Genomic DNA, 71,682 nt, shown 5'->3' on the forward strand with positions numbered 1-71,682 from the left:
AGATATTTTCATAAGTTACCAACTGTAGGTTTAATGCAATGAACTGTGCGTCATTGTTATGCATCACATCAGACAAACAATAAGCCGCAACACTGAGTCACTGCCCAGCTCTTAATATCCAGAAATGCCAGATAAAAGCATCAAACGCAGAACAAAGGCAAAACAAAAGCAAATGCAGAAAAACATAAAGCAGTAAATGGGAATACCATTGTCGTGGGTAAGGTTGAGCAGCACTCCTATGATGGCCCTCATGCAGTCCTCCACAGCCTTGCCCACGTTGCTGAAGCTGCAGTGGGGCAGCGTTGCACCCGACAATGACAAAGAGCTGTTGTTTAACGCCCTGCTGTATCGCTGAATCATATCCTCACAGTACCGCAAAGCTCTGGTGAAAGTAAGAAAAACACACTGATGAGAGAGAGTAAAGAGCAAATGGCAGAAACAAGGCACAGTTTGAGAAATGAAAAAACAAGCACGAGGGTGAAGGACAAAGAAGGAGGAGATGAACATAAACAGAGACGAAGAGCAGGAGATTTAAATACACTCATTACCTTCACTTGACACAACCTTGAGTGCCATTGTGTCTCAAACAATACAGAAATACTAATTAGATCCAAATGTGCTGATAAATCTCAACTTGCTATGATGCTAGCATTTATGGTAATCAGGGAGCTAGTTATGTTACTGTTTATTACTGTAAGGTCTGTGCTTCACTAATTATCCCTGTGCTTCAATAAGGGGAAGATGTTTTCATTAGCAGACACCCAAGTAAAAAGAAGGACCCCCCGAGGACACTGTTTAATGTGATAGGCACAACAGAGTTACAAAAAGTACAAAGGTAAACTGAATGAACTGTTGTTATATTAGTCACTGTCTCAGTATGTGTCCGTGTCCAGTCAATAATAGCTCTGAGCTGTATCTAGCGCTCACCTGGCAGAGGAGACGATGAGCTGCGAGTCTTTGTAGGCAATCAAGTAACCCTGGTTTTCTGGGTTTTGCACTGTCACCTATACGCAGAAGATGAAAGAGAAATAAAATCAATGGAGAGAAAGGCACACTGAAAGGCTTGAAAAGAAATCAAGAAACAGAAAATGAGGGGAGACACTTTTGTTTGGTTCAGACTTTTGATCAGTGACATTTTGGAAGATAGTTAGTAAGACACATTGTGCGTTTTCTTTTTTTAACAAAGCCTTTTATGAAATGCAACAATAAAAAGTTACCATCCCCTTCAAAGCTCTCGTTTCTCAATTACTCTTGTCCTGGAGTGTCACTCTTGTATGACTTTGGTGAAAGAGGAAACCCAACTTGACAGCGCAGTACTTACACTTTCGAGCACTCTCAGACACCTCTCAGCCCCCCATAAAGACGCCACGAGGTTCTCCTTGTCGTCCTCTTGGCTCAGGTTCTGCACACACTCTTTAACTGTGGCAACACAAAACACACAAAGCACATGACCGTTACACATCCTGACAGACACATGAAAGTCAACAGCTGTGACACTTTGCACATATACATAAGTATAGAGACTTGCAAACCGCCCATCGACGTGCTATGCATCTGACACACCTACCTTTATCTACAATGTGGTCCAGACCTCCCAGTAGTCGCAGTTCTTCTTTGAACCAATCCCCGGCTCTCTTGGAGGTTAGCGAGAGCAATGTCTCCATGGCAAGGTGGCCCGTCTACAACAGAGAAAACAGCATGTCAAATCTGCAATATTCTGAACACATTTTGTAATTTGGCACGACACCTTTTTCCCACTGGGAAACCAGAAATCCGACAGTGTAATCAGGACATGAGCACATTTTTAATAAATATTTGATTACATTGCCCTGGATGCCTGCATTACAAGTTGACTGTTACATAATTATGTCCTCCACTCAAAATATAATCTAACCTTTCTATTCATTTAAGGTGCATAATAAGGGATATAAAACAAAATTTCACACTTTAACGCTGCCTTGCCATTCGTTATAATAGGTACAATCGCAGAGTGGGGGGACAAAGTGGTGTCACCTTTAAGCCGACATCCAAGGCAGTAATAGCGCCAAAATGACAGCTGGCAGGACGGGATCATGGCCAGCACAAGTGTTACGTTTTGACTGTGTTATGCATGAACAGCTGCCGAAAATGACCGCAAATTGGCAAAAAACATGAGGTCCAGGAGCTTCTTATCCTCTGAGCAGAGGACAAGATCAGCCGCCATACAACAGAGATGGTTAACGACTGTCATTGCAAGGTTATGCCATTATTTTTGTTTATAAAGCACTGCTGACGCATATATGTCACTCTAGAGGCTGACGCTGTTATGTTACATGTCACACCCATCACGCCTCTTTTGATTCCTCAATGTCAGTATGCTGTCTACAGTCACACACTGGAGCAACATGATGCCGCCGTCGTTTGGTTCTGTGTAAAAATGTAAAGGCAGCATGAAGAAGGGACCTACAGTGCAACCTCTGTGTAAACATAATTAAAGACACTAATACCTTTACAGGTAACATAATATATCTTCCACAAACAGGTGCTTAGTAAATTCTTTAAATAAGGTTAGGAACAAGAGAGGAGGAGAGAGTGAGGTGCATTAAAAACAAATTAGACAGCATTAACATTTCATGCGAAATTGACAGATTGGGCTTTTACTAAAACATTTCCAATGAAGCCATTTAAGTATTTATAAAGTTTTGCTTGTTAAGGAAAGAATCATTACAGAGCGGTGGTTACTTATTACACGCTACAAGGTGAAGGTATATCCGGGGGGGAAGTTTTTTGTATGTATTTAAAATTTAAGGACAACCAACCGTGATGTTTTCCAAGTCGAGATGCTTGTTGTGCACGGTCTCACACAGCTTCCTGATCTTCTCCTTGACCTTTTCCACCTCCTTCGCCGTGAGCTGATCCTGATGGGCAGAGTAGTCCTGGTCCAGTTCCAGCAGCTTGATCATAAGCTCCAGACAGGCCCTGTCCAGATCCATGTTAAGACGATCCCGGCTCAAAATGTACATCAGGGCAGCCGTGCACAGAGCAAGGTTCTGATGGAACGACAGAGAAAGGCTTTTACAGAGCGCTGGAGGTGATGAGAAGCATACAGAGGTGAAACATGATGGCCGATGGTTCTGATGCCCTGGACCAGCTGGAAAAATCTGAATACCTGCACATTATCACGACAGCATTCTCCAAGTTAGGAAATTTAGCTTGGAGGCTAAAAAAACAGATGTGTGTGCATCTGTGCATCCAAGAAAACTGCTTACTAGAAATACTGCTCACTAAGAAAAGGTTACACTTGAAGGATAACTGAAACTGTACTGAAGACCTCAAGGCTTTGACTTGAATGTTATAATTAAATAGAAATTATGGCTTTTAAATAACTGCAGGCATGTAGAGTAGTTATTAAACATCATCTTCATTAGCAAATATTGCGGAGGTGTGGATCTAGACATAAAACAAACATCACCCTCTTCAGATTAATGCAGCATTTTTATGTAGCTGCTCTGTAACGTACAGATCTCACTGCAATTGTGAGGTACTTAAAGCCAGTTAAGTAAAGATACTGACTATTTAGACAAAATTGACAGTACAGACTACAAATGCAGATCTGCATGGTGATGATATATGTTGAACAACACATTAAGTGTTAATTTGAAGCAATCATTTGCACATCTCAAGGAAAACACTGAATTAAAGACAAACACACTGGGCATTAGCTTCTGAGATAAATTTATGTGTAGTGTTGAACAGATTGGGTCCATCTATTCTGGTCCAGTTTTTGGACTAAGTGTGGGGGTCTCCCTGCACTTTTTTTACTTTTGAGTTATCAAGTAGTTAAGTACACCAGGTAAGGCTGTGACGTTGACTGAACTGCCGTGATACCAAGGTCATGTGACGCTACTGCAGCTGCATAGTCATCACCGTCATCAACATCACCGACCCAATTTTTTGTGAGCCAATATAATAAATTAAGAGAAAAGAAATGTTCTTCTTTGGCTCTGATGCAGCCCCTCTATCTGCAGTCAACTTGATCAATGTCCTGTCCACAGCATTATCTTCAAGTCAAAAGTAACAGCCTTCCAACACTGAAGGCTGTCGTGCCACAAACGGCAAAGAAGGAAACTGGAGCTGCCCCCATGAGCAGGCAAACTCAGAACATACAGCAGATACTACTGAAGTTGTAAACATCACAATTTCTTACAACAAAGTTGCAAAAACTGACCAGTGTTCACACTAGGTAACGTTCTGCTGTTAGTAAAAGTAGTTACTGGATGTAACTTCAGTTGTCTGAGTACTACAAGGAGAGGAAGAGGGAGTGAGACAGTGCCTGGACGCAGGTGAGAGATGTGGCCAGATTACCATAGTTTATAAAAATGGTGATAAACTGTCAACAAAATAAGAAAAAAATTAATCCAATCACAGCCCTAGTATCGACTAAGGTGCACTGTTCAAACTCTGATACAACGCCTTGACTCAATAACATTTCCATCGGGGACAAAGTAAACAACAAAAGCAGTAATTATTCCCAAGTGGCAAGCATTTTGAGGGAGATGACTTAGTGAGTTTTACTGACCGGATGTTGCGGAGCATCACTGAGCATTTTGAAGACCTGCGCCACTTTCCCTCTAGCCCGCAGGTGCATCCTGAAACTGGGCATGGCACACTTTGTGGCCAGGCTGATTATACTAGAGGGAGTGAAAGAGGAAGAGAAACAAAGGGAGTGACAGGAAAGATTACAGGAATGTTGAGTCAAATATTTATCAGTCTTGTGCTGAAAACTAAAATAAATAAGACAGAATGGGGCACAGCCTACTTCCAAATCAATATCAACATTTGCGATTTCCATCATGTTCTGTTTTTCGACTCTCGTCTGTTCACTCTCTTCTCTCTGCATGTGTTAAACTAAAAACAGGCTAAAGGAGGCTGGACTCCATGCGGCTTTTTCTTAAGTCAAGGTTGTCTCTCTTGAGTGGATTTCATTTTCACAACAGAATGGCTACGTGCTTTATCAGACTGCACAAAAACACAAGCTTTATCTCAGCATATTACTCCAACAGATGGTGGGAATAAAATTGAGACGCATAAGCAGAAAAGGACAGAGAGGAAAGCTCAATAAAAGGCAGTCACAATGCCTCTCTAGGGCTCATTGTTTTGCATTAATTATAAAATATATATTCATTTAAAAAAAAAAAGAAAACCACAAGAATACTGGAAGTGTTCATCACAAATTACAAAAGCTGTCACTGTTAGTGCATTGCATGTAAACATAGCAATTGAGAGCATCTCTACATCCTGCAGCTCTCTGTAAAAATAATAGATTTTTTTATTTAATTAAAGATCAAATTTCAAAGCTTTGATTAACTTGAGCAGCTGTTCATCTAATTCCTGTATAAACAGGCGACAATATGAACAAACATGAGGTGACAGGTGCCTGTATCATTCAATCAACTTAGTGACGTACTTGGTACTCATATAAATCAGTACCACCAGCGAACCACTAGAACAAACCCCACCAATTTCTGAGCAGACTTAGAGCATCTAAGTGCTCCTCTGTAGACCTGTACAAAAAAGGCAACACTAAGTGTTTTATTCCACTTACCTAAGGCATCTTGTGTTAAGTGGCTGACTGCTTTTCAGCCCCGTCTCCAGGTACTCAAAATCATCTGTGAACTCCTGATTCTCTCCGAACTCCACGACATCATTGAAGTGCTTCACATGCTGCACCACCGTGTACAGCTGGTGGAAGGGGAATGGGGTTAATTACAGCTAATTGGGAAGCAGTGCATCTGTCCAGAGTCACAATCAACTCACACGAACACAAACACAGTGAGAGCTCAGCGCTTATTGTTAAACCACTCTCTATTGGTTCCATTACCAGCAATAGCTGACTGCGCTAATACCCCTCATCAATAAAAGCTCAGCATGTGGAGTTAGGGCCTGATCAGCAGTTAGCTCGGTATGTTTACCCGTACCAACAGTCATGCTGTGTGTGCACTCAGCACGACACAGGAAGGAGGACCCGGGTTTAAGATAACACCAGTGTGTAGTGACAGCTTAGCCGAAGCCATTTTTACCTCAAGGGATCTGTGACTAACAGCCTGATCTGGGGCCAGAAGGGCCATCTGTAAATGACACGAGGCTGTAGGGGAGTTTAAATTAACAGCTACATTCCTCATTGTTACCTCCAATCCACACAGAGGTTCTAATAAACAAAAGTGAGCTTTAGGCCAGTCACAATAACTATTTTTGTTGGACAACATATTGTCCCAGAAATAACTGAGACAAACAATATCATTATAGCCACTGTGTGACCATTTAATGCCACTGATGATTAGAATATAATAGCATAATAATGCAAGTACACCCTTTCAAGTGACAGTGACCTTTAAGTCTTACAAATATCCAGACATTTGAATTAGAATATGAATACATTTCTAAAAAATACTAAAGTAACACATAATATATACAAGAATATATACAATATATGCAAGAATGCATGCATACAATTATTGTACCTTTATATGAGTAGCCCCAAATTATTCAGTTTGAGACTAAATACGAAATCTGGCCAACAAAAAAAAACAAAACTAAGAGATGACGCTTGCGACTAATACACAAACTTAGCGAAGCTCCAGGTACACTGCATTTACCTCCATAACACTGCTGGTTTGCTGATGGATTTACAGAGTGGTGGATGAAGTTGTTGAAGGTTAGAACTACATACGACAGACTTCTGGCTCATTGCCAGCAGCTGGGAAGCTCACAACTATCAGGACTATGCGGCTTCCATTCCAAAAGTGCAGATGCAGGCTACCTGTAAGCTATGCTGTGTCGTCACTGAAGTGTGTTTTTTTTTCCTTCAAACCAGCACAAGTAGGCGAAGGTATAAAGAAATACATAGTGTCTTATAGTGGTCAGAAAAACCCTGCTGTTTATGCTAGTATCATGTTGGCCAAAACGTTCAGGACATCCTAATGTAAATAGGCATGCACGTTAACACCACAGGCAAAAGAGGTCTGCAAAATGATCCCGGTCATGTCCACATATCGGACGATAAGTCAATAACGTTATTATCATGGCGGGCCTAGTGAGCTTGTCATGTATCAATGAATGCCATCCCTTTACTGCAAACCCTGCATTTAATGGGTAACGGCAGCTTGACTGAATTCTTAAAAAGAGAAATTCAATTCATAGCAGCATGCACACAATGTAGTAAAAACTGAGCACAAATAAGCATATAGCTGCAAACAGCAGTGCCTCCTCCCCTCTATTTCTCAGCAGACGTCTCAAACATCTCAGTGTGCTCCAGACTCACCTCCTTGTGCTCTTTCCTGCATTTGAGCGCAGTGACAATATCCTGGTTGAGTCGCGTGGGGATGGTCTCTGACTTGATGACTTTGGGCGGCGGTGGAGGGGCTTTAAACAAGCCATCATCTTTATGGGAGTTGCTGTCCTTGCTGCTGCTCGATAAAATGGCCTGAGGAAGAAAAGAGGCGGAGAAACGGGGCTCATACCAAAGTAACAAAATCTGTTTAACGACGTGTCCGCAAGATTTACCACAGCTGAACAGTCTGTTAAGCACACAAGTCTTTAATAAGTGTTGTTAACAGATGTCAGATGAGGTAGTGCAAAGTTAAAAACAACTTTTAAATCCCGGTTGCCAGAGTCTGATTAGCTTGTCTCTGTACAAGCACTTATTTCCATGGGGGGAATTCAACACAGAATATACAAATGAACCCAGGTTCACTTGTCTGGGAAAATAACTATGTGAATAGAGAGAGACTAATTAGAGCAATTAAATGAAACTGTTGAGCACTAAGAGACCAATAAACAATATTCTGGGTCTGGACAGCAGGAAATGGGGAATTGTGTAAACAAATGGTGCTAGTCATTAGCATTCGCTTAACATAATATCCTGTAATATTGTTTGCCTGCTTTGTACGCAAAATGAATGCATACGTTTAAAATGAGAATTTAAAAGATTACAAATTCACACTTTTAGTTCAATGACAGTTGTTTTTATTGTGCTAGTAAAGCAATGAAGTCACACACACAATAACCACTAAGACAGCAATATCTTACCGGAGCAGTTTGAGATCGAGGGAGCGGAGGCACAGGCACCTCTTCAGGCTCAGGTTGGTTCCAGTGGCGGGCGTTGTACACAGCTTTAGCAGGGGACTGGCACCCAATAAGAATTTAAGAATTAGTTAGTTAGTTTGAGAGCAACAAAGCATAATACCTGACATGATATCAGTGTACCAGTTACATTTGTTCATTCATTTACTGATGGATAACTGCCATAACTACAAAAATATTCACACCCAAAGCTCAAAATGCCAAAAGCATTGTCACGCATACATAAACAAAGACAATGTAGAAATATTTGCATGTTAATCTCCATAAACCATTCTAGCACAAAGCTTACGTTATTACCGTGAATTAGCACAACTGAGCACATAAATATTGCATGCTGCAATCATGATGATAGACTGAGACAACAGCAGCCCCAGCGTGGAGCATAACAGTCCCAAAGCAGCACAAAACATTTTACTGAAAAGGACACATTGTGCGACTCAATTATATATTGCAAAGACAATAGGAGTACGGAGTTTTGTCGATGATGTAGAAACAGTAAACACAAAGAATTAGGAAGACAGACCACAAATAACCCAAAGCCACTGCAAAACATGATCTAGATTCGCAGAGTAAATGTGGGCACAAAACACCACAAATCAAAGCTGAGTTGTTCAGATAAATATGACCCTGACCAAGAGGTAATATTCGAAGCCCCTTCATGCTGGAAGAGAACATAGGGTGCGTACTACTGGACACACATTTAACTCATTCATGCGAGACTGCTGTCACAAGTTAATCCCTGGGCATCTCAATTCAGAGCCTCTGCAAGTCTGCAACTTCTAGCACACATTACTGCTGAATCACAGAATTACTCCATAAAATGGCAACTGAATAAATGTAGATTTCAGTTAAGCTTCTGTTTGCCCCTTTGCTCAGTTTCCCTCTGGTGCTCCCCTCTCTCCCATTATCTCAGTCTGTCTTAAATGAGCTGGGTATACTTTTATGTAAATGCCATTTAAACATCAGTAACATTAAAAGAAATTCCTTTTCAAAGTCAAGCAGCGTCAGAACCGAGACCAACCCTGGCCAGGAGGAAGGTTATAAAGGAAGGTTAGATGACAAAATTGGTTTGGAGTAAAAGCAGGCAGAGAGAGACAATATTTCTGCCGTACTCTGTCGTATACCTTTTTGGGTCCACTGAAGATCTTTTTGGGTCCACTGCCAATGTCCTTGGATTTGTCAGCTGGCTTCCCTGAGCGTCCTCTCTGCCCCTCAGCGCCGCCAGGACTGGAGTCATCGGAGAAGTCAAAAGCATCTGTTGGATAAAACACACTGTTGATGGCTAGAAACGAGCACAAATTCGTGAATGGACCCGAATGATGTGTTTTATCTTTTGTTCGGTCACTATACTGTAATAAATCCAACCTCTCCCAGGTTTTGAAACAATGTGCATGTTTTAAAAGCTTCTGGAGTAAACAAATATCTTGATCACATTATCAACAAAACTGCACAGAGGTTAACTCTTAATTATGAGTATTAAGGTTACCATGTCTTTACAAGTTAAGAATCAGCTCACCTGTATTGCTGCTGGCCTGACTGTCCTGAGAGTCACTGGTATGAGGGCTGTCCACACTGGAGCTCAGAGCAGCTAAGGCTGCAGCCGCCTTCTTGGCCTTCTTGTCTTTAGCATGAGAGCTCTCGTCATCGCTATCACTCTCGCTCAGGTCGTCGAAACCGAAGTACTTGATCTTGTAGCTACTCTTGCCTGCCATGCCAGCTTCTTGGCCCTCCTCGTCCCCCTGGTCCTCTTTGTCCTCAAAGCCAAAAAACTCTAGCTTGGTCTCAGTCTTGGTCTTCTTGGTCTTTGTCTGGGTGGGTCTGAACCTGGGGAGATAAAGTGAGAGGATTTGTTTCTTATTTGTTTGTGATGTTTTTTACTGAGATTGTAGGAAAGAGGGGAGATTTGGAGCAGGACAAGCAAAACCCATTGAAGCTAAACATATCAAAAGAAAACAGGATTCAGAAATAGGGGCTCAGAATTTGGTACAACTCAATGAACAGAAAACCTCTTAAAGTTGAACACAAAGAAGACACCACAGTGTTACCATCACTAGAAACCACTAAAACATAATGCATGATAAAACTGTGAGACAAATGACTGTGTGTCCAAAGAGCTGGCCTAGACAGTCAAACTGAAAATTATTATTTGTAATTATTTCCGTAAATTCAGTCAGGGTGGGTGATGTGACATTGTATGCAATGATACTGATTTTAACATATCCATCTAGACATATGGAGTATACATTTGTGCTATATTCTGCAACTTGAGTATCGTTTTAGATTTAAGTCTTGGTCATAGGCTGTTAATGGGTCTCACACAAAAAAACCCATGCACTTAAAACGGTTACAGATCTCAAACTTGCATTCAATTTCAAATTATCATGAAGTAACAACTTAGACTTTAGCAGCTAGTAACACCTCCAAGTACATGACGGGTCTTTGGAATAAAAAGCCTTGCAGCACTGTAATATTACTTAAATACCACTTCAAGTTCAACTTCATTTTGTCCATGCAAAGACTGTATGAAATTGCGATGCTTGATTATGTAGCTTATAGTCAGAATGTTTCCTTTTCAGACATCGATATTAAGGCCTATTCCTATTATACAGTCAGTGTGCATTTCACTACTCAGCGGCTGAAAACATTATATTTCACACAATTCAGTCCTACTGGTGAATCCAGTCAAGATGAAGACAGCGTGTTCAAAGCCACACTGCTGTAAAGTGTGTGTGAAGAGCAATCCAGAAGTGATGTTAATTATTTGTGGCTGACTCATTTCACTTTGTATGCAAGGTACAAATCTCAATACTTCACAAATGCAAAATCCTGAATGACTCACACATGACACGACATTTATGGAAGCTGATGAATAGCACTAATTAATTAACTAACAAATCAGTGTTGTCAAACTGTAAGAAAATGTTGGGATATTATTTTTGCTCACATCACCCATTCCGACAATTACGAAAGCCTGAGTGACTACAGTCTTTGATGAAGAGATTCTGAAGCCAACTTACCTTGTAGGTTTGGGTGGGGGAGCGTCTGACTTCTTCTTCATCTGGCCTGCTTCTCCAAGGTCAGCAGGGGCAGCTGGGGTGACCAGTTCATCAATGCTCCGCTCGATTGAGTCCTGGATGGTGACATTGCACACTGACAGACAGGAAGGGTGCAGAACTGTGTAGTCCCGTACCCTCCCGCCACCCCTGCCTGCGGGCTTGGCTGCGGGCTTGGCTGCGGGCTTGGCATTGGCAGCAGTACTACTTGCGCTAGCAGAAAGGACACTGTTGGGTTTATCTTGGGCACTCACTGTTTCAGTGGGCTTGTTGCTGTCGTTTTCAGCAGGTTCAGAGGACGTTTTGTTAGACCTGGAGGGTCGCACGTATTTCTTGCAGTTTGAGGCCCTTAGGGTAAATGGGGAAGGGGGAATGTTGTCCACTGGTTCTGGTGGAGGATCTGTGGGAGGCTCCAGTTCAGTACTTGTCATTTCTTCTGACGGCAGTCCATCATAAGAGGAAGAGGTTTGGAAGTCTCTGCTACCACCTGGTGCATCAGTGGACAGTTTAAGGGAGGTGGCTATATTAGGAGAGGAGAAGATGGGCTTCTGGGGCACTGAGAAGTTCTGATTATTAGAGGGGGCTGTATTTGACAAAGATGGCTTGCATGCAGGTTTCTGGTTGCTATCTGATGTACTTTTGTACCAGGACTGGTTATTCTTAACAGCCATCTCTTCTGATGTTTGCTTAGCTGTGAATGGAGAAGAAAATGACGGTTACACAGACAGCTGACACTGCAACAAAAGGGCTGGCAGACTCTATCAATTAAATAAAGAGATGGAAATAAATAATGGGATGACATGTAGACTGCAGACAATTGATTCTCAAGACAATCAGAGTAGGTTGCTGTGGTTTATGTTTTGATTACTTACTTGTGAACGTGGCTGTTGAGCTTGCAGAGGCTGGAGCAGAAGTAACAACAGTGGCTGTCCCACCACCTTGCACTGCAGCTGTCTTTGCCACAGCCCCTTCATTGACTGTCGATGGGGACACGCTGTGAGAGGCTTCAGTCTTCAACTCATCATCACTGTCAAACCCAAAAGGGTCTTCGTCACTGTCGCTGTCCTCAAGCCTTGGCCTTTTGGACAGCTCAGACACATCAGGTTTTAAAACAGGCCTTTTGCCCCCCAGCTGAGCCTTGTAGGTGGTCTCCCCCCATTTGGTGGTCAATGTGGGCTTTTTATTGGAGAAGACCTCGTCAAATTTCGAATTAGCCTCCCCTCCCTTGCGGTTGTATGTTTTACCGAACCTGGATGTCATGTCGGTGGCTTTATGTTACATATTCCCTGTGAATAGAAGGAGACAACATTTAGGCTAACACATCACTCAAGCGTCAAGTAAATTGTGCAAACGTCAGGCAACACATAGCTCAACTGCTGCCTGACAGATGATGGTAAATATAAGGCTCAAGGCGCAGCACAGTACAGCATTTCAGTAGAAGCATTCCCCCACAATCACACCGGCAAGAGTGCATTAATTGGCTTGGCACTAGCTCATAAATTATGTGTGAACTATTGGTTGATAGCACACCAAGTTCGCATGGCTAGCTTGTTAGCTCGAGCAGCAAAGCGTACAAATAACATTATCGGTGGTATATGTGCAATGCTGTAAGACGCTAGAGCAACTTGCATTAACTTTAGTAAAACTTTGACTCAATTACATTACATAAAGTCCAACTTACAGGACGGTTAACTTACCTACGTTTGTTAACCCTAGCTAGGCCTGCTCCTGCTTGTAAAGTTACTATAAAGTTAGCCGTTAGCTTCAACACTGCTAAACTATGCTAACGCTAGTCCCCCTGTTTACATTTCACACTTGACTGCATCAAATGCTAACAATTTCGCGTTTTAAAAGGGGTTAAGTAATTTAACACAAACATGTGAATAAATACATTGAGGTTTAGAAATCGTCGTGAGTACAAAAGAATAGCAGCACACACTGTTACCTTTCAACTCCGGCGACTAGCTAAACGTCCGCTTGTTTTTTAGCCAGCCGGCTAGGCCTGATCTCCTACTCGCGCACAAATCAAGCGGGTAAAGTCCTTTTAGCGCAGAAGAAACAACACTATTAACACATTATATGTCCAAAGAGCAACGCTGCTTATCAACGAAAAGAATCAAAAACGCACCAGTAGCTAGTATAATCTAAATATAGCGGATAATCCGGACTTTATGCATTTTGTAGTGCTACTGACGGCCATTAAAATATCCCCTCCCTCCTCGTTCCCTGGCAAGACCCCCTTGTAGTGCGCTGCAAGAAGGGGAATAGCCAATCAGCGGCGAGAATATCCACATGTGCTTTAAGAGTCCGTCAGCAAACGTGACTCTGATTGGTTAAAAAGTGAAACCATAACAAGAGATAGGGGGCGCTGGAGGACCACGTTAGTTAGTTCAAACTTGAAGACGTGCCAAAGAGAAAGCAAACGGTGCAGATGGTGTCGTCTGCTTCTCGTGTTTATCTCACACCCTCTGGTTTTTAGGCAACTTTAGCAGCAAATAGGCCCAACTGAATTCATCCAGATTAAACCATTTAAAAAATCCTGTACTTTAAAATTCTTTCATTATTCTTCAGATTATAATTTAGATACTGTTTAAAACAAGGGAGTTAAATAGATGGCTTCATAATATTCATTAATATTTACCCTGTAATCAGTAAATAACACGATCAGAATCAGTTTAAAGGGTCGGTTCACTCAAATTAGCAGTTTTCATAGGGACTATGTGTTGGTTTCAAACTGTTCATATTATAGCAGGGGCGTAAATATAGACAGTGCAGGCAGTGCGACTGCATTGGGGTGGAGGGGCCCGTAGAGTGAGCAGACTCTTGCAAGTGATTCAGACTGCCACCTTGGAAATATACCTGTGTTCAAAGATAAATTATTTTAAAAAGAAAGAATATCATTAATTTAAAAACGGTGCCACTTGCTGTATATGTCCTCAAAACAGGCAAACCGGCTTCATGGTTTTCTTTTTCTTTTTTGAAATAGTCAGTAGCTATCTAAAACAAAATTCTATGCTTTTTCTATACAAGCTATAAAATCTATAAATATACTATGCAAACTATTCAATTAAATGATTCATGTCTTACTTTCTTTGATATTTTTGTCAGCAATGATGATTGCTGAGTCATATGTATGTTAATGTTCTTCAGTGTCAAGTCTCTATTTGTGTCAAGACAATACATGCATGATAGCGTGCCACTGCATTATGCCGTCTATGCATCTAGCCTAACCAGGTCATTTCCGGTTTATTTTATTATGTTTTTTATACAATGTTTTTTAAGTGTTGTGTGTTCCACAAACACATTTTGCTGCTATTGTATTGTGAGTTTCTATATCTCAAAACCATAGGAAAAAATATCGGAACAGTGCATGGCTAGATACCACAAGATGTTAGTAAGAAAATAGGTGTGTTTGTTTTTTTATTTTCTGTCATTTGGATGAACCAACCCTTTAAACCCCTACAGCACATAAGCAGCATTTAGGGGTTGACTTGGTCTGCAAAAGGGAAAAAAAGGATCTTGTTTTACCTCTTCAAGTTACTTAAGCTATTTCATGCTCAATTCACTTTAACCACATCATTAGGTGCTTCTGTTCATTCTGTTTACCACATTATTACTATCTTGATTGCCCCATCAAAAACACGACAGAACATTAAACAAATTAAGTGTACTGTTTTAACAAATGATCTACCTGTGGTCGTAATAAAATATAATAAACTATACCTTATACAATCAATAGAAATATAATTCTATACAGCCACATTTGGTCATTTTGTGCTTACTGGACTGAATGTTCAGACACCTGCAGCATGCTGGAAACAGAAAGCATAGATCACCAACCCTGGCACTGGTCCGGGGCACAGATGGTGTCAAATGAATGAATAGTGTGTTATAAACAGCTCGGGTCTGCAGGGCAAAGTGGTCCCAACTGTATCAACAGTGAAATGACCATTACTCAGCCGAGACAGACATCACAACATCCCCTTCAAAGCATGGAAGTCCTTATAAAGAAGTGGCAATGGGTCAGCTGTGTGGAAATAGCTGCTCTGAGTCCAGGAACAGAGGGATGCTAATTTCCCATGGGAGGTACTGAAATGTTTTGAGGTATATTTATTTTTATTTTTCCATCTGACCCACAGAAAATAGAATAACTCCCACTGTATAGCTCTGTACTTTTATCCATGCTTCAGATGAGGAGGAGCCTTTGCTTGGATCACAGTTATTCAAATGCCCAAAGGTTTTCTCAGTCACTCAGTGTCAATCATCATTAGGCAACATTTGGACAGTGAAAAGTATGAAAAACACACATTATATTCAGTCAGTGTTTAACATACAGATTGTTTTGGCATCGGCATGTATTTGGGCTGACAGTGAGACTGTCACTTCACATCAAGGCTCAGGGGTGGTGAGGTAATACAGCCATGCCCTGGATGACTGATGGCTTTGAGCTCAGGTTTTGGCAGTTTTGCAGTCATTACTTCATTCGACAGGCAAACTTTATGCTACACATACTGTAATCTCTCTGAATGTTTTGCAGTCTTGGAATAAATGAGTCAGGAATTGGTGCCAGTGCCAAGTGAAATAAAAACAAAGAATTTTAACTCTGTGTGGAACATCTGCCTGAGATGTTTGCAACATGGTCGGATGGGTAAATTAGGACGAGAGACTGCAACACTGATACAGAGCCATGAGATGGCAGCAACACTTGCTGTCACGCTTCTGTCTCTGTGCTTTTTTTGTTTATTTGTTTTTCAAAATTACACCTTTGGCCTTTGAATGAAAACATCTATGAACTGGGTGTCCAGTATTTGATAATATTTAACCTAAACAAGTCGAAATATTTCATAATATTTAATATGTGTGATTATGGTGCATGCCTGTGGGTTGCTTAGCATCATGGGAAAGCATCTGTAATGTAGCTTCCATGTGGTGGGAATGGAAAATAGGGTGTGAAGGATAAACATACAGTGGTTATTAGAGGCATGGTGTGAAATTAAAATGTTAAAACTGGCTCTGCTGCATGACAAAATATGTTCCTCTGTCTTTTAAACACACTTGTAAAGCTGCTGAAGTTCCATTTTAATCTCTCTGTCGACTGCGGAGCATAGTAGACCTTATTTTAAGTTATGGTGGCTTACAACGAAGAAAAAACAAAAGCTTCTGGACAGTTTTTCCACTGCCGATTTTACATTTATCGAAAGTTTTCAGTCGGAGGCCTTCTTGTAAATCGCAAAGTTGTTCTCAATGTGTGCTGGTTTCTGTAGTCCTCATGAGGTCTACTTCATCATCTTCATCCAAAATTTATGTGGTAAACAAAAATCTCTACCAAAACATTGAGTGTATTCATGCGAGCCCCACATATGTGGCCACTGCATCATGGGTCGGATCTCTGCTTGGCTCGCACTCCTGTCTCTGAGGTCGGCCTGCAGAGCCCCTGGCCCAACAATCACACCACACCACTATCAAGCCCATATGAAGGCAATAAAATCAAACTCAAACCAGATCCCGATTGGTTTTATGTCCCCTTTGTGTGTACACGAGCGATGGTTAAGCAAACTCTGCACACACACAAAGAAAATATTGTAATGTCAGCCTGGTTGCAATCCATCTCAAAATGTGTGTGTTTAAATGTGTGTTTAAAAGAGAGATTGAAGAAAATGAGAAATCCAGCACAGTGAGTGTCAAAACAGAAGAACCCTTTATTTTCTTCTCAGTATACATCAAGTAATCAACAACAACATTCTACAGTACTTTTAAAAAAGGAGTTTAGAAAACAACAATTATACAAATCAGATTTGCCCAGCGAGTCTCTAAATTGCTTAAAATTGCAGTGGAAGGTCTGACTGAGCAGAAGTCCATATTAAAAAAGACACAAAACAAGAGAGAGCAGATAAAACAAGATGCCAGTAACCAGCTTCTTATGTTTGTGACCAAACAGTAGTAGCATTGATCAAAGCATTGAAGACTAAAAGTGAAAACACACATGGAGAACAAAGTACAGCGCTGCTTTTAGAGCATCTGTACAGCTGTTCCTTTCAAGGCAAAGCCAGAGTTTTCCTGGATGTGTGGGGTCACTGGCCTTTGGCCACAGGGAGAGAGGGTGTGTCAGTAGGAGTCCTCCTCCAATATAAGGTCCACTGGTGATAAGTTAAACTTAGCTCCAGCTCCTGCGGTGGGATTTGAGGAAGGTCAAGGGTCGATCTCCATGGGGACAACCGTGAGGATCGCGTCCTCATTTCCACGACGCACAACTACTCTCAGGGTGCCATCCCGCTTGATGGCGTTACTAACATCAGTAGCTGATGAGATCCTCTGGCCGTTGATTGAGATGATGACGTCGTGCTCTTTGAGTCCAGCACTGGAGGAGAGAAGAGGAAGAGAGGATTGATAGATGGTCTCATAAATGTGTTGATAACAGCAACAAAATGTGGCATTTTTGTTTTCCGCACCTGATTATCTTAGCAGAGATATCATGGCAGAGTTTTTGCTACTAAGAAGGTGTGTGGGACTGGAAGGTAACAAAATGCCACAATGCCAGTGATGAGGGTATCCTGCTGGTTTAAGATGCTGATCATCTGATCACAACATCACCAGTTTAAGTCAAGCTGTTGCACGTCACTCCCATCACTCTCCTCCCTCATTTCCTGTCAGCCCTACCCTGTATACTGTCTAATAAATGCAAATATGCCACAAAAACAACAAAACAACAAAAGAAGAAGAAAAGAAGAAGCCACGCTCCCTATGTGCATGTTGTAATCTGACCAATTGTGTTTGCTGTTGTGGTAGCTGGTTCAGCTGCATGTACATGTAAGTGCATGGGAGTTCCTGTAAATGTGTCCCACTGGCTAGCTAAACACTGCTGCTCTGCACTGTGCTCATACAGCAGTTACCGCTGATATTGGGATGGCACTGTTGTGGAAGTGTAGCACACACCCTCTGGTTTTACACATTTGCACTTCGTAGGATAGTGACCAAGCAGGACCAGCCCTATTCTGCCTTACTCTGCCTGTGATTGGCTTACCCTTACATTCTTACCCTTACCAATTTCATTCCTCTTGCCTACACCTGACCAACCCAACCAGCAGAGGGAAAGAATACTAGCCCAAGTAAAAGTAGGGCAGCTTATGCCTTTGCTATCCCTGGAGATGCAAATTTGCCTTTGATTGGCTATACTGTCTAAAATTACACACTGAGGCGGCATGATGTTGCTGTTATTTGGTTCTGTGTAAAAATGCAAAGGCGTCACAAAGAAGGGACTTCATAGCAGGACTATTGTGCGATCTCGGTGTAAAAACGGCTACTGTTAGCTCTGTCAGCACTGTTTGCTCTGTTGGCATCAGCTACTAGTCGCCGGCTGAGCTACCTGTGTGCAGACAACCTCTGAATCATAGATACACTCTGAATATTGTATAAAGCGCCTTTAAAGCCCGATTTATGTCATTCCTCTGTTCTTATTCTTCCACTGGTGTCAAAAAACGATATAAAAACACATCAGTGAGCCAAACTGTTGCACTGGGTGACATGTTCCTTCTTTTCAATGAACACGGGCACTATAATTTATTTTGAGTCAATCCCACATACAACATCCTGCTGCTCGAAATACTCACTAGAGCGCCAAACATGTATTTTTCCATCACTAAAAATAGTTCCCAACAAATGCCACCATTTCCCCCCGTTTGAGTAACCTTTGGGAAAAACTACAGTGCCCTGCTGTTTCAGGAAATTAAAAAGGGAAATTATTCATGACCCATTCGTAAAGATTTACATCTTCAGTCAGAACCCATAAGCTTGAGAGACGGACATAAGCATTATTGGTTTTAGTCTTTTCATTTGTGGACAATGATAAAAATATATAAAATCAACAGCCTTATCCTTTAATAATGATTACATGTGTTGGTTTTATAACAGTTTCTTTCCTCTACTTGTATAATGTGTAACGATTATTTCCTCTTTTGGATTTTAGTTGAAAAAATAAAGCAGAAGATAAATTTAATGACCTGCAGATGTAATGTATCAAAAACTACTCACTCACAGAAGTTAAAATTAAGTCCTTGTCATGCATTGCTTGTGTTTTATACAAACATATGAAACATGTACTTGCTCAGGTTTGTTTACAGGTGCGTGAGCACAATCTGAATCAATGTAACATCTGTTGTAAGGATTTTAATGATGAACAATCAAGACGTGAATGATAGCACAGCGAGGTTAGCACGCTAAGTAAATAAAAACATGTTGGCTAACCGTACAACCATAATGAAAAAAACAAACCAGTAAACTTAAAATCACACGCAGACCGAGGCAGTAACCAGCAGCGATATCACAAGCTGTCTCTAAACACAGCTGCTTAATCACAGCCACATGTGAACACAGACCACCACACCTTCACTTGCAATAGCATCCATAAACACAACTCCAGCTCAGTATCCTCCTCATTACGCTCAGCTGCTCCAACACCTCCGACAGAGCAAATGAACGGTTCTCTACATCAGGGTCAAGATTTCCAAAGGCCATAAACCATTACAAAACACAGTGAGATCAAAAGCGTGAAAGTGCAGCCTAGAAAAAAACATAAATTATAAAAGCAACCACAGAAATGTTATTATGCAAAGAGCAGGGTGATTTAAGCAATGAGTAAACTCTGACGAGGTCCTATAGGGGACACTACTCTGGAGCGGGCTGGGTGAGCAAGCGCAGGAAAACCACAGCATAGCTAGTAACCTCCCTGCATGAGGTTTGAAGGAAATAGCTGACCTCAGCGTCTCCCGAGCCCCACTCTGCTGGAGCTGTGGTGGTGGCTGATTGGAGTGGGCTGCGATTGTGGGAGGAGGGGGGGATACTTTAGAGGGCCAGGCACTCCAGGCACGCCGGAGTGAGCCATGAATTTATGTTCTACTAAGACAGTTGTGTAGGAGGCTTTTGTGTGTGATTGAGTGTGTGTCTATGTGCACACTTGACATTTAGAGGAGAGAACTAAAATAAAGGAAGGAAATGAAATATACTGTCTATTTGCGTTGTGAGTGGGGAGCAGGAGCTGCACTGAGAGTGATGAGAGTGAATTAGGTGCACATGTGTAGCACAATGTGCCAAAGACAATATCCCATGGCTGAGAAAGAGTCAGAGACAATTTGCATTTGCACTTCACTGAGAACCATGATGTTACAACCAAGTTAGTTTGAAACTGAGCCCACTCTAATGGAGCCACATGGGTAAAATATCACCCTTACGTTGCAGCTGGTGTCTTTGCAATGACCTCCATAACGTAAGCCCCAGAGGTGATGTCAGGGAAGTCACGGTGTCGAGTCTTCAGCTCTTTCGCCAGCCTAGAGGTAGAAAACAGGTCACAGAGTTTAGGAATCAACCTCCATTTTTATATGGCAGAAAACAAGAAATGTTAATGTTGCAATTTCCTATGTCAAACCAAAAAGAAAGGTCAGGTGAGTCATTTAAAGCTTGGCGTCAATAGGCAGAAATCCCATAATAAATTTTGAACATATTGGAACCAAAGCAGACTGTTGGCTCTGTAACAGGCTTTAGAAAATCTAGGCTGTGACAGGACACTTTAGCCAGTCATGAGTCAATGCCGAGACAGGACATTTGTATTGGCTGTCCTACAAATGTGTGTGCCTACACTGCAAAGCAACGCCATAAAAGGAAGATGGACGTCTCAAAAAGAGAGTCTAAAATAAGGTCTGACAGTAAATGATATAAAACATGTGTTGATATCGGCGAAGCATTTCGGGGACGCAGAGAAAAGAATGCTAATAGCTTGGCCATCTGCTGACTGGAGCTAAAGGCTTCAAGTTCATGTTTTCTTCAAAGATGATTTTCATGGCTTTTGCCTTTATCTAAAAGGACAGACTTGAGTGTGAAAGGCGGAGAAGGGTCGTAGGATGGACTCAAACATCTGGTTGTCATGACAAGTACATTGCCTTCATACATGGGATGCCCACTCTTACCACTGAGCTACTGTGTGCCCCCAAGTTCATGTTAATATAGCTAGTGTTAGTGAGAGCCTCAAATCACAGTGTGTCGTCTGCCTCACTCGCCGCCACTACAGACCACCTCGCTAAAAGGAGAGCAGGCAGCAGCTCCAGGGATGGACCCCCAGTCGGCGGCTGCAGAAACCTGAATCCAGCCAGAGCAAACCCCAGCTCCAGGGGAATCAGACAGCCCTGATTCCCCGCTGGATCGGCAAACTTTCTGTTGCTGCTGTTACACAGGTTTGACCTGCTGCTGGCCACCAGCCTGTGGTGACACCCAGCACTGGGGGGTTTGCGCTGACTGAATTTGAGATGTTACAGCCACTGCCCGAAGGTCTATCTCCCAAGCTGGTGTGTGAGCTCCTCCTGGGGAAGAAGTCTACAGTGGAGGAGAGTGAGGCGGAGTGACCAGGGGGGTCTCAACTGTACAGTGAAATAAGATTAAATAAATCACTGTATAGGACTCACTGGGGTACTGAAAAGGGGTACTTTTTTTACCTTGTCCAGATTTCTGCCTACCCCTGCTTTAATACATTTCTGGAGATGTGCCGATGCTATTTCACTGACAATGTATATAAAAGCATGCAACTTACGCTGGAGTGAGAGTCATCATCCTCACACCAATATATTTCTTCTTAGCAGCCCCTCTCCCTAGAGATGCACAACAGCACAGCACAGATACAATCATTCACCCTCCTGCCTGCAACAGTTGGGGTTCTTAGTTTTATGAGAGTGTTTGTTTTCAACTCCAAGAAATAAAAATCCTCCAGAGTATTTTTTTTCTTTATGTGAGTGATAGAAATATCATATATCAGAGAGTGGATCACAGATTGTCTCGTTTATCTCGCACATGTCTCACAGGACAGTGTGTGCGTCCACATACTCCATCTTCCATATGTTTCATCATCTTGTTTTTTAGTCATTTCATCATTTAAGCAAATCAAATTAAGAACCCAGGCTGGCAGCTGCATATAAAATACATGTGTGTATTACGCCAGGTGAAGTGCAAAGCAATAAAATAAAAGCACAGCCTGACATGTACTGGCGTTTTCTTCTTAGTAGTTTATTTGCAATGTCATAATCCTGTTGGGTAATGCTTGGCATGGATTCATAAAGCTAGAAAATGTAGTCAATATATCTCAAGAGAGCACACAGAGATGAGAAATAACCGAAGAAAAGGCATGCTGAATTATATTATGCTCCTTTACCGTGTGTGCACATGGAATCTCAGTCCAACTCTTGCAGCCAATTTTCAAAATTTGCCTCCTACAATTTGTCTTAGTGACTGAATAGAAGCAATAAAATAATAACATAATAAGTTCTGTCGGATAGAGCTCATACCTCTGGACTGCCTGTCGTAGGACTCTGCCAGGAATTCTCGAATTTTGTCTGAGGGTATAGCGAAGGAGATGCCAGCCGTCACCTTCAATGTGTTGATCCCAATCACCTCACCATCCTAAAACAGCAAACCTCAGCTCAGTGTCTCGTAACAAATTATTATATGGGCTTTAACATGTTTGTGGGAATGTAAAAATGGATCTGCCATCGAAATAGAATATGCCTTACCAGATTTACCAGAGGCCCTCCAGAGTTGCCGTACTGTGAACCAAAAGGAGACATCACTCATTATTTGTCTCTGTGAGAAAAACAAGGCGTATAATAAAGCATCCTCATTCACTTACATTTATGATGGCATCAGTTTGAATGTACTCCATGTCGGAGTTGCGAAGGCCCAGTTCTCTGCCCCCTCTCTGAGTTGTGCTGACAATTCCTGTGGTCACTGTGTTCTGGAGGGAAAACGGGCTGCCAATAGCAACCACAAACTCCCCTGGTCTCAGGTCTGATGAACGGCCCAGCAACAGTACAGGAAGCTTGGTCTGCAAGCGAGAAGGGACAATATGGTCATATTGCTTGAGGTCAAAGTTACGGAGAAAACAGAATTATTCATGAGGCTTTGCAGGAGAAAACTAGCACATATTAGCGAGAGCCTAGGTTTTGTTTCAAAATTGGAGGGGGACAAAATTTTGAGCATCAAACACCTAATTTGCTGCATTCTGGTAAATTTTTATGAACCAATTTGTGCCTTTTCTGCACCAATTTATGGTTTAAATACCTTAAATTCTGTCAAATATTGAACATAGCCTTAGTTAAGGCGGTACATAATGTCAAGCTCAGCTCACATCCCAGCTACATCAGCTGATCTCAAACAGCCAATCAACAGCCAATCAACTGATGGAGCAGCTGACTGATGGAAGGGAGTCAGCTGATAGATCACATGATTACTTTCTATGCAGCCAATTGGCAGATCTCATTTAGCCACCCTATTTAAACTGCTCTGGCCTGCCTACTGTTGCTGCTTCCTCTGCAAGCCGCTTTGCAACCTGCCTCCACCCCAGCTCCTCCTTTTCATGCTGTGTCTGACTTATCAATGTCATTTCTCTTTGTCACTGATGCTGGCTCTGTTCTGTTCCCCAGGGGGGCTTTGCTGCTCTCCCTGCCTCAGACTTTCCTCGTTTGCACATGGAGGGGCAGAGAGGTGTGCTCTCTCTGCCTCAGGCTTTCCACGTAGGCGCCTGGAAGGGCAGGGAGGTTTGCTCACTCTGCTGTGCGTGGAAGATGCTTTCGGCGTAGGCCCAAGGAAAGGCAGAGAGGCCCCAGAACAGAGCCACACCGCCAAATATAATACTGCAAATGGAAAGTTTTCTTTGACTGAAGTGTCCCTGATTGAAATAAAAGTTATTTGCTACTAGGGAGACATGTCCCCTATGGTCCCCCAGAAATCTACACCCATGCATATGAGCTGACTTTTGAAGGTTTTCTCAAAATCAAAATCTATAATCAAAATACTGAATATGCTGGGAGGTTGCGCTCTCTCTATGGGTTACATTTGTCTATATTCTGCATGTAATAAAAGTATGTTTCGTGACAATGTTAATCTGTTTCATAGGTAATTCATCAAATATTAATGTGTTCTGGTGACTGATGTACTGCGCTCACATAAAACAATGTAATGTGACGTATATTCAACTTTTCTAATCAGTAAAGTTTTAAAAGAAAATCCCAAACTCAGCATTGCTTCGACTGCAATGACTCCCTTGGGCTTTAAGGACTTCACATGATCATGTGTTTTATGAGTGGACAGCGGGAAAATAATTACAGCAAAACCACTAACAGTCTTCTAAACACAACCCACTCAAAGCTGCATGGCAATGCTCCCACACAAAAACAATTACTCCTTTTTTCACTGCAGTAAGTGATATTTACGCCAAACAACTCAGCTAAAATGCTAATAGTCAACATCAAAAGCGTCTTTGTTTAATGTAAAGTAGCTCTGATGACAAATCATTCCTTATGGTAACGAACGGGCCACAGATGCTGGAAAATTGACTGATATACGGTAAATAATGAGTACCTTTAGGTCTGGTTAAAGCTGCTACACTGGGCAGTGGAAACCAGGCTACTGAGAACTGGCCTCTACAGACAGACAGGATATATATTTATCCTTCCGCAGTGACAGTTTTCTTCTCTGAATGAAATCATCTCTGCTGGGCAGCCTGTAGTCAAAGCCCACACACCACCACATCACGTCGAGGCCACGCAGAGACCCAACGCCCTCACAGCAGGCGAGTACTATCTTCAAAACCAGAATTACTGCCTCGCGGTTGTATGCCTCGGCCAGCCAGTAAAGTTGCAGTTTACAACCTTGTCTGTCCACACTTAGATGTAGTTTAGACTTTAAAGGAATCCAATACAAGGTATTAAGTGTATTTTTTTGGTGAAACTGAAGTCATCACTATATTGACATGTACAGTTCAGTGGGAAACATGCTGTCTTCACTATTTTTAAAGAGGAGTACAGAGGACTGATAGGGAGCTTTATCACATGGTGCAACAATAAACTAAAGCTAAACCAATAAGCTTGTGGTGGACTACCAGAGGAAGAGAAGAGTTGTAGCCATGACAGCAGACAATGCTTCAAATGTGGATGTTGCTGCAAAGAAGCTTTTAAAAAGTGGATGCTTCACACAAATCTTCAACCCAACAGTACAGAAGATTTAAACACAAATCTGGTGACCACTTTGTTTGTTCCGCCATCTTGCAGTACCACAATTACTGCGGTGGAAGGCCGCAGTGTCTGCAGCAACAAGTCTATCTATTGTGTCTCTCATTTGATGTCAAACTTTGGCATAAAATGTAGACATTATTGACTGCAAAATAGTACTTAAGTTTTCCATGGTTAAAAAAATCACTCCTACTAAACACAGAGCTGCTAGTGTTTCAGTTTGAGGACCACGTTAACTGGTGGCTTTAAGCTTAACTGCTCGAAGTAACTTCTGGTCACCTTAAATAGTAACACAGAGGAGTACGTATTTAAAACTGATAAAATCAAATTTACGAGGACCCCTACATGCTCTGTTCATGTTTTCACCAGTCGCCATCACTTCAAGCAACCAAGACACACTCAGCTAGGAGTCACTCACGAGCTAAACGCTATTTGTGATTTGTTTGTGATGCAGATAGAATAATGTCTACTGCTCTATTTATTGCCCTATTTACATCCTTTACTTTTAAAAGAGCCATTTTTGGCCCAAAAAGAAAAAAAGCCACAAAACATATTTGAGCCTCATAATAAAGGCAACATAGAATTTATAAGTCAAATGTAGCCTATCAACATTACTAATAGATCTAAATGAGCATTCATTAATATGTTTTAGCACAAGCTAGCTACTCTGCAGTGGGCTAGCTTTGATTATTTGGTGCTTAGACTTTGCAGCGTTGTCAGTGAAAGCAAACAAATTAGTCCATGCACTATTAAATGCTCTTTTTTGCACTGAGACCTTTCTCTTTTTGGATGTGGAATCAACAGCTAGCCTGGCTAGGAAGACTCAAGGCCACCTTAGCCATCGCTAGTGATGTTTTTAGAGGAAAAGGCGCCAGGCCACAGATGTATGATGCACTTTTTTTTAAATTGGTGTATTGGCTATGCATTGTTTCACAATCTTTTTTTTTCAGAGCTGAAGTTTGTTGTTGGAGCAGCTGAGAGCTACACAAGTACCTCTAGATGTTGTCAAAAGTAACGTTACAGGTAAAAGTGGAAAATTACACACTTCTTAGGACAGCTTGCAGTTAACAGGCACGTATTGTAGGGAGTTGCCACCACAGTAATGACAACTTATTAACTTCCAGTGCTCCCTAGACTGGTCTATACAGTCACCACAAGTTTATAGGTGAACACCCAAGATTAGTCTCAACAATTTAGTGTCTGACCAAATGTGAAATGTGGTCATAATCTCCCCCTCTGAGTTTATAACATTTAATAATCAACATCACAATGTCACAGTGAAGTTGACCTTTGACCTTTTGGATTTAAAGAGTCATCACTTCATTACTTCATTCTTTTAGACATTTGTGTGACATAATTAGCGAATGGATTCTTGAGGTATGGCCAAAAGTGTGTTTGTGAGGTCAAACTGACCTTTGACCTTTAAATTCTAATCAGTTCACCCTTGAGTCCAAGTGGACGTTTGTGCTAAATGTAATAAACCTTCCGTGAGGCTTTCCTGAGATATTGCATCCATAAGAATTCGACACATGGACAATCCAAAAACTATATGTCTTCAGCCACGGCTTCGCTGGCGTGGAGGCATAAAAAAGGACCTTTCCCGAGTGCTCCTCCTATGTATCCATTTTGTTTACACAGGGTTATAAATAGTAGCCGGAGGAGGCTGCAAGGTAACTGAGACAGCAACACAAGTTGGCACACACAGACAAAAGGATCTATGTGAATTATGCGTATGCAGTCGAACACTCAGACATGGCAGGCAAATCATTTTATTCTCAGTCTTAAACGTAACACCTCATTGCCAACACATGCACACATTTTGCTTTGTGTTCATGCACGTCCGCAGATGAAGACAGCACGACTACAACAGCACAATTACAACAGCTACAAAACTTTAAATTAGAAAATTGGATTGTGGGAAAACATTTCGAACACACTTTTGATTCTGTCGTTGGTGCGTCACACTTTGCTGTAAACGATCTGGACTCTTGAGGTGAAGCTATTATTAGAAGATGACAAAGATAGTGACAGCCAGTAACTAGGGGAAAGAACCCTACTTTCCACCTTACCTCACACACGCACAGAGATACACAAATACAAAACACACCAATGTCTGCGGCAGTGTTCCTGATTCCTGTGGGCTTGTTTGAACACTGTGGGTGTGTTAAAGGTAAACTTACACAGACAGGCTGCAGAAGTGTGTCCATAAACCAGGAAACATGCATTTGGCTCGTGCAAACACACACACACAGACACCTGACACAGGGGTAGCAGCGTATAATCACCCCCTCTCCCTTCACACTCCCTGCGAGATAAGAGTATAACCAGATGGGGAGAGGAAGCAAGAAACACACACACAGCTGAGAGAGAGAGGACGTCAGGTGGATGTGAGTCCCTGCCAAGACATTCAGGACTCCGTCACAGTGATTATGATAACAGTCAGCAATACTTGTGGTGTCATGGTGACTGTTGCTATCAGGCGAAAAGCTTGTATCGCCAGAATGTCAGCTTGAAGGAGCAGCTTTGTTTTTAGCTTGAGTGCACTTAATTATAATGTCTTTCTGCAGGGTGCTATTGCTGCTTATAGATGTCTCTACTCATCCCAGGTTCATGCACACCCACACAAAGTCGCAATGCGTTCAGAAAAAACATGAACGAAGAGTGCTAAATGCATCAGTATGCTGACAACCAAACAGCGACCCTGTGAGAGGGCAGAACAAACAGGGAACACGCTGACTGACAAACTTTATGAAAGACCCTAGTTTACATATCACTTACTAATTGTGACTAGTCAGCAATTTGGAATGAGTTGTGGAAAATCATCTCGCCATGTGAGCCTGCTTCTTCTGACCACCCAAGTGACTCACCCTGCTATTTCAGACGAAGGTTACGATTGCACTCGTACTTCACCCAAAGACGCTATGGCCACACTTAAAGGAAAGAGGCAAGGTGAAAGAGGGGAACAACAAACACCACAAACCACCGGAAAAGAGTCTGAGAATGTGAGACGAATGAGTCAAGAGCAGTTTTGTTTGATATTTCATGCAGCACACACTGGAAGAAACCGGCTTATGACCAAAAAAAAAACACAACCAAAAAAAAAAAAAAAAAAGGTTTAAGACCCAAAAGAGCATCAGTTTGAGGATATCTCAAAAAAATAAACCATGAGTGCTGCTGGGTTTTTGAAAAAGTCTACAAGGATAGCATCTACTTTCTATGGAAACTATTTTGTCCAAGTTCTTGAGTATTTAGATAAGAGAGAAGTGGGGCATCAGATTAAAGGGGGAGGACTAAAAAGATCTGAAGGAAGAAGTAGTTTCACGGGTGCACATGATGTGAAAAATTCCTGACTTCTTTTCCATCTTTAGATCCAGCCTTCTGCTCAGAGACAGGTTTTGTCACAGTTATCACGGACACCATGGCGAAGGGACAGTAAGACAGATAAACTGGCGGAAATAGCAGCAGAGTTGCTATGGCGATGCGTCATTGTTTAATGTTACAGCCTTGGTCGTTTGGAGGCTCATTTAAAAGCCATTACACTAACTACCATTTTATGACTGGAGGACCAGGTGCAAACTTTAACTCCAGTCAAGCTGGGATGGACTGCAGGTTAATAGTTTCTGAGGCACATATGAACTCACAGAGAGAGGGAGGAGGCTGCCAGGGCATGAACTTCACAAACTGAAGTCTGTAAATTAAAACCCACACACCTGGCACTGCTTAGATATACAGCCAGACCACTTCCAAATACACACGTGCAGACAAGGAAGCTGCTTCGGTCGGGTCAGCATGTGACCTAAACTGTATATAAGATCAACTGCAGCCACTTCACGCTCTCAAGTTCCTTTCATACAAGTGACTTCAAAGCAGGCAACATACTTTTATAAGTTCCACCTTGCAACATTGATAAATACAAGAAGGTATAGGGTTTTTCCAGCTGATGTCTGAATGTGAGCCCTCGGGGTTGCTTTAATGCAGATAAAAATAGGGCAGGATTCAACACGCTCATACATATCATCAGGTGAGACGATCAGAAGATCAAGCTGATTGGAGAGAGGGGACACCCTGTGTGTGTGTTTGCTCGCATGGAATCTCCGTGACTCATTTATGTGGCTGTTTGTGCATGTCTGGACTGAACAAAACAGATATGTAGGTGAATGTTGTGACCGTGACTTTTACGCACAAAGCCACAGTCCACACATGAGCGAGGTTTTAGCTCCTCTGAGCAATTCCCTGCACAGTGAGTAACATCAACATGTTCAAATCACACTGGTTGAACCATATCCTTGCTGACACCAGTACGGAAACCACTATGGTTTCCATATGTTGTCGGGAAGGTTTTTTAGTCTGTATAAGAGCAAACATATGTCTGCGAGTTCCGTGTGTATGTTCTACTCTGTGCAGTTTTGCATGAGAGCTCAAAGGGCGTCTTGGCTCTGGCTAGACACCACAAAAACTTTGAACTGCACAAATCCCAATGATGAGAGAAGATGAGGTCTTCATTTGCTTCAGGAAGGCTGCCGAAAGTATATGAACTACAACTCTCCTTTGCCATGACCTTGGACAGGAGAAGAGGTTTAGAAAACAGATGGATGTTTAACTGCTGACACTAAGCATGCAGAGATAATACTGGCAAGAGTGAAACCTATGGTAGTAATTCTGATTCCTATAGGTTTTATATGTCTAGGGCAGTTATATTGTAGTCTAGTCTATTCTTTATATGGCTGGGGAAGCACTCTGGAATCTCCTCAAGCAACCCAGAGGTTCCCTGGATCCCAGTTTATAAACCAGAGGGTTACGGCCCTGCTTGTACGTGTCGCACTTTCCAAAAGCCTACACCCAAATTGTGGAGTATGACACTGGTAACAAATGAGTTAGTAGATAATAAAAGGCACAAGTGGCTTAATTACAAAACAACATATTCTCTCAGTTACCTCTAATGACATCTAACTATGCAGGGAGTTTAATTTGTCCAGGTTTTGAGATATCTGCTTTTGATAATACAATGGAGGTGAAGGGAATTTTGTCCATAGTATTAAAAAAGTTTGATTAATCAGGAGAACAAATGGGCATGAGTTTACCTAGGAACAATTTCTTCAGTAGAAAGTAGCTCTATTTAATTTACAGTGAGATATGTGGATTATTTGACAGAATAAACTTGTTTCAGGAAAGATGTATTGCTGCTGAAATGTTAATGCTGTGAGGCAGTGTTGTAGTCAAGATCACCTAAACCGAGACCAAGTCATGACCAAAATAAAAGTGTACCAAGACCCAGACTTTGAGGGGTTGACACCAAGTCAAGAGTCCCACACTGCATGACACACTTATGATAAAATGTGGCCTATGCAAATCATAGGCACTCCTCAAACTGATCTGAAACATCAACATTCCCATAAAAACACCCACAGGAAACAAGTAAAGACTCATCTTCATTCACCTCTTTTATTGCTATGGCTACTGTATAGAGGTGTGTATGTGTACCATAAGAAATCTCAGAGGTGAATTTTATGTGTGGGATTTTTTCCTTTGCTTTCAAAAACTAAACAAATACCAACACTCGACACCGAAAATCAATTTAATTGTCTCTATTCAACATCTTTTTTTGCACATGCAATTCAGTGGTATCGCCGCACTTGTGGTCTTCACTCGTCTTGAAATAAATCCCACGTCCTCTTTGTCAAGGCTGAGTAAAAATTAGGTTGAGTTAGAGATGAGTGGTCTTGAGGCCAAAACCGAGTACATCAACACTGCTGTGAGGACCACAAACTAAAATCCATTCACCTCAAGTGCATTGGATTTCAGGGAAGGATCACGAAACCTGGCCAAGAAAAACACAATCTATCTGCATGGCTATGTGCCAGTGAGAGTAAGTTTGAAATTTTTTTTTTTTCCTTTTTTGGGTAAACCAACCCTTAAAGCCAAGACGAGATTATGTAATCCAGGCCCCTGTTCTACTTTACAATACCCAGAATGCATCATAGCCTTGGCTCTATTAAGTGCAAAAACAGGAATTGGTAGTGAGGGCATGTTTCAGATATACTGTTGGCGATCACCTATCTGACTATAGCTGTGGATGATTTGAAACTTTTCTATCATAACTCATAGTAGACACTCTACAGTGACGCCACGGGCTGGTAACCCACAACAGTTCTGGGTAAAGCTGCTGCCGGTCCAACAGGCTTGGAAAACAATTACGCAGCCAAAAAGTAGGCCAAGACAAAGTGCATCAAGACCCAGCAGGGCAAAATAGTGTGTGAGTGTGTGCGTATTTTCCTTGGCTCTTTTCCCACTCCACTGCATCCTTAAGCATGGGAACCATTTTAGTTACAGGGACAAGAGATGAAGGAGAGAGTTTGGGTCAGGAGGAGAGGAGGATGTGATTCATTTCCCCTCCCTCTGTCTCTGAAGGACGACATGCAGTGTCTTTCCACTGGCAATAGAGCGTGTCCTCTACGTCCCTGCAGTGAGCCGTCTTAAACCCATCCATGCACACACACACACACACACACACACACGGATTTGAATAATTGATTGCAAGCTTGCGTTTCTCTGTCGGTGCTGTTCATCTAGGGATGTAGACATCTCCTACTTCCTGGGGAAACATTTACCCAATGTTGCTGATAAACAGATAAATGCAGGAACACATGGCTGCACAGAGGCACATTCCTTCTCTTTCCTCTCTGCACATAAACACACACACACACACACACACACACACACACACACACACACACACACACACACACACACATACATACATATTCCAATAATAGCGCCGTCCAAACCAGCACCAGGCAAATTTCCCAGAGAGAACGGGCTGAGACTCTTAATAGTAGGTGATGGGTAATACAGGGACAAACAGTGCCATTGTTTCAGGGGACCATATGGGAAACATGAGGCCAGTTTTTTCCTGCCACGTCTTGTAAAGCTGACTGTAGCATGAGGTTTAAAGTTAATGGCTAATTTATTTATAGTAACATTCAACAGTTTCAGTGGGATATAATTGTTTTTCAGGCAACTTATCATTACACCGCCTCTGGTGTTAAAAATAGGAACAGGAAGCTTTTTTTCCTAACATGGAATATATATAGTTCACAATAACGGTAGCAGATAAACCACACAACATGGCCAGTCATTTTTGAAACAACGAGCCCTTGATTTTCGACAGAAATAGACAAAAGCAACTTATTTCTAGTTTGCAAACATTGATTTTGCCAGCTGAAATGACAACTCTTGCTGACTGGTTTTATAAGACAAAGCTAGCTGGCTAATTAACATTCATGAGTTGGTTATTATCTGTCTCTGACTGACTTGTTTTAAAATGAGAATGCTGAAAGAAGCTTATAAATGTAACCTTGATAGCAACGTCTTTAAGGTCTATGAAGAAAAGAGCAACTTGTCCTTGCATTAAGCCTCATTTCCACCAAGCAGTCCAGTTCAGTTCAGTTTGTTACACATTAGAACAGTTATTTTTGTGTTTCAATTGTCAAAAGTGGTGGATGGTACCAATAGGACCATTTCGTTCCATCACATTTATTTGTTACCCCTCTGTTGAGGCACCTAGTACTAGGCCCCCAGGAAAGGCACTTAGCTTTGAAGCCAATTTTCCCAGCAGCCAAAGCTTATAACTACAACTTCTGGGTCCATCATGTGATGCCATTAGGCCCAAAAAGACTGTTTACCATAGACCCACATTGGGAAAGAGATCTATGTAAATCAGTGGATACATTATTTTAAGTGTCACAAGCCCTGCAAAATGATACGTTTGACTCGGGATTTGATCCGTTCAATCCAATATCATTTTATTGCAAGTTAGCAGCAAGCTAAACTGGAAGTAAGCCTGCTGGGCCGGTGGAAGGTAAGCGTTTGGTCTAGTCTCTGGTGCGCATCCTCTACGGGCCCGACTTAAAATATTCCTGTCTGTTCTTTATTGTTCTGAAAACATGTGTGCAACCCCATGGACAATCAACGAGGTGCAGACGTTCCTCCACATTGCCAACGAATGTCTACAGTGAATACAGCAAGAGCTGGAAGGAGCAATGACGCAGCTACTACTATCGGTAACAACCCTGCCTACATTTAAGAGCACTGTCTGTGGTGAAAACGCTAAACAGATCTAGGGTTTAGGTAGATGTCCATATGGGTTATGTACCAGTTCTAAGGATACAATACTGAAAGTGTTCGGTGGAAACATGTTTTCAGGGCTTTATAAGGGAAAATGTCTGATTAAACTAACATAACCCTGTTTGGATGGTTAGAACCGAAAAACCTAAATGGACAAAGTAGAAATGTATACTCTGAAAGACAAAGGGCTTTGAGGAAGTTTGAGCTGTGGTTGTGGAAACTTGTAAACCTAAACTAAAGAAAGACCAGGACGAAGTCTCTACCTTCACTAGTTAGCTAATAATAATGCTAACTCTTGGCCTTGGAAGTAACACTAGGTTATGTTATTATTGTGGGTAAAAAGCAAGTTAGCAAGTCTTAGTAACGTTTGCAGCTCACAGTAGAGCAGATAAACACAAAAAAATAACCAATTCCTTAAAGTCTTATGCTTTTATGCTTTTGGTTTTATCGAAAAATCCAAAGTCCTGTTGTGCCTAAGTAGCGTATGTTTGAGCTGCAGTGTGAACAAAGCCAAGGATCAGTGGGTTTACTGCATTCAGCTGTATTTGCAGTATAAAGCACCCAAGCCAAGGTTAATGACTGCACAGGTCATGTAGTAAAATGATCTGGAATGATATGGAAAATTCCCAGCACAGTGCATTTGAGTGTTGAAGTCATTCCAAGACAGCATTGTTGCTTCCAAGTCCACAGGGGTCAATATGATTAAACAAAGGGCCTTCCAAGACAGCAAGCTTGAGCAGCAAGAGTGAAAGCAGGTAAACCTAAACGCGTCCAACTCAATGTAATCATTTCCAAGTGAGTGTGACCGTGTCCAAGTTCTCAGTGAGAGAATGAGGTTAATGAGAAGCCTTTTAAAAGCTGAGGCACAATGAGTTCTATCATAATTGTGCCGTTGCCACATCACACAATGCACTCATCAACCTATTAGCTCACATAATCCTCCAGACATATGGATCCATTTTCCAGGCCTTGACCACATCGCTGCCTCTTTCTCTGTCCCTCTTGCTTTCTCTTTTCCCCCCTACTCTCGACACAGGAACAAGTGAGTGCAGCACTTTTTCCCCCTTCCCTTCCCCTCTGAAGTTCCAGCTGCTGTAGACAGACTAATGTATTCCCCAGAGCCGAGGGGTAGACCACAGCCCCGAGAACGGACTGGGTCTTGCTACCAATAAACTCCAATTTCACACAGAAAAGGAAAGAGAAATGCGACAGAAGCGAGTCATTAGGCTGAGGGAAAACCTAACTTTAAACTTTCTCACTCATAAACTGGTACAATTGTTTATTGATTATCTCAGGCTGCTTCTGGAGTCAGCTTTTCTTTGACAGAGAGAACACTACGAGGAAAAGAGTGAGGAGCAGAGAGCGAAGGCAGACAGGAATGAGGGAGGGGAGGATGGAAGATTAACGAGATATATTCAGCACCAGTCAGGATATGAATTCATAAAGTCTCATATGGTAATTTTGCAAGAAAATAGCCCAATTCATGCTTATGGGCACAGAGATTTCTCTAATAAACCTCTTAAACTAAAGATTAAAAGAGAAATTTGGCTGATGTAATGTTTGTTTAGACTTTTAAATCTAGATAAGCATCTTATTGTTGTGGTGCTATCAAATCTACAGCTTCTATTTGTCTTTCCCTCTCTATGGAGTCAGTGTGTGTTCAGAAATTAGGGATATCTTGTTCATTTCTTGTTCTGAAGAACTTGTAGTTACTCCAGGCTTAGTAGCTATCAGAGACAGAATCGACACTTAGACTTAAGCCAAACTTAAACCACAAAAATTAAGACTTGAGACTTCACTGGAGACTTGGCTTACTTGAGACTTGCCTCCGTAAAGACTTGACTTGAGTCTTGAAAACTTGTTTAGTTACCCTTCATATATTTCATAGGTACGGACATTAAAAGGAGCTGGTTTTGGCAGTTTCCGCTGGCTGCAATACTTGATCAATTTGACAATGATTTCTAAATTTACTGTTTAACCTTTTGTCATCAGAACATATTTAAAAATGGCCATCCCAATTTTCAAGAGCTCAAGGCAATGTCAACAAGTGTCTTGTTTTGTCCAACCACCAGTCCAAAACCCAAAAATGTTCAGCGTAATGATTTTGTACTTTCTTACTACGATGCATCAATTATCAAAAATAATTGACGATTAATTAATGGGCCTACAACTGACAAATCAATCGTCAAGGTCTCGCTTATTCTGGCAGTCCAGTCACCAGAAGAAAATGTTGGTATTGTAAGTTTTTGCAAAGCACAGATATGTTTCATACATATTATATCAATGTTTCCAAAGAGACACACTTCAGATTACATGTATATGAGCTGACTTTGTCATGGAGAGGTGGAGGGGATGGTGGATGGTGTGATACTTCTGTGAGACATCTGGCAAGCTGCAGAGTTTAAGACCAACAAACAACAAAATGGGCTGTTAATTTGTGAGACATCTCAGCATTTCCAATGTTCCAGAGACAGTGTTTTTAGCTACACATTGTGCCGTCAAACTTGGGTGTTCTTTAGGAACACATTGCAGGGTTTCCAGTAGCGATTTGGAGGGTATTTTAAGCCTAAACATGATCTTTTCCTAACCATAACCAAGTGTCTTTTGTGCCTAAATATAACCACATGTTAACCACAGTGGTGGGTTTTGGTTGGATTGGGCTGCAGCACTCTGGAGCTTTTGACGATATTACAGTCTTCACCAATAAATGAGGTTTGCCTAGTTGTCATGAAGAGTAGATGTTCAAACCTCTGGGCACTTTTGGGACTTCATCTTCACTCAAGAAAACTGTGTGATACAGTCAAAAGCATCAGAAGAAGCAAGTAAGTGGGCCTTGAGTAAAGATTGCTTTGTCAACTGTTTTTTCCAATCAAGAATGAGCTGTCAGCTGTTAAGCTTTTAAAGGAAAATGTTGTACCATTTTAATCTAACTTGATGTGGAAATTGCCCTCAAGGAATCCAGATTTCATTTGAGACTTGCTCTGACAGAGCTCCGTTATCCATACCTTCAGTGAACTGCCGTCGAATGAAGAAAGATTTTTTTTCAAAGCTGGAATTTAAAGTTATTACTCTTTAGGTAGTGAAATCAAATACCCTGTAGCTATAGGTCTGGATGAATACACTTTCCCTTTTATATGTAATCCAAAATGACAAGTTTGCTCGCCCTCCTACCCTCTCATTATAACTTACTCATCCTCTAATTTCAGCCTGTATTAACTCTCGCTAGTTCCACACACACACACATACACGCCAACTCCCCCTCATTAGCAGAAATGCCTGCTCCATCTAAATCATGTGGCCTTTCCAAAGAGACCACATGTCCTCTGGGGCTTCATCACTGACTCATGGCCTGAATGACCCGCTCCGACTTCACACAATGACTTACACTCTTTATCAAAACAAAGATACTCATGATGCTAAGTGTGCTTTCTCCCAGTGTGACATCCTGGATACATCTGGCTGTCATTTGATTACAATTAACCTGCTTTATCACAATCACCTGTTGTTTACCAGCCAGTTGGGTCACAAAGTCATGCAGAGGAATGCTATAAATGCATTTTACACTGGAAATGCATGCTATATAAACACTAACTTCTGCAATGATGATGATCTTTTTCATGCTTCTACAATATAAAGTATATGTCAGTCTTGAATCTGCAGGGCTGTACACACTGAGCATGTGATGCAAACAAATCCCCCGAATGAAGACCGGCCTGTCATCAACAGACGGAAAAGCTTTCATTATAAGATGAACAAAAACAAAGCGTCTGTCACTGCTCTTTTCCGCACTCTTCGCTCACATTGTCGGCCGAACAAAAACCTGAATGTTTTGACCTCTTTTCAGAATTGGGAGTCTTTGTAATACACCTTGTGTTGCTGTCATGAGCATCTATTCAGCTGTGTCACCCAGGCATGAGAGTGAGCACCATAATGCACCCTGCTCTGACTCCCAGTCAATAGGCCCTGGATCTCTGCCACGCATTCCTTCACATGACTGTTGACTGTGATTAACATGTAATAGGGATCCCTACTGTCCAGTATATAGAGAAAGAAACATAGATAGATAGGGACGTGGAGATAACAAGAGAAGAAATGTAGTAAACGTTCTGTGCAGCAAACTTTTTGCCTTTAAATATCATCGCTGGCTTTGAACTGGCCACAGGCTTGTTATTGTCTCTGCACGACGCTCGTGAGAAGAGCAACTTGCCGAGTATTTGCAGGCTGTCGTGTCTGAACACCAACAGGATCTGGACCGACTGCCAGCCAGCTGTCTTTTAAAGACCCATTTGGCTGCACCTGCATTCTCACTTTACTTCACTTGCAATCTAAATAATCTCCTAGATTTGGAGGACTCTCATGCCAGAATACAATCCCACAGCCTTCAAATGTCCCAACAGTTTAAGTGCAAAAGAGCAAGTTAATGTTTTGATCTTGTTGCAGTGATTGAGTGCACTGAAAATTCTGTGTAGCTTTGCATATTTTCTCATTCCAACTGACTAGTAAAACTTGCATAAATGGTCTTTTGTGAAACCAACATCTATTGTTCTCATCCTGGTCAAAAACATGGTTTTGTACTGACGTGCATCGGTGGTTGAGTAAACTTCATTCTCAGGGTCAAGAGCCAAAAAACAGAAAAGGAAATGAAAATAAGAGAAAGTTTAGTGGGAGAGCGGAGGAAATTTATTTTCCAGTAAGCCTGTTCTCTGGCTTTAATTAAACTAATCACACCTCAATAAGAAAGTATATCTTTTTTAAAGGACTAGTGGGACATTTGGGAAAATACCCTCATGTCCGTTTGCCAATTATGGAGCTAGAGCCCAGAGACAATTAGCTTAGCTAAGCATAAAGACTGGAAGAAGAGGGAAACAGCTAGACTGGCTCTCGTTTGTGTAATCTGTACATTAACAGAAATCTAAAAATGAAAAGCTGTTTTTTTAAGAGAGGTTATGCGCTCAAGTTGTTTGTGGCCGAGCGTGTCAACTTCCTGAAGTCTCCAATGCCAAATCTTCACGCTAACATGGGGCAATCACCTCCTGGCTCTTGCTAGAGAACATGAGAGTACTAATTTTTCATCTCATTCTTGGCGAGAAAGTGCATAAACATATTTCACAAAATGTCAAATTACTGAACTAAAGCTGCCAGTCATACCACCACACACTGATACTACTAGCTCACTGAGCACCACTGACCTAGCTAATGTTACAATTCAGCTGAGGACGTCATTAATGTTCACATCTCGGGCTGTCACGATGCATGCTTCCTTCTGCGTGGTGATACGGTTGGTGGGTGTAGTTCGGTAGAGAGAAAATAGTTCCTACGAAAATGCTCGGAACAAGGTCTGCGGATTATTTTCAGTCTCCAAGTCATGATTTCAGGAAGGAGAAACTGCTGTTGAGTTTTTCAAATCTATATTCTTTGGCCCTCTGAGCCTATATTCGAGATAAGGCAGACATCTCTACGGCTGATATCTCCAACACCAAAATAACACACTGAAATAATCTAGATCGATAAATAGTAAGAGGGAAAAACATGAATTTTGGATTTATTTTTTGGGTGAACTGTTCCTTTGAGGGAGACCTGGCTATAATATGCAATAAAAAGGAGCAGAAAATGTGTTCAGGCACTTAGTTTCATCAACATTTCACTTTCTAGATGTCTCTAACTCCCACTGTAGCTCTGTTACTTTGCTAGCCTTCGATCTGTGTGACACTGACTGACCGGTGCTTCGATCTTGATGAGGGCGATGTCTGATTTCTCGTCCACATCTTTGATTTTGGCATCATAGGAGCCGCCGCTCTTCAGCTCCACTTTCACCCGGTGCTTATTGGCCACGACGTGGGCATTGGTCACAATCTGGCCATCGTCTGACACAACAAAGCCAGAACCACTGGCCACCGCCACCTCCCGTTTGGAATAAGTCATCCTGTGGGGGGAAGAATAGGGTGGTGAGAAGGTGGATGAGGAGGGGATTAGAGAATTTCTATTCACTTCAACCTTTCAACAGGTCTCTTCTTCTGTAAAAACAAACTGAAAAGACAGCAAAACAATGCCTGATGTAACAGCAGTGCAAGACTCAAAAGTTGAAAGCAAACAAAGTTTAAAGCATTTGAGTGTCAGCACAGCTCTTGTGAACAGGAGGTAAATATACAAACAGCAAGCAGGTACGTTTTTAAAGGTGAGCTGGAGAGATTAAGAATACATAAAAACAATAAGAGGAGGAAACAAACACACACGGTAGCATTAATATATTCAGCACAGCCTCAGTGAAAAACTGCTTTCAAGTCAACCTGAGGCAGCGATAGCGGAGGAGAGAAGAAAAAGACAAGAGACAGATCTGAGTGAGGGAAAGATGGAAACGTAGAAATCAGAGTGCCGCAGACGTTCAAAGAGCCACTTTACAAGCCACAGTGACAGACTCGACGGAGACGACACAGACAAAGAACTGAGGTGTCAAAGAAGGACGTGAAGCAGAGATAAAAGAGCATAAAAGCTGGTGAGACGATGAAAAGAAAAGATGTTGAAAGACTGAAGTGGAGAGTAAGGTGCTCTACCAACTGGTGTGGTCTGGTTAAGTACACAGGTGGGCTGTAAAGTGTGTTTCAGTCTGTCCCACACACACATACACACACAGGTGCACGGCTCTTACTTGCGGTAAAGTTCAATGTGAACCACAGACGGGGCAATTTTCTCCACCACGTCGGCAATGAAGTTGTATTTGTGTCTTGGGCTGTCTGGGTTCTCCTGAGCTGGAAATACAACACACACACACACACACACACACACACACAAGTCAGGATGTCAGACGAGTAAAAGCAAACAAAAGATGCACTGAAATACTGCATGAGGTAAGAGCTGTGTGAGAATAGCAAACCAACCAATAAAACTGCCCTTTATCATAACACAGTGAGGAAAAGAAAAGATGACAGTTCATCTGCGGTTGAGACTGTCTAGGGCAGGCCTGACACACAGGCACACACTCATTTACAAACCCTTAACTCTGGCCGTAAACCTCACGAATAAATACTTAACCTTGACCTTTACCCTTATCTTACTCTGTGGTTAATTGGATACACAGACTTTAAATTCTTTAGCCATCAACAGGTCTTTTGTCAAGCCCAAATTGGTCCTCACAGCGCCACTCTCACACTCACACTGTCTGACACCGTATGTTAGAGCACTGCCAACTTCACTGAATCACACATCCCACCATCTATACAGCATTGGGCAAGTCAGGAAATGTTGACTGATTTACCTGGTAATTAAGGTCTACCCAGAAGACAGTTTAACCAAAGCTATGAATCAAGACTCCCCAGACCTTTTCCCTCTGAGCTTTTCATCCTTCCATGCGTAAACCCTTATTTTGCCACGTACCTTGGACTATTTTGTCTCACAAGGGCAATTTTCAGTCATTACACTCTCCTACAGGGCAGAATTTGCGAAAGTTAAAGGCACCCATAAGCCCTGGGATATCATTGATTGCAGTGAAGGGTTAAGGAGAGAGAAAGAGACTTTCCGCTTGAGGTGCATTTAAGCTAACACAAGCATGGAATGAGCACTGTCTTGCCGTACTGAATGCCACTAAATTATACAGTATGAAAACATTTGTTAACCCGCAGGGGGAAAATTCGGGTGTTATACAATTCTACAAGTCTACTCAGCTGTCAGATAAATTCTATTCATCCATTCATCCATCCATTGACAAGACTGAGAGTCTACAGATATGTTATGTAAGGCTGCACCTAGGCTGATAACATTTACCATGTTCATCAATTACTTTGGAGTGTTAGCATGCTAATATTTGCATATTAGCATCAAACACAAAGTATAGCTGAGGCTAGATTGACAAATTGACGTTTTGACCCGATTATGGTGCTAGAGGAAAAGTCTAGCAATCATCAATTGATGGCTGCAAATGGACCCTATATGGGACTGTCCACGGGTTCAATAATGGTCCCGTGCAAATTGCCCACATGGATGGGCTTACCCAAATGGGCCACACATGGGTAATGCAGGGGCTATCTGTGTACCAAGTGGGTACGGGCCCAACATGGGGATCATATCTGGATCCCACATGGGTAAAATCAACCATGGGGCCATTGAAGAACCTGTGGACAATCCTATATGGGGCCCATTCTTCAGCCCATTTACTACCCACATGGGCCCCACATAGAAATGTTGGCTAGGTTGAGCCAATCCCCATGAATTCTGTGTGACCAATTTTGTCTAATTATTGCAACTTTACTGCAAATTTTACGAATTAAGACAGGTTAAATCTAATTTATTGTAGAGCTGCGTGCAGCGTATTGATTCGGTCAGCCCCTCTGTCTCTCTGTTTATAGTGAGACTACTGCTGGAGGATGGGAACTACCATGGAGGACTGAGTGACAAACACACAGTAACAGGGCTAACTTTTAGCATCACACAGCTAACGTTACCCAGCAGTTATTAAGGGCTTTAACGACAGTTTGAAGCTTTTCAGTGTCAGGGTGAGATTAAGGGCAATTGAGGCAATTTTTTACTTGCCTCAACAATGTCATTGAAAAAAAAAGAAAAAAAAAAATACAAACACTTACAACATGCATCACAATTCTTTAGAAAGACTGCCATGAAATCAGACATTTCAGGCTGTGGCAATCACAAATATAGCAGGCGAAATCCTGGAGGGACAGTTTTATACAGTCCATTGACTGCACAAAGTAATAGACATAGCTACCATGGCGTCACCCACTGGTTGTAGGCTCCAGTTTTTTTTAAAACCTTGAGTTCGGCATTTTGGCTGTTGCTATCTTGTTTGTTTTTCTTGGAGCCAGAAGTGACCATATTTGGACCAGAAATGGAGCTGTGAAGGAGCAAGGGGTGGATCTGACTCACAGACTGTACTTTTTTTTTTTTTTTTTAAGATATTTTTTGCCTTTAATGGACAGGACAGTTAAGTGTGAGGGGGGGAGAGAGAGGGGGAGTGACATGCAGCAAAGGGCCACAGGCTGGAGTCGAACCCGGGCCGCTGCGGCAACAGCCTTGTACATGGGGCGCCTGCTCTACCACTAAGCCACCGACGCCCCCTCACAGACTGTACTAACGTCTCAGTCAGCCTGTCACTTGGAGAAGCTATACCCTCAATTATGAGTAATTTTAAGCCTTAATAAAATGCAATATAAAAATTCACCTCTTGTACAGTTGTCATGCGTGGAGAAATAAGCTATAAACACCAAATCCAGGCTGTAAACATGTTTTTCTTCTTCTATAAATTTGGACTTTTTAATATGGGGGTCTGTGAGGACTGACTTGTTTTTCAAGTCAGCCTCAAGTGGCCATTCAAGGAACTGCAGTTTTTGGCACCTCGACATTGGCTTCATTCTTCAGCCTCTGCGGTTGCTGCTTGGTTTTATAATATAGGAAGTATGAATGTCTCTACAAAAAAAACCTTACAATCCATCTAATACATGTTGAGATATTTTGGTCTGGGCAGAAGTGGTGGACTGATTGACCTACACCCCTGGAGCCATGCTGCTACCAAAAAAGAATAACTACTTTTCTCCAAACCTCCATACAGCCTATATTTTCCCCGTTGAACTTTAAAGCTACAAATCAAACATTAAACCTGATAAATGTCACACAAGTTTCTCACCACAGTAAGAAAGAGAAGTAATGGAAAGACTGGAGTAATTTTCCCTGTGCTAGCTTCACACCCGGGGGTTGGTGGTCAGCTGTGATAGGATTATAGTTTGAGAGAGCAGGCCCAGTGTCCAGAACTTGTGTTGTTTCTGGAGCGTCAGTACAGGCTCTCAGTCTCTTCCACTTAACCGTATTACGATGAGTGCTGCCTCCTTACACACATGAGGGAACTGACTTCCAGAGACACACTACTACAACTGCAACGCCATGTGATGATAGTAGACTTATAGGCCCATTGGTGACGAGTTTGTAGAGATGGGAAACCATGAATCAGAAGTTACGCACAGTTCAGTTACATTAAAGAGCCCGTCCAAGCCGTTGTTGCTTGATTTATGCACTGTCAGATTATTTCACTGCTGAAATGAGCTTAGAGGGGCTTTACTGTTGTAGAATTAAGCTGACTTATGAGCAGATGTCTCCTTAAATGCCAAAAAAATGCTAATTCATCCTTAAATTTGAAATCCTGAATGTCACTGATGTGTGAAGAGAAAGTCTGCAAGTAGAGCCTTTTGATTATTGTCTAATCCACATATTGCTTTTGTAACATTTCTCCATCTACTAAATTGTTGCCAGAGGCTGACTCTGGAAGGTCTGTGGATGCAGGCACCATCATATAACAGACAGATATTTGGCTACCGCTGCACATGCAAAATCTTTATATTAAATATGTTTATAATATGGCAAGAAAAAGGGAGATATCTCAGACAATGTTAGGTCAGAAATGTTTCAAGTAAAAGTGAACAGATAAGGCAAGTTTGCTTCCAGCTGTAAGTCACTGTGACAAATCAAACCTCTCCCAGTCCTAACGCCATTGCATATGTAGCAAGGGGACACTAGGACTCAGGCAAAATTTGGCCAGTCAAGGTGAGAGCACCTGAGCTGTTACGAGGCTCACTGCAAATTATTTTATTTGTATTTTAGTAAATTGAACTTATTAACGTATGGTTTTATCTTTTAGTGCTGCAGCTGGTATTGGCCTCCAGTCACGGGAGTGGCTGGTGTAGTGGGAGCTCACCTGTTGAGTTGTGGTGATATAATTTAAAGTTTGGTGTGTCACTGGTAGGAGTTTGGGTGATTTCTGTTGAAAAAAGCATTTATTTTGTGTGTAGTTTTGGTTATCCACATACAGTATACTTAAAGTACACTGGCCTATATTGGTGCACCACACCTCCTGCAGCAAGACACTCTCCCTCCCCATCGCCCCTGAGGTCACTAATAGGTGGACCCAGGTCTAACTCCTGACCCAGACCTATCCAGACCCAGACTTATAACTGATAATTACTGAGATTTATTCAATTTTAACACTGTACCTATTTTAACCAAAACATTGTGTGTAGGACTTGTAGGGCTGACCAGGAAACTCCAGACCAATTACATGTGTTTATCTCACGTGATGCTAATCGGGCAACCAAATCTGTGCATTCCAGGAAGAAGTGCAACTCAAGTCAGTAAGTGAGATACACACACACACACACACCCCCACACACACACACACACACAGGGGTGAGACAAGATGAGAAAGTTGGAGAAATGAATAAGTCAGTAAAGTAATTCCTAAAGTAAGTACAATGGCCCACTCCAGGTCGGGGGGGGAGGTCCTGCCTCAGGTGGAGGAGTTTAAGTATCTCGGGGTCTTGTTCACGAGTGAGGGTAAGATGGAGCGGGAGATTGACAGGCGGATTGGGGCGGCGTCAACAGTGATGCAGGCGCTTAACTGGTCCGTTGTGGTGAAAAGGGAGCTTAGCCAGAAAGCTAGGCTCTCGATTTACCGGTCAATCGACGATCCAACCCTCACCTATGGTCACGAGCTCTGGGTAGTGACCGAAAGAACGAGATCGCAAGTACAAGCGGCCGAAATGAGTTTCCTCCATAGGGTGGCTGGGCTCAGCCTTAGAGATAGGGTGAGTAGCTCGGACATCCGAGAGGGACTCGGAGTAGAGCCGCTGCTCCTCCACATCGAGAGGAGCCAGTTGAGGTGGTTCGGGCATCTGGTAAGGATGCCTTCTGGACGCCTCCCTTGGAGAGGTATTCCGGGCATGTCCAACCGGGAGGAGACCTCGGGGCCGCCCCAGGACACGCTGCAGGGATTACATTGCCCTGCTGGCCTGGGAACGCCTCGGGGTTCCCTCGGAAGAGCTGACGGAAGTGGCTGGGGAGAGGACTGTCTGGGCTACTCTGCTGAGGCTGCTGCCCCCGCGACCCGGATAAGCGGAGGACGACGAGACGAGACGAAGTACAATGAAAACAACTTTTTATCATCCTTGCCGACTGTCTGTAGTGTAGCTCAACTTCAACAGCTCATTAGACATTGTTAGCTACATGAGTAGATTTAATTGGCCTATACAAATGTAGGTTGTACAAGATTTAGGTACAAGTCAATGTGGAAATTATTTTTTGGTAGTAAGTAAGAAAGTTTAGATACAATAGTTGATTGTTGAGTCTCACTGTAAAGTTTCTCCAGAGTTACATACAGCATCTTTAAGTAAGAGAGCAATTTTTTCATTTGCTGTAGCAAGAGTAAGGGTCACAAAGCACTTCACAAGTCAGTAAAAACAGGACAAAACCGAACAAATAAAAATACAACATGCAGCCTGACCAACAGTAGTCTTGTATTTTACTGGCCATATTTCAACATGTATATTGATTATTCATTAAAGCATATGAGCTAGGTCCAGACAAAAGCATGAATAACTGACTGAGTCATTTGCAAATAGGCTATTGTGACATCTGCAAAACAGGAACAAAGCAAAAAGGGATCAAAAGTAGCCCGTGGGTTCTAATAATAATATCACTATGTATGGTCAAGGGGTGGCCTGAAACTTTGTCATAGACAGACACAGTGAGAGCTCCCATTTGATGTACGTGAGGAAAGTTGTTTGCCATCCAATTAGTATTAGCAGATAGGCACTCTTGAATAGGTAAAATTCAACCTGTCAGTCTGTTACACAGTCTGTAGGGTTGCAACGGTATACTGGTTTTAAAGGTATATTGTGATATGAAAATTGACGGTTATGATACCGTTCACATTTGCTGATCTACGATATTGAAAAAAGAAAATGCAACTGAACGGAGAATGTCACCTTTATTTTAGTTATTTTCAAAAGGGAGACTTTTTACACATAAAAATGTTTCCAAGTTTCAATCATAGTAATAAAAAAAATGTTCAACCATAATAACTCTTCCAGTGTTATTCTTTAAGGGTCATTCTAACTGATAATAATATAAATTCATCAATACCATCATACTGTGAGACCATGATATTTTCTCAGATGGTTATTGTACTGTGAAAATCTCATACCATTGTAACTCTAGTCTGTCGTTTACATAACAAAGGTGGAAAATGCAACCAAAACTACTGGTGATTCGGTCCAATTCAGAGTACAATACTGGGCCAAGTATTGAGCCCTGAGGGACACCATGAGAAAGATGTGCAAAGGAAGGCAGATTAATCTCTTACATAGGCTAAAAAAAACTCCTGTGATGTCAGCCCTTGAGCCTATCAATGATGATACTGTGATACACAGTATTATATAACACTAAGATCCAGTAGAAGGATAGCAGCACACTCACCAGCACCACTTCACATCAAAATACTACTTGGGGTGTTTCTTCTGTGCTGTGATTCTGGTGAGTGCCAGACACTTAACAGCTGTTCAGCCACCAGTCTCAAACACTTTGGTGATGGTACTCAATTTAGGAGCTGGGGATCGAACCACCAACCCTGTGATTAGTCGACAACCAGCTCTACAAGGAGGCAGAGCAGTGTGTACTAACTTATGGTGTGTAAAAGATGAAAAATTATTCAAGACTATAGTCTTAGTGGGAGATGATCAAATTATACTTTGCAGTAACTGAAGTCAGTTTTAAATAAAGTAAAGATTTCACCCATATGGAAGACATATTGAGGTTGGAGACTTACTTTATTAGGCTCTAATAAAAGATCCTAACAAAGTTAAGCATCAGTTAACAATAATCAGATGTCTAAAGAGATTATTTCTGGAGCCAAATCAAGTGTTCAGTGACAGGAAACCATTCAAAAACAACATTTTAAAGAAGAAAGTTCATCTAAAGGCGCTCTGTTTTTCTCGCCAGCTCTCTTTCACACACATACACACACTCACACTCAAAGCCCCCTAACCTCCTCACCCAATACACCCATTACCCCCTCCCCTCTGTACACATTGACCTTCACCACACGGGTCCCCGCTCAAGATCTCCGCTTCTTTTCTTTTCAGTTTTCCCATACATAGTACCCACTGTTTTATTGGCGCCTGCAGGCGGAAGCAGTTTTTTTCTGATTCCCTTGACTAGAAAAATTAGATGTGAATACAGTAAGGTCGGCTCCACTTCTTCATGCACTGACACACCACACACACTGATTCCCTACTGCTGGCCAATCTGAGGCACACCAGAGCCAGGCTTATGCTAACTGAAATGGAAACAAACCTTTCTTTTGCTTTGAGCATCATAGCAACTCCTGTCACTTGGTCATGTGTGTGCTATAAAATATTTCCAGTAAGTCATTGATTTTGGCTCAATGCACATTTAAATTTAATGACTCAACAGATGTGAATGTTTGGGCACTAAAGTGTAACATCATGACTCATTTAGTTTTGATGAGGCTCTGCTTCACTGCAGTTATGAAGATCTAGAGATGAGCTTTTCTGCTATTTATAATATCACAATGACACATTGGCACCATTTTGTGAATCACTGTGCAACTGTATGAGTAACTCTGATTAATCACATTTTTCCATGTCTAGTTTTGTCACAATTTGTCCCACTTTTTCTTTAGTTTGAACTCCAGGAACTTAATTAGGGACACAAGGGACTTCCAACTTATGGCAGCATATGATACAACAAGAAACACACATACATCTGAGTAAGTTGGGACCACATTTTGTTGCTAGAAAATTATGCATGAGTATCAAAGAGATGCACAGACTTACCATCAGTCTATAAATGCACTGACCACCTTCCAACCCCTGGAGTTTGAATTTGATAACTTCAAAACTGTTCATATTTCAGCTCAAGGATTTTAGTGCCTGTACAACATTTAGTCAAATTTATCATGGTCCAACTGTGACTACACTGGCAGACAGAGCAGACAGGAGGTATGGCGAGCTTTAGAAATCACACCAGGTTTGCCTTACCAGTGTGATTTGAGGAAAGAGGACATACAAACATGTTGTGCGCAGACTAAGATGCGATTCATAAAAGCATGAAAGGAATGGATAGCTATGAAAGAGGCTGCAGCAAAGATGGTCGAGCGGAAAGAGAAATGAAAAAATAATGAGCGAGAGATTTACAGGCATCACGAACAGGAAGCAAAATAGATGAGGAAAACAGACAGACAGACAGACAGACAGACAGACAGACAGACAGACAGAAACAGGAGCAGCAGAGACAGACGGATAGAAAAACATTTACAAAAAAAAAAAAAAAAAGGAAAAGACACACTCACAAAGATGATCTTTTAATATTATGAGTGGCTGAGACAAGTCAGGGAAGAATGTGCGTATTCAGCACATGTCACCAGCCGGAGTCACAGAGTGCATTTTGCAACACCAGCTGTGGCAGTGCAGCAGCTACACACTGTACTGGGTTCAGAGTTGGATTACAATCTGAGCACATTATAAGAAAGTACTGCAAACTTTTAGGTTGTTTCTGCAGCCACTGTATGCAGCTCTGTGTCAAAATGGTAATTTGGTAATCTCACAGATGCACACCATGTAAGTGCATGTCATCCCTTTCTAATCCTGAACATTTTTCCTGTCAATCTCTCCATTATAACTATCAATGAAGGCTTGAAAATGCCAAAAAAGTGGGTCATCTTAAACAAATATGACCCTGAGGTCATAGAAATATTTGACCTAATTTTCTTTGCCAAAAAGAACAACTTGCATAATCAACATCTTTACGGTCCAGAGACGAAATGACATCATGCAAAGTGTACTTGCATATGTTTTCTTAACATGGGGCCAAGTTGCAGGGTAATTACTGTAAAGGCGCTCGGAGAGGGCTTTGAGTTTCTTTTCAGTGTCAACTCCTGCAATTCTAAGCCCAAAGCCTTGGTCACACCAAGGCCATAGCCATTCAATCAGCAGTGGGGGACCAAATCTGCCCAGGGGGTGTCTCAGCTCATTTCCTACTATAGTATTTTATTTATAATAGGTAAGTACAGCTGTACAGTTACTATATGAATGAAAGCTGCTACTGTGTACATAAGTCACACCTGCAGCGCAGCATAAATGACTGACACTTCACTCAGACTTAACGATAACATAATAAAGATATTAATGTTAGTTGAATATGCCCTTGAGCTGTCTTTTGCTAGAGTACGGCAACACCACTTGGACAAACCACATGCAGAACTGCAGTAAACTGTAATACTAGAACCAATAGTAATAGTAATGCCAGTTTAATAAGTTTGATTATGAGTCTGATTACATTTGCTAATGATAAGCATTTTAGGCATATGGGAATATTGAGGGAGATGTGGCCCTCCAAAATAGGCGATCAGAGTTGTGGACTCAAGTCACATGACATAGACTCAAGTCAGACTCGAGTCACAAATTTAATTATGTAAGATTCAACCTGACAAAATCAAAAAGGACTTGCATTTCGACTTTGACTTTAACACCAGTGACTCGTGACTTCACTTGGACTAGAGCCTTTTGACTTGAAAATACTTAGGCTAACACCTTCCCCCGAGCCCAGGGATTAAAAAGTAGGCCTATGTCGTTTAACTAAAGGTGTGCCGTGAATCAATTATTTCCCTTCAAATCCTGTATCAATTAACATTAACGCTATTCATTCCCAGCAAGTCAACACTTAATTCCCCAGATCCACTTTGTTTGAATCAATCAAACAACACTCAATGAAGTTGCAGGAGAGGATCACGAATAACTAATATTATGTTATTGAGGGCCAGGTGGAAAGATAATTTCGTCTGCATACAAAAACTAAGTGCACTAACCGTGCAGGTCAGAAATTAGATGGAGATGAGACAACTTCCTCAAACTTGTTTTAACAAATTAAATTTGGAAAGCACTCGTGATTTTTGTAAATGTAATACAGTATTACTCTGTTGCTAAATGACAATTTATTTGGTGAAAAGTGCAATAATGACTTGTTTAGGACTCGAAACTCAAAGTTAAGGACTTGGAACTCAACAAGGGTCTTGTCAGACTTGACTTCAGACTTGATATGGGACTCTAGGACTTACATATACATATCCTGTATCAACTAACATTAATACTATTCATTCGCCACAAGTCAACACTTAATTCCCCAGATCCACTTCATCTGAACCAATGAGACAGCATACAATCAAGTTGCAAGGAGAGAACCATGAGGAACTAATGTTAGGTCACATTATGACTTGTTTAGGACTCGAAACTCAAAATTTAGGGCTTTGAACTCAACAAGGGACTTGTCAGTCTTGACTTTGGACTTGACTTGGAACTTGCCCATCTTGATCTTGGGACTCTGGGACTTGAGTGCAAAGACTTGAGGCTTACTTGTGACTTCCAAAACAATAACTCGGTCCCACCTCTGCAATAAATTATAATTACTGCCTTGGATCACATCTTATGTTGCAGTTAATTTAAAACAGGAGAGATGCTACTGCAGGCAGCATTATTCGCCAGCAGTTTGTGCATCTGATTTACCAAATGAAATGTGACTCGTTTTATTGCAGCCATGGAAATTTTCACTGTGTGCCTTGGAAAATCAGTGGCCCTCACCACAGTCTTACTCTGCTTCAGACATGGTTAGCTGCCTGGGCATGACTTAACTATTTAAGTTGCTTACACGACTCACAAACAAATGTGGCGATACAGTCTGCCCTACCACCGTGCCCACACAGTTTTTGATGTACATGTAAACCTTTCCCAAAAATACGGGTTACTAATTCTGTGTTTTCCTCGGTGTCTCCTGCCTGTTTTAAACTCGCTTCAACGGAGGAGGAATTATGGCTTTGAATCAGTGCCAGGCATTCCTTCATGTGACTGTTAAGTGTGATTTATGAGTGACAACAGAAACACAGTCAGAGAGAGAGAGGAGAGAGGAAGGAGATGGGGGGCTGTGGGAGAGGGACGAGGTAAGTTTCCAAGCTTTGAGGTAAGTTATAGGTCTTTGAGGCAACAGGTGTGGAAGCTCTTCATTCAGAAGTTTTCAACTGCAGATGTGGTGCACACTTCAGGTGGACGTATGTAAAACACACACACCAAAACTGATACAATGTCTTTACCACCTGTAACCAAACATGTGTGCAAGTTTTTTTTTCACTCCTGAATATCTCATATATTTTAGGATATCTCACACATGTAGCATTAATGATGATGAATGACTCACTGATTAAATTGAACAGAGCATTCTCAGTTGGTGTATTTAATGGAGCGGCAGAAGTGAAGAATGATGTCTGTTTATTATTGAGCTCCACTGGTTAGGGTGAAATACTTTTCACATGACACTGATAAAGTGCGGGTCCATACTGAAACCACTAATGTATCACCGCAGCACTGTTTAATAACAGCCTATATCATATCTATCAGGCTTTGTACATTCCTTTCGGTCCAGCTAATGCAGACTGCCCTGGCATGAACTGCATTGTATAAAACAATCAAGCGGATTACAGCCATGTGACCGCTGTTTATGCATGCCAGAGATTTAAAAAAGGGGGGCTCAGATCAAGCTTTACATCAGGGAGCTCATGACTTCATTCAACCGAGAAAACAGAAAAAACAGTTCTCTGATCGAGTCTAATTGTAATGCAGGAACAAGAGGGAAACACAGTTGAATGGTGGCTCTTGTTATCCTGGACACATGAGGATTGTGTGCCACTGAAAGCAGCTCTAACATCTGTGTGGCGTTTAACCACAAACGTCCTGTGAGGATTTGAGGAATCATGATGTGAAGAAAGACAATTTAATAATTTGCTTTAGCCAATTTGGACATGCAGATTTGTGTGTCACAGCCCAGTGCATCTTAAAGTGAAATGTTTGCAGAAAGTTCTCCAAACCATCCATCTTTCTACTAAATCTTATCAACATCTTGTTGGTTTTGAGGTCTCTTCTGATCTGAAGAACCTGAGTCTTACCTTTCCCGCAGGCTCCCCGCTGAATGAAAAGAACAGGTGGCTGCTGCAGCTTCTGCGCCCGGCGGCTCACCCTCTTCAGCTCGCAGATATTCCGGTAGGACACCCCATCGCTTCCACACACCGGCTCGCTGGTTTTGCACACGCAAGTCCCAGTCTTGCTTCTCCTCCTGACCGTAATAGTGTATGCCACCCCAGCGGACACCGAGCACTCTAGCCCCTCTCCGCACGACGGGTCCCCGAGCTTCCCAATGCCGCCGCAGGCTTCACCCTCACCAGACGCGCACACCGTGCAGCAGTTGCAGGCGTCGAGGCTTTGTCCCGCCGGGCAGTCCGCCGGTAGCCGGGGACACATCGACTTGTCACACCGAGCAGGACATCCGATAACATACCGGCTGGAGATTTGCGCATCTGCTGGCAAGGACGCAAAGGCAACGATTACGCACAACAGTGACCAGAACATGATTAAAAAACTAAACTAAAATAAGTTTTAAAAGTTAAATAAAAAGTTTCAAAGAGTTTGTGAAGCTCGCTCTCTGCTTGCAGTGTAATGGGATGAGAGAGCTCAGTAGTAATGAGAGGGGAGTCACTTCAGCTGGAGAGGCATTTAACAGAAACTCCAATGCGCAACCAATTACGCGACTTTACGTTGGTGCTGGCAGCGCATCACAGACGCGACTCACTTTCTAGATAATCTCAACAAGCCTGGTGATTGGTGCGTTTAGGTGACGTACTGAACGGAAGAGCTAGAGGGTTATTGAAGATTGAAGATAAAATAATGCAAATAAGAGAGGAAAAGGCAACACACTGTATTTATCTAAGAACTGTGACACTGAACTGCCAGTATCAAGTGACAGCAGTAGTTCTCTGTTGCTTCCCCCCAAAGAGGATGAGAGGGTAAAGGTCATCTAACCTGCGCCATAGCCTGACGTTCACCTGTCTGTGTTCACCTCCACAGACCTCCTGTCTATTTTTGTAAGATGAAACCATTTCCCTCAGTGGAAAAGAAGCTTTTATTTATTTTTATTTCACAGATAAGAAACAATAAATCGTGAAGACAATAAAGCCTCCATAAAAATAGCATTTTAAATCTTGGGTGTGATTTATCCTGGCTTCATTTGGGCGGAGGAAATGTCCGCTCGTTGCTAGGCTAATTTATACAATGTAAAATGTCATAGGCTTGTGCTAATAGCGTTAGCATGTTGTATTTGTTTGGCAAACCTGTTTAGTATAAGACAGTTGTTTTGTCAGTGAACCTTGTGAGTTGTAATGGAGCCAAATTATATACTGTTACCTTTGTTAAATGTTGCTGTTGTCCCTGGTTTCATATGAGAAGAGGAAATGTCTGTTGACCGCTAGGCTAATTTATACAGTGTCAACTACCATACTCGTGTGCTAATAATGTTAGCATGTTATATATGTTTGGAAAACGTGTTCAGTACAATTAAGTTGTTTTGTCTGTGAATCTTGTGAGTTGTAATGAAGCCAAATTATGTAACATTACCTTTGTTAAATGTTGCTGTTGTCCCTGGTTTCATATGAGAAGAGGAAATGTCTGTTGACCGCTAGGCTAATGTATACAGTGTAAAATGCCATAGGCTTGTGCTAATAACGTTAGCATGTTGTATTTGTTTGGAAACGTGTTTAGTATAAGACAGTTGTTTTGTCAGGGAAGCTTGTGAGTTGTAATAGAGCCAAATTACGTACTGTTACCTTTGTTAAATGTTGCTGTTGTCCCTGGTTTTATATGAGAACAAGAAAAAACACTCGAAAATTTGAGGGCGACCAGCTGCTAGGCTAATTTATACACTGTAAAATGCCATAGGCTTATGCTAATAATGTTAGCATGTTACGTTTGTGTGTAAAATGTGTCCAGATAAAGACAAGTATTTGTCTGTGAATGCTGCGAGTTATAGTGAAGCTGATTTGTGTACTGAAACGGTCTCTATTAAGCCATGTTTAATGTGTTTTTGAATAAACTACACTTTACAGCACTTTACAAAATCTTCCACTGCCAACTAGTGTTTTGGAGGTGTAACAGCAGAGTGACACAGACACACCAGCACAACTATAAATGCTCACAACAGCGTCGGGTCTGCTACACGAGTATAAATCCTGCTTAGAAATTAGTTCGAGGTCCCACAGTTTAATGAATTCAGCGTCATATTTGTTGTTGGGCTAGTCTGCTGTCTCTGTCAAGTAGCTGTCTGTTAGTCACTCACTACAACAGGAAACAGCACTTCAAATAAATGCTCTTTGCTGGAAAATTAATATACTTATAAATAAACTGTGTTTTTTTTTTTTTTTTTTACAAACCTGACATGTTCATGAGTCACTTGCGGTCCATTCAGTATGGACCCGCGACCCGCTTTTGGACCACAACCCACCAGTTGGGAACCACTGCTGGAGGACATTTCAGCTGTGCCAGTGTTTGCTGATATTGGCACTGACCCTGATTTAATTATTTACAAACACATAAAAATAGAAAAGTGAAACAAACCCACTGTAGTGGAAGGAGCCACGCAGCCCAGATGTTTAATATGCTGCACAGCCCTCCACATATCCTGCAGGCCTATTTCCTACATGTTTTTTTTTCTTTTTTTTTCTTACTACTCCCTCTATGAATTAGTCACTCCTGGCTTCCACACAAACCCTATGGCTAATTGGGAAAATCAGTGGTGGAAAAAATGTTGGGTGGATTGTGGGATTTGTGGAGTTAATGTAGCACTTAAACAGCCCCTTATAAACAGCTAAATTTGTTCTAATTGGAAAAATGCAAGAGAACATCATTTATGATCTTATCCCAGCTCTGTGAGGTACAAGCGGGGGGAACAAACAACATGTGATGGGGACATCCTGATGACAATACTGCATCCAAGTTCAAGTGTCAGTCAATCAAAGAGTAATCTAAACATTTCTTACAATAACCGTTTGTGACACATGCTCAATCGTAAGCTACATTTCAAGTATCAAGTGTTGGCGAACAACAAATCTCTGTTAGGTTTAGATGTCTGCGGTGAGCTGTAAAAGAATCCAGTAAACACTGAGGCGTCTTAAAACACCTCAATATAATGTGATTGATTATGGGCGCGGTGTTGTTGTATTAACGGCTCTTAGTTTACATGCTGTGGCTGGATGCAGGGGAGCACCTCTCAGGGAATGGAGGGACTTGAGGGACGAGGCCCCCTGCGGTGCACCCAGAGCTCAGGGTAACACAAGGCTTTGTATCCAAAAGGCAATTAGAGAGGGCATTATGGGATTGGAGGGTGGCCATATGCTCTTAAAGACTGGACTGCCTTGTGCAGAACAGGAAACAGTGAAAGTGAAATTCAGAACCCAGAATTCATGGTTGTTTTCTTTTAAATTAGAGCACCGTGTCATTTTGATGCACGACTCGCACCGCCGACCGACCCGAAAACAAACGAGACTTATATAACAGCAGCAAGACCTTACAGCATCATCAGACCCATTATGTGGCAATACCCGTGGAGCACAGGAACGTAGGCGAGAAATGGTGGGAAAATCTGCACATGAAAACAACCTCATCTCTGAGGAACACCCATTCTCCAACCAAGGCCAGTGAGGATGGACGCCATTGAGGTCTGTGTGATCTCTCCACTCCAGTCTGCAATGAATATCTCTGGCTGTGAGTGAGGCCCTCGAGAGTCCAAAACGGGCCTCAGTTTCCACGTCTGCAGCCACACCAAAGTCTCAGATCCTCCAATGAGGAGCTGAGATGTACATGTGAAGATGCAGCAGAACAAACTCGCAGTACACAGCACTTCCCACCTCGAGACACCAGCCAGCTATACATGTTGTTTTTCTCTCCGTCTTTGAACCTCTTGACATCACCCTTATCAACTCGCTGTGCCTACACATGCTGTATCCACAATACGCTGCACGCACAAAGGCTGAAGCCCAGAATATGTCACGGCCGGTTATCTGACTGACTGAAGAAGCTTTACATATTCAGTGTTGCTCCATGACCTCACTCTGCAGATCCATCTACACATACTGTACAAAGCCAGAGGCTGCGCGTGTAACGAGCACCTCATTAAGAGCTGATGAAAGATACCAAGACATACATGAGTGAATCATCAGTGCTGCGGAGGATATGTAGAATGTATGTGCAGTGGTGGAATGTAACTGAAGTACATAAATAGTGTACAAATTTGAGGTACTTGTACTGTACTTTATTTTCATTTCTACATTTAGTGACAGCGTTCAAGGGCGTAGCTTTCGTTTCAGTATTAGGGGGTTTCATTCGCCAGAAAATTTTGAGCATCAAACATGTAATTTCCTGCATTCTGGTCAATTGTTATGCACCAATTTGTGCATTTTTAGCATTAATTTATGGAGTAAATGTCTATAATTTTTGTCAGAATAAAAGTCCTCTGCTACTTTCATGTTTTTAATCTAACACATATAATAATGTAACATTTGCAGGGGCTATATTTTGCATTGTGAATGATTGTTAGTACATTTTGTTCATTCTTACGTACCACTACTATTATTTAAGTGATGTTTTCAATGCAGTACTTGTGTGGTATTGCTACTTTTACTTCTGTTAACAATCTGAATGTCTTCCATCACTGTGTACATGCAGAGAAAACTTAATTTCCTATTGACAGTGACTCATTTTTTTTTTTACATGGAAGTTATGTTGAGTGATTTGTTGTATGATTTGCAAGGACAGCTCTTTTTTTGAAGATTCTTCATTGTTACTTTTGCATTTATTTGATAGAGACACTGTGAAAATGGGAGAACAGAGATGGTGTGATAGGCAACAAAAGTCCCAAGGACAGAATCAAACCCTGGATGTTGCGGTAACATGGCACACACTGTAACCACTCGGCGAACCAAGCGCTCCACAAGAACAACTCTTCAGGGCTCTAAATCAACATTATTGGTTTTTAACTCTCAGTGGAATCATATCAAGATGATTCAATCACACAAATAATAATTTCAAGCACATTGCAATTAAACTCAAACTAATTAAGTTAAAGCAGTTAAATTAATTTAACATTAATTTGATTCTCTTATTTGTGGTTTTGAATACATTTGCCAAATCAAAATAAATCTTGTGCCCTTGTGTTAATTATAGTAATAATATGTAATTAAAAGCTTTGCAGATCACATTACAGTGTGCTGAGAGGAAATATGTGGTCCAACACACACCTTTCTTTGCATGCTTCTTCTCCTTTTCAGTGCTTGTATGTGTCTCCTGTGGCACAATATGCTGCCTTCTTGTATTTTCTGTTGATATTTTATCTGCTTTCATTTTAGTTGGTGTTTTGGTCCAGTGGAATAAATTTACTTTTTTATAACTGAATCATATAGATCAACACATAACTGGTGTTTCAGTCCTTGCCATGTTAATGGAAGTGAAGCAGGGTGAAGTTTTTTCTCTCGCCACAAGAGGGCAGAAGGAGCCTTGGTGAGTGGCAGCAGTAACACCTCCTAACTGAAGCTCTCACTTCACCCTCACACACTAACTGTGCCCTTTGGAGATAGATAAGCACGATACTGAGCAATACTCCAGGAAACCTGAGCACATTTTCAGTGTTTATTTCTTTCAAGTCATCCACATAATAAATAGAGACAATTCAAACCAATTACACCAGACTGAAAGAGGGTGAAACAGCTCGACTCGGTTGGGTTGAAATTAAGCAGGCACTTAAAAAAAAAGATTAGTGTGTATTATTTAGCAGGACTACAGTGAGACATGTTTAAATAAAACCATGAGGCAGCTGCCTGCTCCTGGGTCGGCAACACACGTACACGGGATAAAATCAAGAAACATCTAAAAGCATATAAAAAATAAATCTGCTGCACACAGCTCTATCCTGCACACACACAACACACAGAGCGGCCGTAGATAAGAACTAAAAACAGAAAGACAGTCTGAGGAATCATTAAAATGTTAACATGCAACGGAACTGTCTGAACTTGGTTTTTTTTTTTCTGGTAAACAATTATTTGAAATGTTTGCATGGGGTTTATACAGTATATTAATCTTTATTACCATGTTATTACCTTGTCCGTGGGGACATGAAGCTTATCTAGAACTGACAGAGAGCCCTATTGTTGAAGGTTTTATTACTATGAATTACAAAACACACACAAGCGTACTCCTTGTACTTCTTGTTTACTTCCCACATCATCCAAACTTGAGTCCGTAAAGTCTGGTATGCTGAAATGTAGTTTGCGAAGAGGCTGATTCAGGCTGTGGAGTGATGCATGTACTGTGATAGCATCTACGTTTCTATCTTTTGCACCTCTGCACAGTACTCTCACTGTACTATGTTTAACTGTGACTAACACTCTAGATTTACATGTAAGATAATTTAGCTTGTGGTCAATTACAGTAAGCTAAAATCTCACTGGGGATGCCTTTATATGATTGAACACTTAACCCTTAGATATACTTAAAAATAAGGACAAATTTATGCCAAAGTTTTGTTAACTGTAATAAAAAAAATCAGATTAAATGTGGCTGCAATACACTGGTCTTGCATTATCATACATGCTGGGTCATAATATAAAAATATTTTTGATTTTTTTTTTGCATCTTGTCCCACCCCTGTCCAGAATCTTAAAATTAAAATTTGCTTTCGGTTTGATCTCAGACTACGCTTGACCCATACACAAGCCAACAAAAGTAGACAAATCCAAGGTTACAACAGTGAGTGTATGAATGGACCACACAGTTTAACTGCGTAGATAAAAGAGGTGATGAAAAATCAGTCCTCAGTTTGAACACACTTTTCAGTCAAGAGGAAATAGTTTGCAAACTTGAAAGCTCCCTTATTTGTCTTGGCACAAAGTGGTTTACAAAAATCCTCTGTCACATCGTCGTGCCTGTACAGGTTAAAATAAAGCTCTGTCACTGAATCCTAATCAGCACAAGTTGACTAAAATTTGTAGTTTTGTCTGACAACATCAACTCTTAGTAAATAAATACACCATTATAAATGCGACAGCAGGCAGGCGGGGTGGAGGTGGTGGTGGGTGGAGACTGGGTCGTCTTTGGCACATGAGTGCAGTTCAGTGGTGACCAGACTTGTTTCTCTAGCACACTGACGGCACTGACGGAGGAGCTCAGAACATGAGTCTGTGACGTTGTATAATGTCATCCGCCAACAGCTTTGGTTTGACAACCAATGCCTGCCCTTTTTTTTTTTTTTTTTTTTTTTAAAAAAAAACACCTGTTGTGCACCGTCTCCTCTCTGAATCTCTGTCAACATCCAACCAGATAAGCAAGTGTTATCGCCCAGTTCAACGGCTCAGACCTCGCTCACTGGCAGGTCAGCGTCATCCAGGTCCAGGGGTGGTTCAGGCATGTGGGGCTCAAAGCTGCTCCGCCGTCGCCACGGTGACTCCTCAGAGCTATCGATGGTGGTCGCAGGTGGCTCGCAGGTCACTTTGCCAGGCGCGTCTCCTGCAGGGACAGGCGTGCTGGCGTGTGGTTGTGACTGGGCCGTGGCAGCAGGCTCATGAAGTGCTCGCTGTCCCATGCCAGGCTGCGAGCGTGTGCCGCACGTGACAGCAGCCCCCCACTCTGGGTAGCATGGTGGCATGGCAGATATGGGCGAGCGAGGGACGGGGGGACCCGCGTGGCTGCGGTAGAAAGTGGAGCGGCCGCCGTGTTCCTGCAGCAGAAACAGCAGGAGGACACAGAGACAGCGAGAAGACAAGAGAGTGGTTGTTAGTAAGAAAAGTGAGATCCTGACGTGTGTAGCTTATTTGAGGAGAGCGAAAGTGCGTTACAGACTTGGAATTAGCACCAGCATGTGGAGCCTGATGCAGCTTTAGCAGAGTTGGTACTGAAGGGTTGTAGGTGCTGAAGAATGTAGCATTGCTAGAGAGTGGAGATGGTGGTAGTAACAGTAGTAGTAGCAGTAGTAGTAGTAGAAGAAGAAGTAGTAGAGGTAGCGGGAGTAGTGGAAGTAGTGTCAGCAGGTTTTTAGTTTTGGTAGTCTCAACAGGTTGCAGTGGAGGAGCAGAGTGCCTTAGGAAGCAGTGGTTGGTTGTTGCTCATTATTTCACAGCTTTTCATTGTCAGATTTCAATCTCTGAAACACAGAACAGGAGCATGGGAGGAAAGGAAAAACACAGCAGAGGTAGTGAAAGCAAAAAGGGGGTAGCCGCTGAGCAGCTGGTGAAATGTTGGTTAGAGAAACATCAAGACTCAAATACAAATATCTGTGCCAACTTTGAGATCCTGTATTTCGACACAGAGATGCTCCACAGAGATACCCTGTGACTCTGCAGGCTTGTGATAATTCTGATCAGTAAATCCACAAAGTATCACTAAGCATCACAAGATTAAAAAATCAGTTTCCTAGCACAAACATGTCTAAAAATCCTAGGGAGAGCCACACGTATTAAGAGATGCTTTATGCTGAATCCAAAAGTCCAAAATCAAGATTATGCTGAATTTTATGTGATTAGACAGAAAATCAGATAATAGCCCACACTGAAGAAATGTCCCATCAGCCCTTTGCACACTCAAATAGCTCCTAGAAACCTAAATATTCATGTGTAAATAAGGAATTCCCCAATCAAGTTTTTTGCCCCCAATCTGCTGGTATCGAGCCCGATCTGATATTTCTATTTTTCTAGATAATACATCTGCACAGAGTCGCTGAATGTCTCTACCCTTTTAAGAGAGTATTCTGAGTGTTTGTTGCTTTGGTTCAGCCTTTGCCTGAGTTACCTGAATTAACTGTATTCAGTTACGTGCTTATTTTTGTTGTCTATACACCGTTTGCAAGGCTACATTAATGAATTACTTTAATTGGCTTCTTACTCGCGGGGGCTTTTGTTGGACTCGCAGTGGCGTGGTGAGTGTGGGTGTCGTCGGCTCAACAGAGCTGTTTGTCTCTGCTCTGAGCAGGGCAGTGAACGCCACATACCACAGATGACAGCAAAATGCAAGCGTCTCGAAACGAGTCAGATAAATTAGGTAAATGACATAAATAAATGGTCTCATACTGCATTTTGCTGTTGTTTATAGTGTTTCACCACGGGCGGGGTTCAGTCCCTGCTCTTTGACACATGGAGTGGAGACTGAGACAGACAGCAGAGTGTGGGAGAGTTGATTTAGGCTGGACTCGTTGCGTTGTTGTGCACAGAAGCTTGGGTGATAGCCGACGTAATACAAAGGATCAGGTCAGGCTCTATAATGCTCAATATAGCAGATCCTGGTCAATTAGAAAACGCCTTGATCTGCCCTAATACCAGATCGGGACATCCCTAATGTAAATGAATCAACAAATCCCTATGAAAACCAGTAGTTTGTGACTCTGGACGTGTGGATTCAGCATTAGCGAGTCCTCATTTCAAAGCTGTTAAAGAACATTAAGCACACAAAAGTTACAGGAAGTCAACATGGAAACAAGTATCTCATTATTGTGTGTATGAGAAAGAGAAAAAAAACATACAGGCAGCGAACAGGAGGGAGGAGGAGAGACAAGCAGGATGTCACACATCTAAGACAGGTACACAGCTGCAGCAGACTGCAGAGATAACAGAGCATGAAGGGAAGAGAAACAGAAGGTGTGAAAGACACATGTACCCAGTAATAAAGACAGAGACAGAAACAGGCTTTAGGTATTCACAGCTAAGCTGCTCAGGTAGGTCATGCAGTGAGTGTATGTTTGTGCATGGATCGTACATGAAATCAGGTATATCTGTATTTTTACACTGGAGCATCATCATCATGGTGAGGACAGGTAAAAGCTGTGCAGGTGAAGCTATAAGGGAGGGAGGGAGGCAGTGACTGCAGTTCTTTCCAATGGTTAGATGGTCATATTCCAGTTGTTTAGAGTCATTCTGTACTTGTGCAAAAATGTTACTTTGAAGTATTTGAGCGACTTGAGGTGTTCTTGATTTCAGTTGCCATGCTCGACAGTCATCACATGCGAGAGAAGCTAAATCAAGCACACCTCAACTCTTAAAATTCCTGGAAGAAGATTTTTTTTTTTTTTTTTTTTTTAACCGGGAAATGTCTGAGCGCACTGAATGTAATGAGCTCACAAATCTGAGCTGAGCTGAAAGTGACAGTGCGGCAAAAAGAAAAGGAAAGCAAAGGAGGAGAAGTGGATGAGAGAAGCAGCAAGGACGAGGGCGTGAAGGGAGGAGCGCTTGTTGGGTTATCACAGCCATACTTAGGATGTGGTTGGCTTTTGGGAAAAAAAAGGGAGCATCAGATGCGCAGTCAGATCTGATCTGCTCTCATCATGTCTACAACCACAGAGGGGCCAGCCAGTGAGTGGAAAACAGTATTAAAAAAAGGTGAACTTATAGTTTAAAGGGGGGGATTTAGACGAGCTGACATACGTGCTGCTGCACTCCCCGATTCGAGACGTATACCTCTGTATACAGGGGTTCGACAGCCGTCTGGCCTGCCGCATCTGCAACAACACAGTGCAAAGCAGTATTAGAGCAGATGGGCTGTCTGCCCACAGGGAGAGGAGGAGGTGGAGAGAATGTGACAAAGAAAGAAAGGGGGAAAATAGGAGAGAGAGAAGAGGCACAGGAGAGGAAAAGGGGAGGTGAGAGAAAAACAAGCAAGAGAGAGAGAGAGAGAAAGACACAGGAGGGAAGAAAAGAGGGAACTGTAGGGAAACAGACAGCGCAGAGGTGTTGAGAATAATTCCAGTCTAACCAGAAGGGACCGACTGCATCAGAGGACACTGTCTCCTCTGCAGTCAGGACTACAGAACTGGTTTACTTCTCTCTTCTCACCTGCTCGAGTCTAGCTGCCTGTTTCTGTGCATGCAGGCTGCTTATTAAACTCATTAACCGGTTCTAAAACATTCTCACACAGATTTGGTGGTCTGTGTGACTACACCAGTCCGTCATCATTTCAGTGGTTATGACGCACTGGTTATCCTACGTACTGATGACCCACTTAAGTTAAAAATCAGTGTAGGGGTGCCTGGTGGCTCAGGGGTTAAGGTGCCAAACATGAACCGTCCCAAGTTTGCATCCAGCTGGGGACATTTGTCTCTCCCTCCCCTCATTTCCTGTCATCTGTCATCTGTTGATTGTCTTATAGAAGACACAACACGGCCAAAAAAGGGAAAAAAAATCTTTATTTTGCTAACGTAGTGATGAGGACGGATGAGGTTCAAGGTAAAAATGCTAAAATAGCCTATAAAGTTATATAACCAACTTTCTTCTTGCCAATTCACATTGTTTCCTTGTGGTAGCAAATGTCCCAAGGCCCTGTACCAGTCCATGTCTAGGGAGTTTAGGAACTACTGGTGTAGACTACAGAGCAGAATTTATCTCCATCAATCTTGTTTTTAGATTACACAGCTAGAACAGCTGGGCTCAATATATTTAAAACACAATAATGAGGTCATAGGGCAAACTCATCCGACACACACTGCCAAACTACTGTTTCTGCTACTCTGCATCTGTTTAAGATGATCTCAAAAAAGGATTTTCTCTGCATCTCTGTAGCTTGCTGCTGTATGAGAGCGAGAAACTGAAACATAAATCAAGAAATGACATGAGTGAAACAACACAAATAAGTCTCATGAACAGTCCTCCTCGTACCACCACGTCACTCAATAAGTCTCAAGTTCTGCACATGCAAGTCGAGTCTGAGGTCACTTCTCAATTGTACATTTGAGGTATCTAAATTTGTGTATCCAGTCAGATTTTTTAATGACTTGAATCCTACTTTAGTAATGTGTGTGTTGTAGTGTAGAGCAAGATACATACTGTAGCGGCAGACCTCCCAGGCCCCCGCTGGGCCACTATGGCCCCTGAGACTGCCTTGATCCAGCTGTGCATCTCCTCTGGGCTGTCCGCCTAGTGGACACACAAACAAAAAGAACAAGGAGCAAAGAGAGGAGAGTGAGACTGTACGTACTGTTAGCAGTGTTTCCCCCCAGTGTTTGTGACTGACTGACTGTACATTCCTTTCCACACAGAAAACATCCTACCTGTATGTAAAACGTCCTTGATGTGGTGACGACTTCAAACAAATTATCTCTCATCATAATGTCACTACAACCAAAGAGGGAAACAGGTCAGATCATATTAATCTCATCTGTATCTTTATCTGAGTCAGAAAAGGTAAACACAGTCCACCATGACAATAGACATATTTCTGTATAATGGGAAAATGCTGGGGCATGTTAAATACCTCTGTTTGCACTCCTGGACTTTGTGAACTTCCTTCAGTGGGATCATTCTTAGAGGCTCCTTCTCCTGAAGGCAAGAAAACATCTCTTTATAATACTTAAAGGAGTCAAAACTTGTCAACGGAAACACACAGGATAAATGTTTTTTCTTGTCTAAAAACGAGGCCGTCTTGCTGTGTGTTCTGTTTCACAGGGACAGAAGACAGCGAACTTTCCTAAAAGAAGCAAACTGCAACTAAAAACCCTGATGGTTGTAACTTTCTTGACCCAGCCATTTGATACAGCAGACAGAGAGTCTGTGTCCTTGGGGTCTGTTGATAGCCAAATAGACAGATAGAGCTGTCAAATAAGGGCAGACCCGGACAAGGACAGGGTATGGGACGTGCAGTATTTTCCTGAGGACAGTCTGTGTGTGTTTTTGTGTGTATGTGTGTGTGTAAGAAAAGACGGGGGGGGAACAAGACATGATAGGACACGTGAAGTGAAAGCATTGAATTCCACAGACTGCAGATAAAACATGTCAGAACTCGGGACAGTGTGTTTGCTGTTACTCTGCCTCAGACCGAGGGGGTGAATTCAATTCACAATAAAAACATTCCTCAAAGGCTTCACATAACTTTAAGTTAATTACCAAGTCTGACTTGAAGTAACTCATTGAGTTTTCTTCCAGTAGGAAGTAGCGCCGTTTCCAGTTCCTCATCTGGGGGGAGAAGGTAAAAGATGTTCAGACCTTTTGTAGAATTTCCAGGCAAAATAACATCTGTCATATTTGTCAATTTGCTACATTGGTTAAAGCACAGTTTTAATTCTATCTGTAATATAACACAGTTTACAATGTCTATGTATAGCAGGTGACACTCATTATACTAGGCCACGTATGAAGTACAGAATTGTGTATTTCCTGAGGCAATTCCTTGTTACAGTCAAGCTGAAATCTCATCATCTGACATTCCACAAGTCATAAGACTTTACATTCCCTCCCACATGAAGGTGCTATTTCTGGATGTCACCGTAATTGTAACGTTGCCATTAATAATAAGTGGTGTTGCATGGCCACGGTGAGGCTTACTAAATGCAGTGTGTTTAGGAAAAGCTTGTTGTTGGACTGTATGCAGCCAGCAGGGATGCCAGCCACCTCCACATGCCTGATTGGAAGATGCCTCAAGAGTCACAATCCTGACTGTGTTGACAAACCTCAACTGAAACCAACAGAGTGGCAGGTACCCACCACAGCTCCCTGCTTGACGCAGTAGCCCGACTTGATGACGGTGTGCTCCTGAGTCGGCCTGCCCAGGAAATACGGCAGCTGGCTGTGGGACCGATGCATGGCCTCACGCTCTGCTCTGTCTGCACCATCGCCACCGTCGTGCTTGAGGCGAAAAGGCACCAAAAATAAAGTAACTGGCAAACTTAAAGTACCAAAAAAAAAAAATATAAATAGCCCACTGCAGAGTAGTGTGGGAGTTATGTTAAAATTCACAAGCGTATTTACAGCTAAAGTTGTTGTTTTTTCCCAAAACAATAAACATTTTGTTTACTTTCATTGACGACACTAGTATAGTTTAACACCGGTGTGTTTCACTGTAAGCACTGAAATGATTAAATCTTTTACCTGTGTCTGGGTGACGATGGGGACTCCTCCAATGATCTCCGTCTTATAGGAGACTTGTTTCTTGGGCCCTACCACGTCCGGCAAAGTCCTCTGGTTCTCTGCATTCTGCTGCCCATCAGGCAACTTTGGCACCTTAGGGAAATACACCCACATCAGACTTGAGAAGTTAAATAAAACATACAGATTCTGAACAGATTCAGCTTTTGGGTTTAATATACCCCCTTTTCTCTACAGTTAAAATACAGTGTGTAACTTCTATGTATGCAGGAGTTGACTAGCCTTTAACACACTTAATATCCATTTCCTTTCTGGATCGTTGTGGCTTCACGGAGAACAATGAAAACAGTCCTTTATCCCAGCACTTAATACAACAATACAGCATCCTGTTAGTCATGCTCTGACTCACTCCTATCTAGTTTCTTGACAGTCCACTCACTCATTTCTACAGAAGAGGAAGAAATAAAAGTTTCTCCAAGAGATAAAACTTGAGCCAAAGAGAACAAATTAGTACAGCTGACTCAGGGATGTACTGTAAGTCCCATGTTTATCTGTGACCGTGTGCGTGCGTTTGTCTTACAGTGATCTTGGTGGCTTTATTGAGAGCGTTGACCCAGTCCACAAGATCCTGCTGATCGTTGGCCTGCAGGAAGAACTTCCTCATCCCAGCATTGATGACTAATGGATCATAAAAAAAAGCAGTGGGAATCATAAAAAGAGTGAAAGTATATTCAGACAGCCAGACTACACTCTCCAGACTACATCAACTGATTCATTCTGTGTTTGATATGAATCACATGCAAATGGCCACTGCAAGAACAAAGAGGTACTATGAAGTGGGTGCTAATTGCACATTTGGCCTTTCTTGTACAGAAAATATGATGGAGCGTCAGCAGAGCAGATCCACTGCCACAGATTTGTCTGGAAGTGAAAAACAACTGAGCCAAGGGACTCTCCCACACACTACCAGCAGCATTCCCACTGCATGTGGATGATGACCCAGCTGTCTCAGTCTGCCACTACCTTCCCACTCCTAACCATGACTGGGAGGAAGAAAAAAAACACACCAACCACCAAATATCCTCGCACATTTTCACACCCATGTGAACATGAGCGTACCCCATTTTCAGTCACAAAGAAATTTTTGGGTCAAATGCTGATTAGCTATGGATCAGGATTTAGGAGCTGAAAGAACTCGAGTCGCTCATTCTCTCCCTCTGTCATAAATCCTTCGATTCTGCAGCTCAAACCATCCCTGTGTCTCCTCTATTTCCTTTCGACACCATGGGAATGAATTACATTAAAGCTGGACTGGTAAATCTGGCGGGGGCGAGCTGTAAAAGGCACTGGGAGCTCAAACTCTGTGGCACAATGAGGATCATTCTTCCTCGCTCTGTGTTTGGTCCAGCTCTTAGACAGATGCAAGACCTCGCTCTCCCTCTTTCCCCATTTTCCCTGTAAATAAATCTGTCTGTCTGGTCTCATTTAACCTTCAAATGTGTCCATTGTATATTTGGAGGAGGTAAACTGCTTGGTAGTGATGAAAGTGTAATGGTCCCTCGGCACTAGGAAGACAAATCTGGGAGGAAGGGTATCAGATCTGACTCATAGTTACACATTATAAAACAATGTGTGCTGCTGAGAAATGAAGCCAAGTACCAAAGTTCACACAGATACACCGCTCTTGATCTCTCTCACCACACACTCAAGGCACAGACCCATATCCATCATCAATCACAGACTGCAATCAAGTCTCTACTTTCTCACTGTATAAACATCTGTAACTTCTCCAAATTCGTTATCACCCTATGTATCTAGTTGCTCGATGCAGGAAACTGGGGAGCAGCAACATTTGTAGATATTAGCAAAACATGTGGCACACAAACGGCAGTTTAAAAATAACTTCATACATCTCTGAATCAGGTTCCGATTAGGATGCCGGCATCCTGTCGAAACCTCAACAAGGCAACTGGCGCACACACACAGCTAGACACACACACACAGTCACGGCAGTCAACACACCAGTATTTCCTGCTATTGAGGCAGATGGAAGAGGAGGAGAGGGGCTAGTAAACAATAACAGGGAATGGAAGTTTATCGCTAAATAACTTGATGATGGTTTGTATTTATGCAACATTTTTCATTCCTGTCTTGACCACACAGGGTGGAGAGACAAGGACAAATGTCAAGAGGAAGTAATATCTTTGCTGCAAAGTTGCAAGTACGCTTCAGTAACGGCTTGTCAGGTGGTGGAATAGCTTCAGGAACTCTCTCTACTAGGGCTGCCACTAACTAATCTGTCGATTATTTCTTCGATTAGTTGACTAATCATTTCATCGAAAAATGTGTTAAAATGTTGAAAAATGTCGGTCTGTCTTGCCCAAACCCCAAAATTATGTCATCTAATGTCTTGTTTCATACTCAAGCCAAAGGGTTTTAGTTCACTGTCACGGGAGAGTGTGTAAAGCTGCCAATATCTGCACGTAAGAAGCTGCAGTAAGAGTATTTTGGGGTACTTTTACAGTACTTTTCTATGAAAAATGACTCAAACCGATTAGTCGACTACTAAAATAGTCACCGATTATTTTAATAGTCGATTAGTCATCGATTAGACGACTAATCATGGCAGCCCTACTCTCTAACCACTCTTTTCTGACGTCTTAAAGGGGAACACCACCTAAATGATTAATTCCAATATGTTATTTTTTTCCATGGCTGAGGAAAGTTCAATCAACATTTCTGAACGTAAGCTACTCTCTCTTAAAGCCAGAAACCAGAGAAGTGAGTCTAAAACTTGTGATGTCATAGTGTATAAAGTCTGGAGCTGCTCCAGAGACAATGAATGGGAGCCTGATTTTGTGACCCACAGAATTTTTGATTTCTTTTTTACACCCAAACGAGCTTTATTCTATTGTAGTATTCCTCGTCCTCTGACAGAACATGTACCCATACACTGGGAACATTCCCCTGGGTGCATTGTCAGCTTTAACACCTTTCCCAAGTCACTGTCTGTGGAGCAACTCAAGACTTTAAACACTATGACATCACAAGTTTGAGTTTTAGGTAGGATTTGGGAGAGAATTGTTGAGGTTCACTTATATTTTACCGTCTTAGACCACAGGAATAATGTATGAATTTTGAGGAGGAGCATCGTCTCCCTTTAGTTGGGGGGACTGGGTCCGACCATTTCCAAGAACGACATTTAAAACTAGTTGTCCTCAAGCAAAACCCGATCCTAAGGTTCAGTATTTCAGAATATGTATCAACATTTGTTGGCAGTAATGTGCCTTAAAAGCCAGTTATGCACCAGTAAACCAGAAAAAGAAATAAACAATGAAGATTTAAAACTGGAAAAATAAAGACACTACAAATGTTTATAGGGGTGGGGATTGGACGACAGTTATACAAACAGGACTGCTGGTAGAAATGTCCCATACACAAGCCTTCACATTTACCACACTTAAAAAGACATGCTCCGGGGTGTCGGTGGCTTAGTGGATAGAGCGGGCGCCCCATGTACAAGGCTGTTGCCGCAGCGGCCCGGGTTTGAGTCCAGCCTGTGGCCCTTTGCTGCATGTCATCCCCGCTCTCTCTCCCCCTTTCACACTTAACTGTCCTGTCCTTTACAAAGGCAAAAATGCGCCGAAAATATATATATATATAAAAAATTAAAATAAAAAATACATGCTCCAAGAAAATGTGTAAGGTGCAAACACAACCATCATGTTTATCAGGAGGATGCAATCTTAAAAAAAACAAAAAAACAAACAATGCTGAAATAGCTCAACCTTATAAACACAAACATCATCAACTGCTGTGGCCTCCTGCAGCTCTGTGTGTTGACTAAACAGACAATGTTGAACGAGGCTGCCTGGTCAATGGTGGAAAAAGTGTGTGCAGAGCAGAGCTTGACCGTGTTTAGAGGTCAGACAAGGACAGCAAACATTGCTCCCTTAGGTTACATTAAGCGTACTCTTAGCTTAGTCAACATGCGATTAATCCCACCCTTACTGCCAATGTTTGCAAAGCACCCAAGGCAAGTTTTATACTTTAAGATGCAAGCTTATTGCCAATTGGGTTACTGTTTAACATGACATATTCTGTCTACACCATTGTCCATAATCTGTTAGCTACACCATGTCAGTATAAATATTTTTCTACTTTTCTTTTAATGCTGAAAACTTAAAACAGATGGCAAGATTGTGATGATCAGTGTTTTCTTACCGAAGCAGAATTCTGCCTTAGGCCTCAGCTTAGTGGCATCGCTGACCTAAAGTAGGACAAAGCTCACAACTGTTAGCTTCCTAGCTCAACCGAATACTGTAAATGGATTCTGTTTATTCATCATCTTATCACGTTAGTGTCCCGTAAGCTTCAGTGGTTGTGTTCTTCTTACCTTAGAGATGTAGGTGAGCTTGAGGGAGCCAACACACTCTGTACCAACAGGCAGGTTCTGTGGGAGGACGGTAAAAAGGAGAATATATGCAAAAAGAGAAAGTTAAAACTAACTGTTCAGCATTTGATCAAGACAAGAGCCTTGGCTATGGATTAATGACAGAATATAATGTGGTGGGAGAGCAAGTCAATATTACAGGGTAAGTACAGTATACTTTGAAAGCTCTCCATGATAGTTTATTTCAGTTTTTTGCCGTGCTTCTGAAACTGCGGGATCCAGATTTAACATCATTAAAATTTCAGCTTTTTCAATCTATAAAAAGAAAGAGACCTGCTGAATTATTTAAAATCTCTCCTGCACGACATGATTTATGAATACTTCATGTAACAGTGTACTTAAAACTACAGCATCTCCAAACCAGCATGATGTACAAACCGAGAGGTGGGTTACACTGTCATAACTGTGACACCGAGGGTCACAGAGCAGAAAATCGTGACCTCTGAGGTCAATGCAAATATCAGTGCTCACTGCGTGGACTCATCTGAGCGACTAGAAGACAAAAAAACAATCCCAGATTTAGACTTTAACATATTTATTCTAACTGATTTACACAAATGTCTGCCAGTAGCTAAAACACAAACACAGCATTGGTTTTGACCTACTCCTGTGCCTGTAATGTGGCCCTAATTGCCTTCAGCTACAATTACATAATACAAGTTCTCCCATCCTTGTATGGCTGTCTGGCAATGGAAACATTAGGCCTGTACTTAGTTTTGTGTTCATAATGAATGACGACAGTTTAGCTAAAAGTAGCCTGCAGTTACCCTGCAATTGCATGAGAGCTGATCATCCACACAGTTAACTAACGATAGCTGGTGTGCAGTTGCCAGTAAATTGTCCAGTGTTCCAGCAACAAATTAAACATTAGCCTGTGCAGTTACCTGGGGGATCCATTCCCGAAAATGAAGCTAAAAGCTAAGCTAGCACGGCCCTGTGTAATTACCTGTGGGTTGTCCATGAACCACACCAAGCTTCCCTGCTGCGTGTCCAGTATGAAGTAACGACGCAGGAACTTGCCACTGCTCTCGTTCTCCTCTATGTCCAAGAAGCCACAGATGCGGTTCTGTCGGTCCACGTAAGGCATCTCGCCGCCGGGACATTCCCTGGCCTGCTAGGGCCGGGAGAGGAGAGGGGGCAAGCGGGACCGGGAAGAATTCCTGAAGGACAGAGAGAAAAGAGCGGAAAGAGAGATGTGTGAGGAGGGAGGGGAGTAAATGAAGAACTGCAGTTGTCTTTGTGGTGAGCCTTGCTAGCGTGACCCGCTCCCTCTTTCTCTTTCTCTCTGTATCTACTGTATCTCTGGTCTCTCTGCCACCTGGAGCTCACTAGGCTACAGCC

General features: G+C 42.1%; 3 protein-coding genes across 8 annotated transcripts in view; all 3 read right to left on the reverse strand.

The window, feature by feature from the left end:
* wapla (WAPL cohesin release factor a) overlaps positions 1-13,394 on the reverse strand; it is a 20,607-nt gene extending 7,213 nt beyond the window's left edge. Inside the window, exons 1-14 of the mRNA XM_050071061.1 lie at positions 13,120-13,394; positions 12,047-12,460; positions 11,139-11,865; positions 9,638-9,945; positions 9,246-9,376; positions 8,068-8,163; positions 7,301-7,462; positions 5,585-5,721; positions 4,559-4,670; positions 2,799-3,029; positions 1,568-1,679; positions 1,322-1,419; positions 928-1,004; positions 207-382 (exon numbers count right to left, since the gene is read on the reverse strand). Of these exons, the coding sequence (XP_049927018.1) occupies positions 207-382; positions 928-1,004; positions 1,322-1,419; positions 1,568-1,679; positions 2,799-3,029; positions 4,559-4,670; positions 5,585-5,721; positions 7,301-7,462; positions 8,068-8,163; positions 9,246-9,376; positions 9,638-9,945; positions 11,139-11,865; positions 12,047-12,434 (2,755 nt within the window). The 5' untranslated portion in view covers positions 12,435-12,460; positions 13,120-13,394. The remainder of the gene's footprint in view (positions 1-206; positions 383-927; positions 1,005-1,321; positions 1,420-1,567; positions 1,680-2,798; positions 3,030-4,558; positions 4,671-5,584; positions 5,722-7,300; positions 7,463-8,067; positions 8,164-9,245; positions 9,377-9,637; positions 9,946-11,138; positions 11,866-12,046; positions 12,461-13,119) is intronic.
* Positions 13,395-16,855: 3,461 nt separating this feature from the next.
* LOC126406737 (serine protease HTRA1A-like) lies at positions 16,856-52,684 on the reverse strand. The gene is made up of 9 exons (XM_050071206.1): positions 52,119-52,684; positions 39,987-40,086; positions 39,059-39,263; positions 22,837-23,031; positions 22,721-22,753; positions 22,496-22,610; positions 21,748-21,805; positions 20,399-20,494; positions 16,856-17,532 (listed from the first exon to the last, which is right to left on the reverse strand). Exons 1-9 carry the CDS (start codon positions 52,576-52,578, stop codon positions 17,364-17,366), a joined length of 1,431 nt encoding a protein of 476 aa, XP_049927163.1. The 5' UTR covers positions 52,579-52,684; the 3' UTR covers positions 16,856-17,363.
* A 4,983-nt stretch (positions 52,685-57,667) lies between these two features.
* The window catches only part of LOC126406742 (pleckstrin homology domain-containing family A member 1-like), an 18,388-nt gene continuing 4,373 nt past the window's right edge, over positions 57,668-71,682 (reverse strand). Inside the window, exons 2-14 of one of the 6 annotated variants that reach the window (XM_050071215.1) lie at positions 71,288-71,501; positions 70,285-70,341; positions 70,113-70,158; positions 66,469-66,566; positions 65,892-66,023; positions 65,508-65,648; positions 64,911-64,979; positions 64,282-64,346; positions 64,079-64,142; positions 63,855-63,944; positions 62,460-62,533; positions 61,562-61,636; positions 57,668-59,767 (exon numbers count right to left, since the gene is read on the reverse strand). In XM_050071215.1, the coding sequence (XP_049927172.1) occupies positions 59,536-59,767; positions 61,562-61,636; positions 62,460-62,533; positions 63,855-63,944; positions 64,079-64,142; positions 64,282-64,346; positions 64,911-64,979; positions 65,508-65,648; positions 65,892-66,023; positions 66,469-66,566; positions 70,113-70,158; positions 70,285-70,341; positions 71,288-71,428 (1,284 nt within the window). In that variant the 5' untranslated portion in view covers positions 71,429-71,501 and the 3' untranslated portion in view covers positions 57,668-59,535. Of the gene's footprint in view, positions 59,768-59,889; positions 60,191-61,561; positions 61,637-62,459; positions 62,534-63,854; positions 63,945-64,078; positions 64,143-64,281; positions 64,347-64,910; positions 64,980-65,507; positions 65,649-65,891; positions 66,024-66,468; positions 66,567-70,112; positions 70,159-70,284; positions 70,342-71,287; positions 71,502-71,682 lie in introns of those variants that run through there. The other 5 variants (XR_007571736.1, XM_050071213.1, XR_007571737.1 and 2 more) reach the window with 5 other exon arrangements.

Source organism: Epinephelus moara, chromosome 19 (assembly GCF_006386435.1).
Source record: "Epinephelus moara isolate mb chromosome 19, YSFRI_EMoa_1.0, whole genome shotgun sequence".
Taxonomy (NCBI): domain Eukaryota; kingdom Metazoa; phylum Chordata; class Actinopteri; order Perciformes; family Serranidae; genus Epinephelus; species Epinephelus moara.

What these genes read in the sequence shown, in the direction of transcription:
- LOC126406737 (XM_050071206.1), bottom strand. Translation starts at nt 52,578, where the DNA reads ATGTTCTGGTCACTGTTGTGCGTAATCGTTGCCTTTGCGTCCTTGCCA. An exon ending in CTACGACAGGCAGTCCAGAG is followed by an intron (nt 21,806 to 22,495) that starts GTATGAGCTCTA and finishes GTGCATCTCTAG; the next exon opens with GGAGAGGGGCTGCTAAGAAG. An exon ending in ATGATGACTCTCACTCCAGC is followed by an intron (nt 20,495 to 21,747) that starts GTAAGTTGCATG and finishes TTCTACCTCTAG; the next exon opens with GCTGGCGAAAGAGCTGAAGA.